The sequence below is a fragment of the Xenopus tropicalis genome, chromosome 3, assembly GCF_000004195.4.
Source record: "Xenopus tropicalis strain Nigerian chromosome 3, UCB_Xtro_10.0, whole genome shotgun sequence".
Lineage (NCBI taxonomy): Eukaryota > Metazoa > Chordata > Amphibia > Anura > Pipidae > Xenopus > Xenopus tropicalis.
Window position 1 is genome coordinate 85,036,435 of NC_030679.2, and position 72,089 is coordinate 85,108,523.

At 38.3% G+C, this 72,089-nt stretch overlaps 1 protein-coding gene across 1 annotated transcript; it reads right to left on the reverse strand.

The window, feature by feature from the left end:
- Positions 1 to 460: 460 nt before the first annotated feature.
- On the reverse strand, positions 461 to 39,678 carry podxl (podocalyxin like). Its single transcript, XM_002931870.5, has 8 exons — positions 39,395 to 39,678; positions 15,628 to 16,005; positions 13,423 to 13,766; positions 12,280 to 12,342; positions 5,771 to 5,921; positions 3,853 to 3,905; positions 1,717 to 1,878; positions 461 to 1,129 (listed from the first exon to the last, which is right to left on the reverse strand). The coding sequence occupies exons 1-8, from the start codon at positions 39,432 to 39,434 to the stop codon at positions 941 to 943; spliced, it is 1,380 nt and encodes a 459-aa protein (XP_002931916.2). The 5' UTR covers positions 39,435 to 39,678; the 3' UTR covers positions 461 to 940.
- Positions 39,679 to 72,089: the final 32,411 nt, after the last annotated feature.

A 72,089-nucleotide genomic window follows, 5' to 3' on the forward strand; every position in this document is an offset into this window, starting at 1 on the left:
ACTTGGCACAAAATGACTTGAGGGTTGTTTAAGGGTGGCATTTGTCATAATGATATGTTGCTGCACTGACTAGGAGTTGCTCAACGTAAAACAAAATTCTATAAAAGTCTTAAAGCTTCATACAATATAAATCTCACTGGTGAAAATGTGCAATATGTATACTAAATGTGTGTTTAAGATATAAAAAAAGGTTTGGTGCTTTGTCACACTATACACAACTATGTACAAACTTTTTAACCTTTGAGTTTTCTTTCCCTCTAGGGTAAGTATACCAAGTCCTAACAGAATATGTTCATCTACAAAATATGAACTTTGAAGAACAAGCCCAGGTTCTGACTAAAGAAGATTAAGTAGTCACATTGTAAAACAAGGAGTAAATTAAAAGAAAAAAAGCAGTTATATATTTTGTTGCATTAGGAAGCAACAACTATAAAAATATTACAAAATGTCATCTTTCTTCTCAGGTCTAAATGTGTTTAATAGGATATGGGGTAGATGAAAATTCCAGTATATGCCCTTTGTACTCAGTGTTCACTATCTGCTGTTCCTCATCCTCTCCATTCTGTATGTAAATACTTGGGCACTGTATATGTGTACTGATCCGTTTCCTTACAAAGTACTGTGCAGTTCTCGCCTCCATGTAGGAAAGTTCTGTTCCAGGGTTAAGAATAATCAGTGCTTTTTGAGAGCAAAGTACAGGGCAGTTATGGTGAATAAGAGTGAGCTGCTTCTTTGAATCTTCCTAAACATCACAAAATCAGATGTATCAAATGAGCTTATGCAGTATGCAAAGTAAATCGGACAGATTACAAGAAACTGGGACTGAAATTGTCTGGCTTATATCAGTCAATTCTTATTTGCTTGGCCAGTTGTGTGAATATATATACATATATATTGCACTGCTGGATACCCCAAACAGTCTTATTGATTTTCTACAGCTTTATAAATGGGTGTCCTCTTCTTCTTCAAGCTCCTCTCTTAGGTTATCCAGTGGAACAATCCAGCTATCCCCAAGCTCTCCATTAAGACCCCCTTTTTTCTCTTGCATCTCTGGAGCTGTCTCCATTACCTCTAGAGTGGGATTATCATGGTATCCATTCTCCATGGTTTGAAGTTCCTCTGTAAGCCTCTGAAAAAGAATTGAGAGAGGAGTCAGTATTTGATATTTAGGCTGTTCCCTTTTTGTATGCCCCTGTTAAGGGATTCCATCCAGATCCCAACCACATAACATAAGGGTTTAAAGGGATTCTGTCATGATTTTTATGGTGTTCTTTTTATTTCTAAATTACACTGTTTACATAGCAAATAGTTTTTTTTAAAAAATAAATCCCTGAAATTAACAAGCATTGTACTAAATTTAGAAAGAAATTGGCAGTGCTTGGTCTAACCCACACAGTGGCACTGACCAGCTGCCAGAAGCACCCTTGTGCCAGCGATTGGTCTAACCCACATTCTGGAGTTAACAAGCTGCTAGAAATGATAAAAAGCCATTATTTGTGCACAAAAAGCAAACAAATATTGTACTAATTGTAACTGACTGTGATTTAGTACTTCTTATCTACATCTCTTTGTTGCATTACATAGTCTGCCACAGTACACTACTTCCCATGTCCCCACACCTCTCCCTAGGTTACAAAGTTTCATTCTCACTCTAACTACCTTACATCCAATGTGTTTTAAATCTTTACCAAAGCAGGCTCATCTTGTGTTGCTTACCTGTTCTCTTTTATGAGACTGCCTCTGATGCCAGCATCCATAAACAGCTGCAATGAGCAGCAGGGACACAGCCAAACATACAATAGTTATTATTAGAGGCATGCTTAGCCAATCTTCATAAATTGCTTCAGTTGTATCAATTACAAATAAGGATTTTCCACCCTAAATGAGAAAGAAGAAAGAAATGTCAAAAGCTCTTCCTGGTAATGAAAGGTCATTTTAGGATTTGTAAAAATTGATTATCATGGGAGCAAAATGGATTCAACATTATAAGTACCCAGCTTACAAAGCCGTCAGGCAAAATTATTTACATTTCATATTTACAGGAATTCATTGAATTAGTATTTAATCTCTTTAATTTATAACCCCACTAACAAAAAAGTTGGGCACAGTGTAAAATATAAATAGAGTATGGGATGATTTGCAAACCTGTCAACCACTATATTTATTGCAAATAGTACAAAGATAACATATCAAATGCTAAAACTGAGAAATGTTATTGTTTTCTGAAAAATATATGCATGTTTTAAATTTGATGCGGCCATGTTGTGCATGTTTCCCACTGTGTTGCATCACCTTTTAACAAGCCTCTGTAACCATCTGGGAACTGAGGAGACCAATAGTTGTAGTTCTGAAAGTGAAATGTTGTCCCATTCTTGCCTGGTATAGGATTTTTGCTGCTCATCAGTTCATGGTCTTCTTTGTTGTGTTTTTCATTTCATAATGCACCAATGTGTGATGGATCTGGACTATGGGCATGCCAGTTTAGCACACCAAATTTTTTATAAGCTAAGGGACATTATTCTTAAAGGAGACCAGCCACCCCAAGAAATAATTCCAAAACCTTTTCAACCATGTTAGTTGAGCATAATAAACATTACTCACGCTGTATAAATTATTTAAGTTTTGTTTACTTCAGTCTTGGAATTTACAATCACAGCAACCAGGAAGCTGCCATTTTGTGGGCTCTATTAGTAAGAAAAGCTTTGTATCACCTCATCTTGTGTATGTGCCAAAACGTGCACAGGGTAATGAAGAGGGAGGAGGAATAAAAGAAGTGCAGTAATATCTAGGAAGTGCTCAATGGAAAATGAAAGTATTTGCCCAAGGCATAGAGGCAGGGCAAGCACAATTTCTTGATGGGTATGCACTCCAGACACGGGTGAAGGTGGTTTAAGAAATAGCTTTATTCACAATTGTCCTGATGCGTTTCATGTCTTTAGGTTAATAGTCATAGGACAATTGTGAATAAAGCTATTTCTTAAACCACCTTCACCCGTGTCTGGAAGACATTTTGCTTGTGACTGCTGGGTCTCCCTTTGCTATGGGTCTGGGGCGCTGCACCCGGACCACTGGATCAGTGGGGTGAGTGTCCATGAAAAACTAATTTACGTGATAATTTAATGAAGAAATAGTCGTGAAAATCATTTTCCCTGGGTGAAGGGTCCTTTGTGAAGGGGTGAGCGAATGCTAATTGAGACTGGCTGTTTCAAATTTTAACTTAGGCTTGATGTACTGGGTAGCTTAGAGCAAGTTTTGGTATTGTTGTATTTAATAGAGGCAGGGCAGGCAATATATGACTGACAGCCCCAATTTTAAAATACATTTTTGACAGGTATGGATGAGTTTTATGTTTAATTTACAATGGACTTATTATACAGCTTTTTGTGTGTGGGTGACAGGTCCCTTTTAAACTGCTGCAATATTTGCCCCCCTACCCAGTGTTTCACCCCCTTCCCATTTTTATTTCTGAGAAACTCAGCCTCTCTGGGATCTGCTCTGTTTATACCCAATCATGTTACTGCCCAGTTGCCAGTTGGTCCTGCCTAAACCAACAATAGTTTCAATGTAAATTTTAACTTTGGTACTTTTGCACAACACATCCTCAATTTTAGTTTCATATATGTAGATCTCAATAAAGGTTAAGTTTTAACTGAGCAAGTAGACTCAATTCTTTTGTTCAAAAGAGGGGGAGGTGCAATTTTGTAGGTCATTCTTTTTCTTTTTTACTTTCCTAGAATAATTGTATACTGGAAAGTTGGTTAGAATTATAATTTGGATACAAACATCTAGGCTACAGTATCAAGCCACCACAATGTAAATTTCAATTCAATTAAAAAAAAAAAGAAAAAGTACCTCATCTGTTAATTTCTCAAGCACTTCATTAAGGCGATTAGGAGCTAAACGTGCTAACATAAATAAAAAGGGAAAAAAAAATAAAGTAATTAGCATAATTAATTTTATATATATGTGCTGCCTAATGCAAAGTACTAAATATTGTATAATACATAGTAATGTCATATTCTGTAGGCATATATGCATTTCATACATTGCGGTGGGTAATAGAAATTACCGTCTCCTTTACACCAGTCTATATAAAATATTAGATAAATGACTGACAAAATAAGATATTTTGGTTCGTTTTGGTTTAGGGTGAAGACACACAGAGCTACTTAGTAGCAGCTACTTGTCATGGCTACTAAACGCCTGAAAATACCCTGCCATAGACAATACTGAGAATTACCTCTGCTAAAACACACGTAGAGACAATTATCAGTAAATGATCAGCACAGTCTATTTTAGTAGCCGTGACAAGTAGCTGCTACTAGTAGCTCAGGGAGTCTTCACCCTAAGAGGCCCTGCTGACTACTGATGGAAAACCTACTGACGCCCATCACAGACTCTTGCATTTATACTTTTCTGGAGCAACTCAGACAGCAATTAGACTTGAGCACTAGATGGAGTGTTCCCCCCTCTGAACAGGGCTCTCTTTTACATGTAGAGCGACTTCTCCTGCTTCTGCAGACTGCCTTACTTAACACAAATTGTTATTAAATATTTATATAGGAACAGACATCCTGCATACTACTGTGAGCTACAATAAAATGTCTTCTGCAGACTCCAGTGAAGCCCTATTCTCTAGTACTTATTGTACAGCGCTGCGGAATATGTTGGCGCTTTATAAATAAATGTTAATGTAATAAAATAATGTAGTCAAATTATCATAACAACCTGGCGTTCTTTTCAAAGCAGTAATTTTGGAATTTTAAAATCTGTGTAAAAATGAGTAAAGCTTTATGTAAAAATGACAGGACTTTTAAATTCGAGCAACTTTTATGTTAAAGGACATGTAAAGGCTACATTTGCCTACAATGTATATCAGTTGGACACATCTCCCCCACCCAAATGGCATCATTTGTACTGCATATATCCCCTCCGCTTGTCAGCACCATCACATTTTCCTAAAGCAAATAACAGCTTTCACCAGGTGGCCATTTTTCCTCTAATACATAATCAGATAAATTTAAATCTGCAAACAGCATACACACACACAGACCCTTATTCAGCATATGTTTCATCCAGAATACAGGCTCACACAGGCAGAACTGTGTCTGATAAAAGTTCTGCTTTGTTTGAGCACTGTAGGTAAAGCTGAGCTCAGGAGAAAAAAATTGAAGCAGACAGCTAGAGCTGAAATTCTATGGGAACCAGCAATGCCATCTAAGAATGGGTGATTAAATCTGGTAACATGGGACATAACTGTCCAGTTAGTTTGTGAGCAAGCAGGTTAGATTAAAAAACGAACAGTTATGTCCCATATCCCCCCCCCCCAAGTCAGTGATTAGTTACTGACTGCTAACAGCTTAGAGAGCTGTAAAGGAGGAAGTAGTGTTCTGGCTATTATGTTAGACATCTGCTCACTCCAGCCTTTATAGATTACATTTTTGCCTAACTATCTATATTGAAAATATTTTTCATTTTGCGCAGTCTATTGTACCCAATTTCATTTTTACACTGCACTGTTCCTTTAAAGAACAATTTTATTTAGTTCTATCAAAGTTTCACTATGTAAACTGTTTTTATTTTGAAGCAGGCTGCATTAAGCAGATGTCCATATTTACTGCTGTTCTCATTCGTAACTAACAGTACAGACTGGAGAAAGGAACAAGATAAATACAAATTCTATACACAAATAAAACTGATGTTATGGAGCAAGCCCCAAAGCGGTACCAAGGATACTAATGTAATATTTTTTTTCCACTATGATACTCACTTTCTACTACAACATTTAGTACTTCCACCCTATCACTCCGCTTCTCATTAAAACCAAGAGAGATCTTGCATTTTTCTGAGGGCTGGAATTCAGGTCTCACTGCTTTGCACATTTTATGGAGAAGATCACATTGATGCTTGTGAATATCATCCTAATAAAAAAGAACAAGAGATTTTATGAATCAAAAACGATTTTGTTAAATACACTTTCACATGCTGTATTCACATTGACTGACCAGCCCTTCCAGTATCTTCCATAAACAATGTCTGTGTTTAGAATGATATGGAAACATAAGCCAGTGGTTGTGCCTTTGCTTGTTATTCAATCTAATTAATGGCCTTAAGCTGGGCATACACATATCGATAAGTGCTCTCAGATACCTTCTGATGGGTGATGGGTTGCCTAACTAATATCTGCCCAAAAATTAGCCAGATGTCGATCAGGCAGGTTTAAAAATCCTGTAGGAACGAGTAGTGCATCAGTGCATTGATGCGGTCCCTGTCCTGACAGCCTCTATCTTGTGTTTGGCCATCTTTAAAGGGGTTGTTCACCTTTAAATTAACTTTTAGTATTATGTAGACAATGATATTCTGAGGCAACTTGCAATTGACTGTCATTTTTTATTTTTGGTGGTTTTTCAGTTATTTAAGTCTTTGGTCTGCAGCTCTCCAGTTTGGAACATCAACAGCTATCTGGTTGCTATGGCCTTATTTACCTTAGCAACTAGGCAGTGATTTAAATGTAATATGAATAGGAGAAGGGCTGAAAATAAATAAAAGTAACGAAAAGTAACAATAAAACTGTAGCCTTACTAGTTTTTGGCAGTTGGGGTCATTGACTCCCATTTGGAAACTGGAAAGATATAGAAGTGGAAGGCAAAAATTCAAAAACTATAAAAAATAAACAATGAAAACCAAATGCAAAGTTGCTAGGAATAGGACATTCTATAACATACTAAATGTTACTGTAAAGGAAAAGATGCAATCATAGCCTCTCATCTTTGTTTCCTTATTTTATATCAGTGTTACAGGTTTTGTCATTAGATAGTGTTTATACTGTATATTATTTGTAATATGAGTGTATGTGTCCCTCTGATCTTATTTGATCTGTTATCTGTTTGTGCATTATACATCTGTAACTTGCACACATCCCATAACATGTTATTTCCTGGTGTTTTATTATTTCAGCTTTGCCTCTTTAACACAGTTAAAGAGTGTTTTGATACTCATTTGTTTGTCTACCCATGGGGTTTGGCTGACCATGGGGTATCCTTTTTTTTTTTCTTAAACTCTTTTTTATTAAAGTTTTACAATACAAATTATAAACATATTTGTGTGTATTGTTCACCTGCCTATGGTGGTGGAGCAGATGACATGAGTGTTGAGCATGTTTAGAGGTGTGCTGGCCACTGCTTCTCCAGACTGAGTCACAGAAGGCAGTGTGATTTTAGCCTGCCAGTTCATCTGAATTACTTTTCGCCCTGTCTGTGTTCCCTGCTAACCTTATATGATCCAGCTGCAGACAGTAGTCCAATTAAGGGACCATTTAAGCCTGCCTTCCCCATACCCTGCTGCTGGATCATTAGTTTTTTGCTGTGACCAAGCCTTCCAAATTCCTGTTCTGACTTCCTGTACTGTAAGTTGGTTCCTGCCCTTGTCTTTTTATTGACCCTCCAGTTTACACCCATGCTCTGTTATCTGAATTCCTGGTTGTTTGCTGCCTGCCCTGACCCTACACAAGAATTTTTACTTATTAACCTGCACATTAAATAAACATTTGTGTATGTTGGGGTACAAAGGCATTATCACATAGTGCTGTTATCCAGAGCAATCTATTTTAACCAAACATTATCAAATTTATTCTGGCAATTTCGGGATATGTGGACAGCTTTAAAGGAGATCTATACTCTAATATGGCTTGAAATGCCATATTTTATATACTGAACTTACTGAATTAGCCTAAAGTTCCAGCATCTCTGTAATGGCAATGAAAAGTTCCATATGTCATACGCTAACCTCTCTGGTATACAACCCGGATTCCAAAAAAGTTGGGACACTAAACAAATTGTGAATAAAAACTGAATGCAATGATGTGGAGGTGCCAACTTCTAATATTTTATTCAGAATAGAACATAAATCACGGAACAAAAGTTTAAAGTGAGAAAATGTACCATTTTAAGGGAAAAATATGTTGATTCAGAATTTCATGGTGTCAACAAATCCCAAAAAAGTTGGGACAAGGCCATTTTCACCACTGTGTGGCATCTCCCCTTCTTCTTACAACACTCAACAGACGTCTGGGGACCGAGGAGACCCGTTTCTCAAGTTTAGGAATAGGAATGCTCTCCCATTCTTGTCTAATACAGGCCTCTAACTGTTCAATCGTCTTGGGCCTTCTTTGTCACACCTTCCTCTTTATGATGCACCAAATGTTCTCTATAGGTGAAAGATCTGGACTGCAGACTGGCCATTTCAGTACCCGGATCCTTCTCCTACGCAGCCATGATGTTGTGATTGATGCAGAATGTGGTCTGGCATTATCTTGTTGAAAAATGCAGGGTCTTCCCTGAAAGAGATGACGTCTGGATGGGAGCATATGTTGTTCTAGAACCTGAATATATTTTTCTGCATTGATGCTGCCTTTCCAGACATGCAAGCTGCCCATGCCACACGTACTCATGCAACCCCATACCATCAGAGATGCAGGCTTCTGAACTGAGCGTTGATAACAACTTGGGTTGTCCTTGTCCTCTTTGGTCCGGATGACATGGCGTCCCAGATTTCCAAAAAGAACTTTGAATCGTGACTCGTCTGACCACAGAACAGTCTTCCATTTTGCCACACTCCATTTTAAATGATCCCTGGCCCAGTGAAAACGCCTGAGCTTGTGGATCTTGCTTAGAAATGGCTTCTTCTTTGCACTGTAGAGTTTCACCTGGCAACGGTGGATGGCACGGTGGATTGTGTTCACTGACAATGGTTTCTGGAAGTATTCCTGAGCCCATTCTGTGATTTCCTTTACAGTAGCATTTCTGTTTGTGGTGCAGTGTCGTTTAAGGGCCCGGAGATCACGGGCATCCAGTATGGTTTTACGGCCTTGACCCTTACGCACAGAGACTGTTCCAGATTCTCTGAATCTTCGGATGATGTTATGCACAGTTGATGATGATAGATGCAAAATCTTTGTAATTTTTCGCTGGGTAACACCTTTCTGATATTGCTCCACTATCTTTCTGCGCAACATTGTGGGAATTGGTGATCCTCTACCCATCTTGGCTTCTGAGAGACACTCTGAGAAGCTCTTTTTATACCCAATCATGTTGCCAATTGACCTAATTAGTGTTATTTGGTCTTCCAGCTCTTCGTTATGCTCAAATGTACTTTTTCCAGCCTCTTACTGCTACTTGTCCCAACTTTTTTGGGATTTGTTGACACCATGAAATTCTGAATCAACATATTTTTCCCTTAAAATGGTACATTTTCTCAGTTTAAACTTTTGTTCCGTGATTTATGTTCTATTCTGAATAAAATATTAGAAGTTGGCACCTCCACATCATTGCGTTCAGTTTTTATTCACAATTTGTTTAGTGTCCCAACTTTTTTGGAATCCGGTTTGTATAATAAATACGACTAATGAATTTTATCTGTATCAGTCTTTCTTTAGCTAGAAAAGAGGTTTCTTTAATTTGACTTAGGATATCTCTCCATTCGACGTGGTCGACATGCCTAAATGGATGTGTCTGGAATTTGGGCAAGTGTTGCAAAAGCTTTTTGTTCCAAAAGGGCACTGTAGGTGGCCATTGATTGGTTGTAGGCATGTTAGGCAATGATCTGGCAGCGTTAGTGGTAAATTGGGGGTTGAAAGTAGCTGACCAGCTGGGGAACAGCAAATGGTAGTTTCTGCAAGTATTTTTCCAATCCTACAATTCTGGTTTTGGCCTCTTATTTTTGGTCAGAAAGTATGGGGCTGATTTACTAACCCACGAATTCGAATCCGAATTGGAAAAATTCCGATTGGAAAACGAACATTTTGCGACTTTTTCGTATTTTTGCGATTTTTTCGGCGCCTTTACGACTTTTCGGAAATTATCGCGACTTTTTCGTTACCAATACGATTTGCGCGAAAAAACGCGAGTTTTTCGTAGCCATTCCGAAAGTTGCGCTTTTTTCGTAGCGTTAAAACTTGCGCGAAAAGTTGCGCTTTTTTCGTAGCGTTAAAACTTAAAAGGCGCAACGTTTTGCGCAAGTTTTAACACTACGAAAAAATCGCAACTTTTTGCGCAAGTTTTAACGCTACGAAAAAATCGCAACTTTCGGAATGGCTACGAAAAACTCGCGTTTTTCCGCAAAAATCGTATTGGTAACAAAAAAGTCGCGATAATTTTCCGAAAAAATCGCAAAATACCGATCATTACGAAAAAACCGCAATCGGACACATTCGGCCCGTTCGTGAGTAAGTAAATGGGCCCCTATGTTTTTGTCTTGTATTGTACTATAGTATACTGCTAATGTATTGTAGCTTTTACCAGCTTCATTTTTTTTATTAGTAATTTGGATTCATTGATTTGAACTTAAACTGTGTGCTCTTTTTTAATATCACGTGCTTAAGGCCAGCATCACATATCTTTCTGCTATCCAGGCCAAATCTAATATATAGAAGGTAATGTAAAACAATCAGAATATTAAATCACAATTTTTTTTGCATGAAGCTAAAGTACACATTAGGGTGAAGACACATGGGGAGATTAGTCGCTGTGACTAATAGCAGCAATTTAGCTGTTATGGATTACTATACGAGTCGCAGCAACTAATCACACATAGTTTGGAGCATGCAAATTAGTCAGCGTGACATTTTAAAAAAGTTGCTGAGGCTAATCGGTCCATGTGTCCTCGCCTTAGAGTATAAGGATATAGTTTATTGATTATTCATGGTGTTTGCCGATTAATAAAAATCACATGAAAATGCACTAGTGGGAATGTGTCTACCTTTCATTTGTTATATAAAAAGGACAAATAATGTGTCAAATATTTAGAACTACATATAACACTACCTGCACAATATGTACTGTTGCTTAATGATGTGTTCTTTGCCATTCTGAATGACCCGGTTTAATTGATTGTTAAACATGCCCAGAATCATGCTAATTACTTTTCATGTAAGCAAAACACAAAGATGTGGGGTTAACCTAAGTGCTTGAGAATCCTGAAGAAGACAGGGGAAAAATGTACCATAAATGCTACAAAAGACTGCGCTATGGCCCTGTAGAATGTACAAGGCCAAGGATAAATATATTTATTGGGTCTCCTTGACTATATTGTTCATGACATCCTACAGGATAGAAATACAAATAATGAAATAGGTAGGAAAAACAATAATGAAATCACTAAAATAAGTTCAAAAAATGTACTTATGGGGAGGCGCTAGGGATGCTATCTATTAAGGGTGGAAACTAATCAAGAAGACGATATCAATGAACTATTAAAGATAACAGGCTAGGGCTGAAATTTTCACTTTTCGCTATAAATTAAAGATGTTTCACTTCGCTGTGTGATCGGAAAAAAGAATCAAGGATGCACAATGTACTGTATGTAAACAGAACGGCAACTATCTGCCCTGTAAGTTTCACCAACACTTGAGCTCAGCTTCTAACTTACCAGAAAGCAGTTATGTTTAGCCCGAGGGACTAGAAAATACTAGAAAAGTTTGCACAGAAATTTCAATGTTACTTACTTCAATACCAGCTGCAATATTTATACACATAAACAACATTTAGGATTACTGAATCATGATTCATCCAATCAGTAAGCATTAGCTTACATTTTCTTTTATGTTTTATTTTACCTGATATATCTAACTACTGTACTGCAGCCTTTCTCTGAGAACTGCCAGGGGGTCGCCCTATTGATCATCTCTAGGACTGATTTACATGAACTGCACTGGACTATCTATGAGAGCCTACCTCTGCTTACCTTAGGGCAATGATACACAAATTTCAGGTGCTTTGTCCAGTGCATCTGCAGACGAGGATCATTTTAAAATAGTTCATGCAATTCCCAAAGGGAGCAATAGGGATTCCAGCTAATATAATTTCACATTTTAGTGAAAAAATGGCCACAACTGCTCCATGGCCTTAAATATCACAGAGTTAAGACTATTAATCCACAATAAATAGGGTACTTTTTGCTGTTACTTGACCCATTTACTACACTTCCCAAATGTTGTAAAGTCCTTCACTTGGGAAAGGTCATTCAGGATTCCATTTTATTGATCATTTTAATAAATATTGGTCAATATTGATATTTATCATTGTCCATGCTTCATTATCTCAAACCAGCCAAAATAAAGACTGGTTTGAGATAAAACAAACATGACAGTGCACTTTCTGGATTTCAACCCAGTTATTTCTTCTGTGAAGCCCTAATCTAGAATGTAAAATGTAACATTTATAATAATATTATTAACCAAAAATAAGTAATGCATTCATCAGAGTTGGCAGTAGTTGTACTTACACAGCTACTTGAAGTCTGCAACTTGAGATGTGTGTTATTAAAAACTCTTTTCTCACAAAAAACCTAAAAGAAAAACAAAAGATAAGTGCTGTTCCATGAAGGCACAGTTGCATACCTGTCTGCAACACTTCACTCTTTGCTTTTTCCTTATTTATCAAGGAGGTTATCTTTTGGGTTTACATTCCACTGTGTGGTTGGCATCTTTGGAGGGAGGGAGGTCAAAAGAATGGTTCTATATATCTGCAACATTTTTAAGCTAACAAAGGCCTAAACCTGGCCATTCAGGTTAAGATTTTTAAAAGATCTTTTCATTATCGTAGAACCAAGGTTATGTTGAAACTATATCATCTAGTTGAAGCTAGGAAGACCATCTTCTTGGTCCTGCAAACAAGCTGACAATGGGCAAATTTAATTGTTATCAACTGATGTTGAATTAAAAAATGGGCAGATGTTTGACTGTTTCGTGCCCACTAACCTTATGATAATCTGACTGATTTGTTGAATGGCACTGAAATTGACGCTAGGGAGAGAAACATTTTTAAGCATATGGCCACCTTAAGACAATAGAAAGAATCTAAAGTAGCCATAGCTACTTCAGGAAATACAGTTTGGGAATACAAAGCATATTTGATGGTTCTCAGATTATATCAGCAAAATATCTGAAGCATAGAAATGCTGGGAAGTAAACAAAGTTTTTCCATTTTCATGGAATACCCTATAGGCTAAATTTTCCTTGGATCTATCAGAAATGAAACTTGGTTTCCTCGCCAGGTTCTCCTCACTCATGGTGACATATCTACACAACTTTCATACCTTACTGTTATTCTTAGTAATGGAAACCTCCTCAAGACAACATATGTTGAAACATTACATTAATAGAATTTAATTGATTTTGATGGTGCCAGCAGAAAAGTTGCAGAACATTGACTTGGTTTAGATGAGTACCAGCAAATGATGCCAACTGAAAACCTAATAGCAACTTTGAAAATCCAAATAATATGCACACATATTGCTGTCATATTCTAAGAACAATTTAAAAGCTGTGAATATGAGGGATTAGCAGCAATCAATTTTCACATGACAAATACATTAAGCAGTAAATTGCATTAGTCACCATTTTACCCTTACAGGTGCTACATTTACCTTTACATTCTCTGTACAATTACCAGGGAATTTAGTACTTGTCTGAAATGTGGTCAAAAGTGTAGTATTTACAGCAGGTGATACTGTAGTAGAACCTAAAGGCATGCTGGTTGTATAACTTTCTGCGGTGTCTTTAGATGTGGTGACTTTAGATGTCATTTTACTGATGGTGTTTGTAGTAGTTAAAGAGGTTGGACTGTTAAAGGAAGAGTGAACTGTGCTCGTGTTTGTAGGCTTAGTATCTTGGTCTTGTGTTGTTCTGCTGAGTTGTGCAGATGTCGAAGTTGGCTCTGCTGGAGATGAAAGTTCTTGCTTGACTGTTGTTCCAATAGTCTGGGGAGTTTCTAAAAAAAAAAAAAAATAATAATAATAATAATAATAATAATATAACAATAATAATACATTTTAACAAGTTTTCGTTCAAGCTCTCAGCATGCAAAACTTGTGAAAATCCTGAACTACACTGTTAGTGAGTTCCAAGGTCAACATCAAATTCCAATGGATAACAGAGTTTATAACTTTATGATTTAGTTAGTTAGTTTCTTTGGATTTCCGATAATGCAGTTTTGCAGGATTCCACTAGTTGGACCAGGTCCAAGTGGTAAACTAACACTCCTGAACGTAATGCTCAATTATCTATCCATCACTAACATCATTTTCTAAAGAAAGCTATCCTAATTAAACTAAAACCTTTCCTTAAGGCTGATACCACACGAGGCGTAGGGCTGAAATTTTCGGCAAGCGGAAAAACGCTTGGCGAAAATTCAGCCCTACACCTGCTACTTGTGCCTGCACCGGAATGAATGGAATACGCTCGGGTGCAGGCACATGTAGCCGATATACGCATGAAAACGCGAGACTTTGCATTCTCTCGCGTTTTCATGCATATATCGGCTACATGTGCCGAAATTTCAGCCCTACGCCTTGTGTGGCATCAACCTAAAGTGATAGTATAGACCAGGGGTGGGCAAACTTTTTGGCTCAGGGGCCACATTGACTAACAGATGGGCCGGACCGGGCCGGGACAGCATTACGCCCGGGGCTGCCATCAAAAATTATGGGGCCTCTCAGCTCCCCCCCAGCATCCTCCATGACCTGCGGCTCCCTCCTCCAGCAACCCGCTGCTTCCTCCGTCCCATCCTTCTGTTCCCCGGCTCCCCAGTGCATTCTTTTATATGGTTGCGCCCCGTGCGTGCTGACGCTGTGCGCACGCACGGGGCGCAACCAATCAGGGCCCGTCATTCTTTTAAGGGGGCCAGAGACGGCGGGCCGGATTGAAAGGGCTGACGGGCCGAATGTGGCCGCGGGCCGTAGTTTGCCCACCCCTGGTATAGACCTAAAACACCCTTGCTGCTACAAATGAGCATTATAACTAGGACTTGTGTTGTAATTATATTCTAATTTCTCTTTTTTTTTAACCTCCACTACTTTTCACGTAATGTTATACCATCTTCTCTGGATTCTTCCCTTTTCCTCTCCACTTTTACTTTTCAGCACTTTCATCCCTTCTTTTCCTTGTGTCATACCATCCTTTTTGCATCTATTTCCTCCCTATGTGTGCTTTTTATTCCCCTATTTCCTTTACGTGTTTATTGTACTACTCTCAGCCAATGGCAATCTCTGCATAATCCACATTGATCCTAGCTTTCTAGCAGATCCATGATTTAATGTGCCAACCTTGCTGCTGAAGTTTGGGAAAGAGTGCTATGTAAGCTGCTGCCTGGTGTTTACTGAAGAAGGTTTGCCAAGGAACTGATAGTCCATCTGTCATTTCACTTCCACAGCAGTGGATCCGACCTGCTTATAACTGTATTCAGTCCAGTTAGGAAAAGTAAGATTCACTGCTGTGTGAATGAAGTAACAGCTGGACTAGTAGTTCAGTTGTTAAACTTCCCCTTGTTTAAATATAATCAGCAGTCCTAAAGGGCAGTGAACACCATAAATGCCAGGCAACAGCTTGCAAAGTTTTATGGCTGCCTGGCTGTTATATGAGTTCTGAGAAGTTCTATTGTGTGCCTGAGGCACATGTCTTCTATGCCTACTCCAGGTTCCATGTGTTTGAATCAACTTATTAGCAGGTAAAATTTGTCATCAACTTAGTGCATGCGTAAGGCATTATTAAAACTCCATTACAGTTTTTGGGACTTTTTAAAAATATATCATTACAGTTCCCCTTTACCCACTAGCCTCTTTGTTAAAACCGACCTGCTTTACTTTGAAATGATACAGGATTTACTGTAGAGCTGGTTGCTGTTGGTTTTAATGAAGGCTGTGGTGAAGGAGTCACAGATGTAGTGATAGTTGAATCCATTTTTCCCTCTGTAGTTTTGTTTGGTGTACTGGATGTTGGTAATGAAGTTGTAGGAGGATTGGTGATGTTGGTGGTTGAGGCACTTGCTACAGAGTTTGCTGTTGAACTGGTTACAGAAGTACTGAGACTTTTAACTGAAGTGGTTGATATAGCAGTAGTTACAGGCTTTGTAATTAATGTAGTTGCCGTGTCCATAGTTGTAGTTATAGTTTTCAGTGGCATTGTTGCTACAGTGACTGTAGTACTCTGTGCCATTGATAACATGCCACATCCTGTAAGGCAAAGAAGATGGATAAAACATAATGACAATCAAAGTATACGAAATTCCAAACATATATAAACTGTATATATATTAAATAGGATACATGTAGAATCACCATTGTTTACCCTTATCTGAATTCAGGAAAGCTTATGGCACTGGCACATGGGCATTCTGTTGGCAGTGCACAGACAGGGCAGAACTAAGGTATTTCCCTTTGTATAGACAATATCTGTGTCACAACTCAAGAAATATAATAATTAGGTTATCATGAAGAGTGGAATGCTTTGTTCTAACTCTTTATAACAATACATTTGTGACCACTAAATGGATGGACTAATGAGGCATAAAATAGGTTAGGAATGGGATCTGTTCACTTTCTAAGCAAAGGATTCTTTTTTTCCAGTAGTAATAAAACAGAACTGATATCTAGCTGCATACATCCATGTTGGTGACAAAACAATCCTCCAGGGGTTTTAAATGTTTAAAAGCTTTTTAATAGCCTGAAACAATGGTGCTCCAAATTGCAGAAAGATCCCTCCCAACATTTTGAAAATGGAAAGAGGGACAACAAGAAATGCCGGGCGAGGGACTGTCTCGCGAAAATCGGGACAGTTGGGAGGTATGCCCTATAATACAGTACAGGTATGGGACCTGTTATCTAGAATGCTTGGAACCTGGGGTTTTCTGGATAAGGGATCTTTCCGTAATTTGGATCTCCATAACTTAAGTCTACTAAAAATCATTTCAATATTGAATAAACCCAATAGGATTGTTTTGCCTCCAATAAGGATTAATTATATCTTAGTTCGGATCAATTCGGGACTTTCTGGATAACGGGTTTCCAGATAAGGGATCCCATACCTGTATAAAATATTTAATATCCTCATTTTACAACAAGAAGTACATTATTAGTGAGTCATACAACAAAAATTCCCTCACTAAGCACCAATTCTAACTGATGATCATTGTTGATCATTTCAAAAGAAAGTTGTCTGTGAAATCCATAGACTCTTCTTGGCACAAATGCACAGAAATATATTGTACTGTAGATGCGGTTCTGTGCTTCTTTGCTATGTTCCCAGGTTTTTCTGTTCTGTCACTCACTCAAGCCAATGATGATAACACCACAAAGTGTCACAAAAACACCCAGCCTGCCATACCGTGTATACACAACAGTGGCTATATATGGTTTTCCTAAATGTATGTCATCACTGTTTTGGACTATATATCCTATGTAATTTAACATGAAATGAATGGTGGGTAGAAAGAGATCAATGAATTGTGGCAGGGTATTGTATAAAAGTACTTGACATTTGATTAAGGAGCTTACAAAGAAATAGCAAGTAATGCTGGCAGAAAAGCCAGGGATACAGTGGTTTCTATGTGACCACTTACAAACACACCGAGCGGCTCCGATAGGACTGGCCTGTATGCTCGCTCACAAAGACATTTAGCAGCTATTCTTCAATGGTGGCACTCTTATCACTGCACTTCACATGGGCTCTGCATTGTGTGTGGGAAAGACTTAAGTGACAGTGGCATTTGTCATTATCCAACAATTTGCCGATGTCAGTGTTGAAAAGTTTTGCATGAAAGACCACTGAAAAAAAATCACCAATTCACCTTATTTCTAACAAGTGTGTTTGTGATCCATATTTATATCCTGTTATGTCTAACCCCAAGCAAAGCGGATACGCTACAAGGAGGAAATGCAGCGAGAAAAAACACCAACTTATATGTTTGTTTAAGACATATTTTAATTTTTACATTTCCTGCAAACTGTAAATTTTGAAAGATGTGAAATAAATAGCAAAGGAAACCAAGATCTGTGGCATGAAGTTATTAAATTGCTTACTCGCCCTGAGTTTTTGTGCTAAATCCTTTAGTCAGAAGGTTTCGCTGATAGGGGATGGGATCTGTGTCTATAAGCAGACGATGCTGCAGCACTTGCGAGGGGACATGATTACTCTGTACCAGTACATTAGAGGGGATTCCCATAAACGATCAGTGCACCAGAGGCCCCCCTTTAGATAAGAGGAACGGAAGCATTTGAAGCAGCATAAGTGCTTATTCACGGTGAGGGCAGTGAGGCTGTGGAATGCCCTTCCGATTGATGTTGTTATGGCAGATTCTGTTAATGCCTTTAAGAGGGGCTTCGATGAGTTCTTGAACAAGCATAGTATCCTAGGCTATTGTGATACAGGTATGGGATCACTTATCCGGAAACCCGTTATCCAGAAAGCTCCGAATTACAGAAAGCCTGTCTCCCATAGACTCAATTTTAATCAAATAAATCAGAATTTAAAAATCGATTTCCTTTTTCCCTGTAGTAATAAAACAGTACCTTGTAATTGACTCCAACTAAGATATAAATAATCCTTATTGCATGCAAAACAATCCTATAGGGTTAATGTTTTATATATTTATTAGTAGACTTAAGGTATGGAGATCCAAATTACGGAAAGACCCCTTATCTGGAATACCCTTGGTCCCGAGCATTCTGGATAGGGGGTCCTATACCTTTACTAATATCTACAGTTAGTATTGATGTTGGTATATATAGTTTATCTGAGTGTACAGATAGGTCAGTATAGGTTTGTGTGTACTGGGTTCACTTGGAGGGATTGAATTTAATGGTCTTTTTTTAACCTTATATAACTATGTAACAAGGAGTGAAGCTTAGAGGAGAGAGGAAATACATAAATCATGGATGGCCCTTCAGCTTTGCCTTTGACAAAGCCCCTATATGTGGAGGGCAAAGCGTGTCAGGTGATTTTTAGATTTGGATAGGCAGGGCCTCATAGCCGCAGCGAGGGCTGGTTGGTCAGATGGAGTGGGAGGTGATTGGGGTGGCAGAGGGTGGCAGCTTGTTGATGTCACTGAGTGGCTTTAGGCCAAGGATCAGATAACTTAGAATTTGTATTGATCGTTTTACAAGGCCACGGCTGGGCCCATTTTTGCAAGGCTGCTGTCTGTTCATGATTCTAGATGCCTAACCATACCCGGTATCTCTCACCCACAGCCCATATTTAAGTGGCATTAATATCCTATCTGCATTATATGCCAACTCCTTGACTGATAATGTTTTTACCATGTGGTAATGTAGACACATGGTTTGGCAGTCAATTTGAGTTGTGGCATAAGCAGTTTATATAAGGATCTATTGATGCTGATTTCCCAGTAGGAATACTAGACGGACATGTCCCAACTAACCACAGTTGACCTTGCATACCCTCTTTGAGTTTCACTTTGGTTAATGGGAGGTGCTCCCTATTTTCTTGGGAATCAGGCAGTTGTAGTTCCAATAGCTGAAAAGTTGCATTTTGCTGATTTATATACTGAAAATATTGAACAAGTTTTACACAGTTCACAGTGTTACAAAGTGTTTAGTACTTTTATGCATGGGAGACCCCTCTGATGTTCTCCGGTGCCTCTCCTCACACTAGCCCTAGGCATATGGCCCATCAGTAGATTATAAATGCTTTCATAAAAACACTTCTTCTGTCTCTGACAATCAAAAGAATATAACTATGAGTCAGGAAGCCAAGGTCAGAGACACTTTCCAAGCAATAGAAAACAATGTAGATTATTTATACTCTTATCTTGGTTTTATGCTATAATATATCACTTAGAGCTAGACAACAAATTTAGTAATTTCAGTAATTTGGCGTCTGGCTGCTGTATTGGCCTTTTTTTCACAATGTTATTGGAACCTCGAAATGTTCCTCGAAAGAAGGAAATCCGTAACCATTTGTACTGTGAAACAAAAAGATTTAAATCTTGACATTTTGAAACACTAAACATCATTAATAACATAACATACATGTTATGTAAGGAGTCTATACTGGTAGATATGCAGTGCGTATTCATATTTATATTCATTTCACTGTATAATTTAAAAGGATACTGCCATGATTTTTATGGCATACATTTTTATTTCTAAATTACACTGTTTACATAGCAAATAATACACTCTACCATTTAACTTTTTATTATTGAACCAACAAATGTATTTATTTTATTTGTAATATTGGTGTGTAGGCAGCCATCTCAGTGCATTGTGCCTGAGAACTGCTTTCACATAACCTGTTGTTTCTCCTACTCCCATGTAACTGAAGGAGTCCCAAGCTTAACTTGGATTTCTTACTATTGAGTGCTATTCTGATATCTACTGGGAGCTGCTACACTACCTTCCCATTGTTCTGCTGAATGGCTGCTAGGGGGAAAAGGGAGGGGGCTGCTAACACTCCAACTCGCAGCGCTTCAGTAAAGTGTGACTAATGTTTATCAGAGCACAAGTCACATGGCTGTGGCACCCTGGAGAATGAAGAATATGGCGAGCCCCATGTGAAATTTCAAAATTAAATATAAAAAAAAATCTGTTTGTGTTTTTAAAAAACAGATTTCAATTTTGTTCAATTCAATTTCGATTCTGCTGGAGAAGCTCTATTAACTGGTGCCTTTTAAAAAAAAAAAATGTTTTCCCATGATAGTATTCCTTTAAACACACTTTTCAGCTATTATCATTCTATCCAGCCGGCCACTCGAACAGAACACATATTCATGATATTAGCATAGCAATTCGCAGAAGAGCCATTTTTAAATTGAGTTTTTGTGTAGGCTTATATCTACTTTAAATCAATAATATTCTGCCAGCAACCCTCTATCTGTAGGTGAAAGTCAACTTCCTGCATTCTAGTGTCTTCTGACAGCCTTGGAGATGTTGGGTTATGTATTAAACAACAGACTGCAAAATTTATTTGCCTGGTTTACATCCTTATAAATTTATAGTAGAGGTTACATTATATTTTATAATCCGAGTGATGGGACAACCACAAACTTGGATGTCAGAGAAGGCTGAGAGCTGAGGTCTCTGCAGGGCTGCAGAATGATCAGTTTAAAGCCCCTGGATCCAAATGACTGGATTATCCCTGCTCGTGGGTGGCCAAACTGGGCAAACATGCACTTGCTTGGTGACACTGCAAATGGATCTTTAGGAGTATGGCCAGCTTTACATACAATAGCCGAATGATGGCACAACTGTAACGTTGTTACATTTGTACATTTCTGAATTCAAAAATAAAATTATATGGGAAGCATATGTAATATTTTTAACAGTAGGACAAAGTCTGTATAAATGTATACAGCATTGCCAGTATCACATTTATGGCAATGTCATTCATGAAAGAATTGTATCACATTATTTGATTCAACACTCTTTTAAAGGAGAAGGGAAGTCTAGTAAAGAGTTAATCTCAAGCTGCAGGCATACCTTCAGTTGTCTCAATAGTGCCCTTAAGTCTCCCCATTTTTCACCTGTTCAGAAGATCAGAAGCCAAACAGGAAGAAAAAATGCTGAGCAGTGTATAGAAAGTTCACATAATTCCTCACTCCTGCACCGAGACCCAGACCAAGTGAACATACTCAGTTAGTAAGACTATGAGGAAGCTTTCTGCTGATTGGCTCAGATCCACATTCCTAAGGGGGGGAGCAGGAGAGAGCAAAGAGCAGAAAGCTGTGTGTCTCTGGCACAGGAATTACAGACACAAGAAATCTTTTTTCAGAGAAGCCAGTGCAGCGTTTCTGTGAGTGCTTATGGCTGTATTTACATAGACCTTTCTGATAAAGCTTACTTAGTTTTTACCTTTCTTTCTCCTTTAAATACACAATTTTACATATAATCTAAATCATGAAGGAAAATGAGGGTTTATGTCTGAGTTCCCATATATATTCTGTAAATGGTTTCCAATTTGATTTTGCCTGAGGATTGGCCAAAAATGACCTTTTCTGATCTAGCCTCTTCAGATATCAGCTAACTGCCCCTACACAGGCCCACAAGTGATTCAAATATTGGCACAAAGGCTCAGAGCTCGGTTCAGTCACGACAAACAGGACCAATCTGTCTTTGATTCTTTTTCTTCAGTTCATAAAAAAAAAAATCATGAAGCCAAAATCTTTAGAGCAGCTCATTATACAGAAGGCTCAGTGGGCTGGTGCTTTGTTTCAACCAACATGTAAAAAGCAAGAAGTTGGAATGCAACTTACTTTCTATTTCAGTCTTTGTCCTGTTTCATGCAAGAAAAATAACTTTCATCCAAGTAGCACTAGGATGCCCCATTCTCTAACTAGTCAGTCCTTCAAATTTCTGCCTCATAAGATGACTCCAGGTCAACTGTAATTAAAGTGACTGTTGAGTGGAATAGTCTAGGATCAACAAAGCAGTAGGTCACACAAACTCACAGAAAGGAGCCACTGAGTACTGAATTGTGTAGGGAATGTAATTGTATATTTTGAGCCGAAACAAGAACTAATTGTCAAGGACTTAACAAGATACTGATAAATTATGCTGCACCAATCGCTATATCCTTCATGGCAAAAGTTTGGGGAATGCCTGTTTCTGTTACAGTACAATTATGCCCCTGTACACAAAGCAAGGCTAGTTGGTTTGCTGAGATGGGAGTGAGAGAACTTGACTGTTCCTACTCACCTACTTTGCCTATAATCTATTGAATATCAAATGGGGAACTACCAAACAATATAATCTCCTTGGTGTAGCACAAAGCTGCTCTTACTAGCTAACACTAACAATGCTACAACATTCTATAAGAGAAGCTACCTGCCACTACCTTCAACTTATTCACAGGGACCTCTACCCATAACTTTACTTTAGTTTGTGTTACCTTAGAATGTAATGTTCTTATTGAGGCCAAATTGATCAGGCTCCCCAGCACATCCACCCCAGGACCAGAACTATGTACAGCCTCCACTTTTATCCTCCTCTTTCCACTAGGGAACAGGAACTTCCACCACTACCTCTGGACCAAATAAAAACACCTCCCTCCCACAGAAAATAGGTTACACTTTCACGAAATAGGGGTGGTTAACTCCTTCCATCTTCTACATTATATTCCATTCATCACAAACCAAAAGTCACCAAGAGACAAGAGATCACAAACCAAGTGTAATATAGTCTCTTGTGCCATAGTATCTGTCCATTACGGTGTGCACAACCTGCTAATGTTCAAGTGCAAGGTATTGCCTTTTAGATTTTTACAAAACAATATACCATTCCCATTCATTTTGCCATTTGCCAGTTGCTACAACTGATCTTAGCCAAAAGTACAAGCAAACAGGAGAAATAAATAATTTTTAAAAGTGAGTCAGGAAACAGGGTGTGTAGTTTCTTATTGTTTCCCTAAATAAATGCACCCTAGTACCGAACTCTCCCTCTTTATCTATCCATCAAATAGCTTCCTGCCTCAGATGACACAGAATGTAGATGAAAAAGAAACCTCAGAGGACATCTGAACAATGCTAGATTGTGTACATAAATTAACTGTACCCTCTCCAAGTTGTATATCAAAGGTGTTCTCAAACAGTGAATTTGATAAAAGAACATATTAAAGGAACAGTAACACCAAAAAATGAAAGTGTATAAAAGTAACTAAAATATAAGTTGCTGCTGTCCTGCACTGGTAAAAGTTGTGTGTTTACTTCAGAAAGTCTACTATAATTTATATAAATAAGCTGCTATGTAGCCATGGAGGCAGCCATTCAAAGGAGAAAAGGCACAGGCACATAGCAGATAACAGATAAAACTATTGTATTCTACAGAACTTATCTGTTATCTGCTATGTAACCTGTGCCTTTTCTCCTTTTTTCCAGCTTGAATGGCTGCCCCCATGGCTACACAGCAGCTTATTATATAAATTATAGTAGTGTTATTGTAGCAAACACACCAGTTTTACCAGTGCAGGGCAACAGTGCATTCTATTTTTATTACTTTAAAGCTCTTTCATTTTTTGGTGTTACTGTTCCTTTAAGTGTGCTGCTAATTCTGCCTCAGCCAACCAATTCTAGCAGAACCAAGCTCCCAAATTTACATACAAGTCAGGGTGAAAGTTAAGTGTTTGGAGTTGCATCTCAGCAATGGCTGGATATCTAAAGTTAGTTCTATCCATCTTCAGTAATAATGTAAGTTAAGTTAAGACAGGAAATACTAACTATAAGTTAGGAACCAGAGAAAATATAGACATATACAATTGGATCCTGGTATAAAGGTCAAGTGGATTTTTGATTTTACATACTAATAAATTATACATATACTAATATATATAATTACATTGTTAAATGGCAAAATGCAATTATTCTGCAAGCCGAGAAGGAGACTTGGTGATGTGACAAGAGACTTATAAGGCCCCTTTGCTGTTGTGACACAATGGGTTCAGGGTGGCAATCATAGACAAAAGCATTTGTTTGTTCACAGTAGGCAACTCCTGAATCCTATTTTGTGCATGGCTGGCTCTTTATACAATTGAAGGGAGTCTGCCAAAGGGAGGGGAGTCAATGGATTCATTTCCTGGATGTGTTGTAAAAATAATCTTTTTTTAAAAAAAGAAATAGGGCAAGAGGTGAGCAGGAACATGAGAATAGCTAGTCCATACAGTGGGATTCTAGTGTTCAAATGTCTTCAGGAACAGTTTCCACCTCTCTAAATATGGCAACACTCACAGAAAGGCCGGATATGAAACAAATCCCAGCCCTCATGACAAGTACAGATGCAGTTCACAGGACAAAATGATTTATATTTCCATAAATTATGTTGACTGTATCATAAATACCTTAAAAAAGGAAAATATGAACACTACTAACACTATGCCCCATGTATAGCCTATCCCTTGAATGCTCTGCTTCCCAGTTAAGACTAAAGGGTTAATAATTTAGGAATACAAAAGTAAGTGCAAAATGCAATTTTTGGTTGCATGTATTTTACCAAAAATACAGTATTCTCCCCAAACTATGCTCACTTTCAGCAATTTCCTGGTATAAAGAGGATATAAGTAATGGTGCTTAAGGTATCTTAACTGTAAGGGTTTGTCTAGGGAAAAAATATAAAAGTATAAAAAAGCTGAATGTAAATACGGTTCCTTACACATATTCCAAGCTAATTTTACATTCCATGCAATATACTAAATCCATATTCATTTATTTCTAGAATGTAAAGGATACCACACTTTTAAGACCTATCATCAGTCACAACTGTAACTTGAAAAATCACTGAACATGAATATTAATATACAGGGAACATTTTTGATGGCATTTTTGTCAAGCCTGCTGTTGTAAATTCTGCACATTCATTTTGGACAAGCAAGGTTCCAAAATGATTTAGATAATTTCCTGTACTTTAAACTATGTACTGAACTGTTCTTTAAACTGTACTAAAATTATGTCTAAACTAACAAGGATTCTATGACTCATTCAAACACTTCCACCATTACACAGTTTGCTGTCATCACTGTACTCTAATGCAACATCTGCCTATTGCAATAAATACATTCTAATGTTATAAAAGGAATGTCCAACCTGCAACATTCTCTTCCAACATCCAAAGGGTTGGAACATTCCACCAGTGTCAAGAAAATCAGGAAAATCGCTACAGACCTCTATTATTGTGCCCAAACTCTTTTAAGAAAATGCACCACCCTATAAGAACTATATACTGTATAAGTAATTCAGCAATTCTGTGATCCATAGATTGATTTCCATTGGTGAGAATGTAAGTAGCCCTTGCCAGGCAATCGTTTCTTGAAATATTCAAGCTATGTATTTTTGGTGATAGTTTTCAGGGTTGTTCACAGGATTTGACTGTCTTTCTCTAGTACATACTCTTGATACAGACACAGTTTAAATTAAACTGTACACAACCTAATAGTAGACTGTAAGCATACCCTGAAGCCAATGATATTAGTGTATGGTTTATAATCTTTGTATACTGGTTTTCTATTTGATGAGCATTATCTGCTATATTTTGCAAATCACCGTAAAGCCAACTTATCCAGGTGCCCATTCTATGGAAAACTGTACAAGCTGCTGTTTTTTTGTCATGGAACCTTTATTTTTAAAGGGCACCTATAATGCCTGAAATGCTACCTCCACTGATGATGGGCTGTTCTATATGTAGTGGAAATGGTACAGAGAGATGGATACTGGAGAGATGCCTTACTATTAGTGTAGCCAAAACTTATATTTTGTATTTTGTATGTATTTGTAGGCAAATTATTGGGCATGTACACATCACACACGTGCACCAGTCTGTGGCATTTCTGAGATATGAACATGGCAGAAAAATGGGGGCATGGCCATTTGACATTGTCATGTAATGTCATTGTGCATGCGCAAATGGCATTTCAGTGCTGGTGAATACTTACTGTGTATGCACATTAGGCCCTACGTGGCAATTAAGGATTACTGCACATGTGCATAACAACATTTTGTTTCCGGAGACTGGGAGATGGGTGCTAAAAAAGGGAAACTCTGCAAAGCTGGGTACCTCAGCCAGCAATGGCTCCAACATAACTCCACCTGTTTGCCTAACCTGGAGAGCGGCTGTGTAAGTTTGCATCTCCACTAGGGGAAAGCATTCATGATCAATGCTTTATAGTTAACCCCTGGCATAGCAGTCATGTATGAATCCAGAGACTAAAAAGTTAGACACTAGTGATGAGCGAATCTGTTCCGTTTTGCTTTGCTGAAAAATTTGCGAGTCGTTCAAAAGAAACGGCGAAAAATTTGCAAAACGGCGAAAATGTTGTGCGCCAAAAAAAAAATTGTCACCCACGACTATTATTTTGTCGCACGGCTATTCTTTTGTAGCCCGCGGCTATTATTTCGTTTCGCGGCTATTCTTTTGACGCCCGCAACTATTCTTTTTTGATGCTGGTGACAATTTTTGGACGTGCGTCGAATTTTTCCGCGGCAAATTTTTTCATCCGTTTCGCGAAACAATCCGCCAATGGCGAAACGCGGAAATTCGCTGCGAATCTATGTCTGGGGAAACATTTCGCCCATCACTACTAGACACAGACCAACAACAGGCTATGTATAGGGGCTAAACAGCTTTCCCAACTGATACCTGGTCATTGACTGGCAGGCAGGCAGGTGGACTGCTTTAACTGCCTGATGCTATCAAATTGTTTGGCAGATATGTGGCCAGTCCTTGACCAGATATGGGCTGCATGGTCACTGTAAACCAGTCATTGGTCTGGGGCAGGTCTGAACCAGAAAGGATATTCCTCACAGGGAAGGCCACATAGTTAACAGGCAGTATGCTCAATTAGGAAAAGCAGCACTCTAAATGTTCATTTCTCTAGTACACTTTCTGGTACCTCTTCTAATGGTCTGGATTTCACATGATCCATCTAAGGGGGAACAAAGTATGGAACTTATATTGAAAAGCTTTCCATTTGTGCTATTCAGACTAAAACTAGACATGAGGGAAACCTCTGGTGGGAGGGAGGTGGTGCTATTTGGTCTTCTGACTGGACATCCCACTGGTACTATATCTAGCCACATCTAATCATTTGGCCAAGTTGGTCAGTTTAGCTCTTGTGCTCCCATTGGCACTATACTCTAACTGCAGTTAGTGGACCATCTCACTTTATATATTCTTCTATCTACCACTGTTAGCCAAATATATTATTCGGGTACCTTATGAAGAAACCATTCCTCCCGAAAATGCTCTGCTCATTGTGTAAGGAGCACTAATGTGCCACTCTGATCCACTATATTATGTGTAGTTGGACTCAGTAGGGCTAAGCTACTTATGTTTGTGCCTTAGGTTCCAACTTTGGGAGCAGATGAAGAGCATACTTCCCCAGTCTGACCTGCACCCAACCCGAACCTGCAATGGTTGCCCAAATTTCAACCCTAGCCCGTCTGACCTAAGGGTCCAGAGGGTTGCAGATCAACCTGCAAATCACTACTCCAAATTTCTCTTTTACAGAAAGCTAAACAGTACAGAACTGGGGAGAAGTCATAGCAGGAAATCAGGGTTTTGGTTTGATACAATCAGGCTGTTTTCACACGGTTAGAACTCCAAAATGACATCATAATATCCAGTGCAATAAAAATGCATTTTTTCAGAAACATATCATTTGTCAGGCTGGTCATATCTCTACTCGGCTGTGCACCAGGATTTTTTACTTTGTGATAGCAAGTGCATGTTTTTTTTTGTTATTATTATTCTCCCCATTAGTCATAGATAAAAGTAGCTATATTTTTCCATTCTATATTTCCAAAAGTTCAAAAGGTGCTAGGGATTATCCAAAACAGAAACACTAGCCTGTGCCTGTCTCCTTTTGCAGTCAGATTAACTAATGTTTCTCCACAGTGCTGAGTATTCTGCTCAAGTTCTTAAGATCTACTTGGGAAATGTTCTTTTTGTACAGATTGTACAGAAATGTTCTTTTTGTACAGATTGTATGTTACTTAGCAAGAAAGAACAATTGGTTTGGGTCACTACTTCCTCTTGTTAAGCACAAATAACTATCCTGTATCTTTTCAGTTACCCATAATAAGACATGTAAGAAATTAATGCAAATCAATAAATGTTGGTGCATTTATACACCCGTGTCTTTACAGTCACAAAACAAAAGACACGATGGAATAACATTGTTAAACTGCAGCAGACATTTAATATTGCATACTACAGTATCATGTAATTATGTTACTAATCAAATCTATAACAAATGAATGACTGCAATATTTATATTTTTTAAAGGACACCTATCAGGGGTAAACTGTTTCCCCCACCTGAGGTATGGGTTCTCTGGCACCCCATTCTGGAACACAAGCATGCAAATAGAGCATAGTGCCCCAATTGTCTCTATTAGTCCACACCTCTGGTAAGGGAAGCAATTTGTCCCAATAGGTTTCTTTTAATATTAAATAATAAAATAATAAAGTAACGTTTGATTGAATGTATAGATACATAGAAGATGATTAGTTTTGAATTAAATTGATGTACAGTATTAAAAATACATCTCAATATAAAGCTCAAAATTGCGGGGATTTTATCATCTACTGTACAAAATATCATTAAAGATTCAGGGAGTCCAGAGAAATCTCTGTATGCAAGGGACAAGGCAAAAAAACAATATTGGATGGCCTTATCTCTGGACCGTCAGTTGGCACTTCATTAAAAACAGACACAATTCTGTAGTAAGAATTACTGCATGGGCTCAGTTATATTTCTAAAAACCACTGTCTGCGAACACAGTTCATCACTTCATTCCAAATCCAAATTAAAGCTCTACCATGCAAATAGAAACCATATATAAACATGATCCAGAATCACTGCTGCCTTCTCTGAGCTCAAGCTCATTAAGATGGACTAAGGCGAACTGGATAACTTTCCTATAGTCTGATAAATCAAAATTCTTTTGGGGAAATGCCAGGTCCTCAAAGTCAAAGAGTAGGAGTACCATAAGGCTTGTTATCAGCGTATAGTTCAAAAGCCAGTATCTGGGTTGTTATTAGTGCACATGCCATGGGTAGCTTGCACAGCTGGGAAGGCACCATCAATGCTGAATGATATATGCGGGTTTGAAGCAACATATGCTGCCATCCAGACAACATCTTTTTCAGGGAGGGCCTTGCTTATTTCAGACAATGCCAAATCACAATAAACAAAGATCCGGCTTCAATTACATTGCCACAATGCCAAATCACAGTCTGCACATATTACAAGGGCATGGCTCCTTAGTAAAAAAGTTTGAGTGCTACACTGGCCTGTCTGTAGTCCAGATCTGTCATCCATTGGTGCATTTGGTGCATTATGAAAAAACAAATACAACAAAAAAGATCATAATCTGTTGAGCACTTCACTTTCAAAACTACAGCAATTGTTCTCCTCAGTTCCCAAATGTTTAAAGAATCTTGGTGAAAGGTGATTCAACACAGTGGGAAAACAACACAGCATTTCCCCATCCCAACTTCTTCAAAATGTGTTGTTGGCATCAATTTCAAAATGAATAAAAAGTGCAGCCATTGTTAGATTTTTTCAGCTCAGGACCCCATTAAATTGTACACTGCTATTCTCCCCACATCTCACCTTATCTGGCCTTCAGGCTCCAAGCTGTTCAAACACATTCAAGCCAAATGACACATGTGTCTCTTTCAATTCATTAATTAAGAATGGCTTGCTGTAGTTTGAGATGGGTGCCATTAGAGGGACAGAAAGGACCTACATCAGTGGCCTACACTACCAAGAAAAGAAGTAGTTCTACCGACAAAAGGGGCTGGGTTTGCATTGTAGTTATGGTCTGGCAGGTGTAAAAGGCCCTGGGGCAACTGTGAGTGATGATAAATCTGGACTGGCCCATAGTTATGCACCTTTAAGCATGCTACTTAATTTTTCAGCTGAAAAAACATGTTTTTTCCACAGATACAACTATTTAAATATAAACATGAAATGTAAGGAGACTCTGTAGAAAAGCAATCAGTTAGCAGCCAGGAGATGTTCCTTTCCCATCCATACTGTGATGCATTATGCTATACATTGCTTCTATTTTACATTTTCTTTTCAATGTTGCACCACATCACTGGATTTGTTTCTCCAAATAATATTCTGTGAAGGTATGAGCTTATATATTGGGTCACTGCTCTTTGTTTCCATGTGCTTACTAGGACTTCAAACTCGGCCATCTTCCCAGAGGGATCATTGTTACTTTGTTTCTCATGTATGGAAAACACATGAACTCCGATTTAAGGTGCTTTTCCCAGGGCTCTAAGAATATAAATCTTTCAGTGTCCTTGCTTAGATCATGTTTGTGGAGACAGTGTAGGACCATGAACTGTGATAAAATGAAGTGTTACGATTGATAAGAGGAACATTTTGAAAACTGGTTATAGCTATTGTACAAGTGTTAGAGATTAGAGGACAGTTGGGCTATTATTAACTTGTTTGGATGTTATATGCTGTTACATAAATATCTGAATTTTGCAACTCTTGTATAAAGAAGAGTGTTTAAAAAAGCTTTTCATACTTCAATGCACCTGAATATATTCAGCTGACAGTGGGTTTGTGCAGTTAGTTCAGTTAAGAATACAGGTATGGGACCTGATATCCAGGTCTTTCTGTAATTCAGAACTTTCTGGATAAGGGTTCCAGATAAGGGATCCCATACCTGTATTTAGTGCTGGGCGGTATACCGGTAAAAACCGATCACCGGTGTTTTTTTTGAAACCGATATGTATTTTCTACATACCCCCATACCGGTGTGCTTGAATACTTCCGGGTGCGCACGTGACGTCAGCGCGCACGTGACGTCAGCGCGCACGTGACGTCAGCGCGCACACTCTACAAAAGCGCCATCGCATTCAGAGTCGGATACCAATGTGAGCTGTCGGGGGGGATGGGGGTGAAGGGGATGGGGTTGTGTTTGGGGGGGTTGTGATGGGGTGGGGTGGGGGGTTATATTTATGTGAAGGGGATGGGGGGCTGTTTGGGGTGGGGTGGGGTGGGGGGGGTGTGCGGATGGGGGGGTGTTTGGGGTGGGGGGAGTGTGTACAGATGGGGGGTGTTTGGGGTGGGTTGGGGGGGGTGTGTGCGGATGGGGGGTGTTTGGGGTGGGTTGGGGGGGAGTGTGCGGATGGGGGGGTGTTTGGGGTGGGTTGGGGGGAGTGTGCGGATGGGGGGGTGTTTGGGGTGGGGTTGGGGGGTGTGTGCGGATGGGGGGGTGTTTGGGGTGGGGTGGGGGGGTGTGTGCGGATGGGGGGGTGTTTGGGGTGGGGGGGGTGCGTGCGGATGGGGGGGTGTTTGGGGTGGGGTGGGGACGTGCGTGCGGATGGGGGGGTGGGGGGGCTGCGTGCGGATGGGGGGGTGTTTGGGGTGGTGGGGGGGTGTTTGGGGTGGTGGGGGGGGTGCGGGTGGCGGGTGTTTGGGGTGGTCACCTAATCATGCATGGGGAAAAAAAAATACCGTCAAATACCGTGATACCGATATAATTTTTGGTCATACCGCCCAGCACTACCTGTATTATACACTGGCTTCTAACCATTCATATCTATCTATCTATCTATCTATCTATCTGTTTACCTTTAAATGAACTTTTATTATGTAGTAGACAGCAACACTTGCAGTTAGTATTTCTTTGGAGTTTTTTGTGTTTTTTTTTATTATTTAGCTTTTTTTTGGCAGCACTCTAGTTAGGAATTTCAGCAATTCACCCAAGCAGTCAGGCAGTGATTTGATTGACAGACTGAAAGATGATTAGGAGAGGCCGTGAACAGAGAGATAAAAAATAAAAAGTAACATTACTATTGTGGCCTCGCAGGGCATTAACTTTTTGGCTGCCAGGGTCATTGACCCCATTTGCAAGCTAGAAAGATGCAGAAAAGGAAGGCAAATGATAAAAAAACTATAAAGAATTAAAAATTAGTACCAATTGAGAAGTAGCTTAGAACCTATGAAACATCCTACTAAACATACTAAGACTTAACGTAAAGGTCAGCTACCCCTTTACTTGCTCCATGAAGATTAATTGTAATTTTGAATGTGTTCTTCAAGAAATTAAAGTGATATATTTCTTCTAAAGCAATGTTTTTATGCTCCCCTCCCTTTCCCCTGTTGGTCCTCTGATGAAAAGATATATTTATATTTAACTATGGCAATTTAACATCCACATATAGATTGTAAGCTCTATGGGGCAGGGACCGCCATCCTCTTGTGTCTTTGACTCTTAATTTGTTGCAAGTGTATTTATCTGTATTTATTGTTATACTTTGTATTTATCTAATATTATCTTAATAACCCCCTGTTTGTATTAATGTATTCTACTGTACAGTGCTGCGTACATAAGTAGAGCTTTATTAATAAAGATATACATACATACATACATACATACATACATACACACACACACAGTGTATTCAGATTCAATCAGTTTATATGTATATAATGAAATGTATACAATGATGGACCAGTACTCCTATTAAACTATTAAAACATTGGATGCACTGTGATATGCTGGTGGTATGCACTGAGTGACTGCCTGGAATGCCCATATATAAATTAGTAAATTGGACATATGTAGTGCTTTATATATGACTTTTGATGCCTAGCCCAGAATAAAGAATGTAGGTAAAGCTGATTCAGGCAATCTGGCCCATCTGAGTAAAACTCAACGCCCAATGTAGAGGACTAAAAGAACAGAACAAATAGAATAAAGTAATGGGATAATATTTTTATGTGCTTGTTCTGACAAGTACTGATATGAGATATGAAAGCTGTTTACATGTATATATCCATTCACAAGATGCAACAGGCATACTATAAAAGCAGCAGTAGTACTTTGGTTTGGTGTTTAAAGGACATGTCAACCTCAAAAATAATTTGTTGCAACTTTGCAATTTACATTCATTACATATTTGGAATGTTGTTTTTTTTTTAGTAATTTGTATATATAACTGCTATTAAAAGCAGTGTCTGCCTGTCCTTTCTATTCTCTGTCCTGGGGGGTTCTGGCATTTGAAAAATGCAACAAATGCCAGCAGATTTTACAGAACTGACTTACTGGAGGAGCCTGGCACTTGCAACATTGTTTAAAAAATGCTGCTTTCTATAGCAATTACATTTACAAATAACTTTTAAAGCACTAATAATTTTTAATAAATTGATATTGGAAGGTTGCTTAGAATTATGTTTTCATTTATTAGGCAAAAATATTTTTAGGATTGACATGTCCTTTAAGGACATTATAATAAACAGCTTTTCATTTAAATAAGTATTGTGTGCATAGTTGCACAAGGACACTCCCATGCTTTATAAAAGAGTAACTATATAGAATATTAATTGTATTTATCACAACCAATACAGCAGTATTTGAATAATCTATGGCAAGTTCAAATGCCAACATGATACATAGCCTGTATAACAGGTATACAGTAGAACCCTGATTTTACCTACCAGGATCTAATGTTTTCCCGTAATTTTATGCCGTTTTGATGCAGTCCCATGGAAAACGTAAAATCGGGGTTCTAATGTACACTTATAGGGCTGCAGATCAATTAATATTTCTGAATATGGAATTTCAGCATTGGCTATGAGCCTTTTTGGAAAGGTAAAACATTTATGTTGTGACATCTATTAGAAACAGATACCTTCAATTGAGACATGCCTTGGTTATACAAGTGAAAGAAAAGTTCTTGCCTTTGCACCAAATTCCTTCAAGGATATTTTTTCAGTCCCACTTTTTCAAATAATTCTCAAAAACGTGCACATTGCTCTTTCACTTTAAATTACATACTGGTTCTTCCTCTTTGGAACATGCAGCCTTGGGCTTGAACTGAACTTACAGCAAGTTCTCCTTGATGAATAAAGGGCCAGATTCAATTTAGTGAGAGAAAGTTATTTCATGTTTCTTTAAATCTTACAGATGAAATTCATTTCAAGAAGAAAAATCTTTTCTCCTAATTTAGTTCCAGTTTTTTTCCCATAAACTTCAAGTGAATTTTCATGTGATAAACCACAAGATATTTCTGAATTGAATTGTATCTCAAATTGAATGTCAGTTTTCACTAGATGAAATTTTTTCTCACAGAACTGAATCTGGCCCAATATCTTATCACCTAAGTCTATTTGATGCAAATCATTTCTCAACACAAGATTCTGCCAGATGCTAGTTTTATATATTATGACAAATGCTCTTTCTAGCAACATGCCACTGAACGTTCCACTGAGATGTCCTTTGGTAGAGGAAGCCTATTCATCCACACAAGCAGTGTTATATTGAAGAATTCCAGTGTAACTATGGGTGCAGCTAACTTGTATTTTCAATGTGTAATAGGGCACAAGTTGCTTTAGTTGTGTTAGTATGGGATTCATTCAATTGTATTTGTAGGCCCCACTGTGAAAAGGAGCACTGAAAGTGACAAGACAGGTGTTAATTCCAGGGAACATCTTGTATTTTGTACTGTACACTGTACCTTTAAATGGGAGCAACTTAGGTAAATTACTTTTCTTATTTATTTCCTCTTTGTCTCCTAGTTAACCTTCCATTTTCTGTAATTTTCCAAATTTGGCCTAATGAGTTTTGCAATATTCATTGTATGGCTTAACTAATCAGTACCTCACATACATAAAGTTATTACAAGGAGTACATTTTTGATCACTTCATGTCACAAAGCAGCATTTTTACACTTATTTATTCTAATACTATGTTTATCTCAAGTTGGTCTGTCTCTGTGAAGGTTCTACCACTCTTAAATGAGTCTGAGTTGCTGCTTTGCCAGTGTTACATTCGCACTCCATTGTTCAACTGGTTTAACATATCTGCACTATCTAAACATACCAAGGTCCTATCCAGCACGTACAACTCTTCTGCTACATAGCTGATATTCTACTGGGAACATGAACTTCCTGTTAGATGGAGAAGGAATTGCAGACAGGATGAGAATGTTTAGCCTGACCCTACTCTACAAAGTCCAGGGAAGTGCCCCCTATTACTTCAGTAATACAAGCTTACAGCATTTAAAATTATAATGTCTCTTTTATACATCATAATACATTATTTACAGCATAAATTAGAACACTATGGTTTAAAAATATTTATATGAAAACCAACAACAATAGATTTGATTTGCTTCTGGCTGAATACTGTTTTGCAGAAAGAAATACTCATACTCATACATACATGGGTTTTTCCCTTTATGCACAACACATTTACTGGCACCTGATAGGACTGACCATTGTGTGTGTGACAAATACTTTAGACTGCAAGATCCATTGAAACACAGACTAAAGAATGATGTATAATCTCTTTAAAGCACTACAAAATGGGTCAGAGCTGCAAGGAGTTTGTATATTCTCCCCATGTCTGCATGGGGTTCCTCCGGGTACTCTGGTTTTCTCCCACACTCCAAAAACAGGCAGGTTAATTGGTTCTGACTAAAATGACCATAGTGTGCGTGACTGGGGCAGGAACTGATGTGAATAATGAATAATCTCTGTAAAGTGCTGCGGAAAAGTGCCAGCTCTATATAAATAACAGGAAATTAATAAATAAAATAAATACTGTATGGATTTAGAAGATAGTTGTTGCTGCACCCCCAAGTAAGTCCCCATGCACAGACTAGAGTAAAAACCCCACTTTGATGTGAGGAATACAGGTATAGGAGAGCTTAAACTGCTGCTGCACTAGTGATGTTCTCTGCAACAGCACAGATGTGGCAAAACACCCATAAGCCATTAGCCTAAAGAGTGTTTTCGTAGTATGACCACTAACTACATTCCCATAAGATTTAGCTGAACTTTTGTTTATAGCAAGCAGCATTATTGTAAAAAGTTCATACAATAGACAGGAAGCCAGGCCTTTCGAGCAAATCAAATCAGGTTTCCTATCTTTCTCCTTTGCCTGTGACAGAGTACAGCCAAGTATTCATTCCTTATACAAATGGCCCAACCATTATTTCACCAACAATATCCATCACAGGACTCACTGGCCTGGGCAACTTTTGACCAACAAATGAATACTGTGAAGAGTTGTTTTTGTGAGTGAGCTGTACAGTCTGATCATAGCATATGTGATTGGCTTAAGTTGGGTGATTTAATAGCTCAATCTAGAAAAAACACCTGTGGAGAGTATGTATTAATGGTCTGGTAAAGTTTTTTGATAAATATGCAGGAAGGGCGTACTGCAAAATTGCAGTGAGGTGAGTAACATGGATTCAAATAGTTCTAACACTGCCCTGCAAAAGGTTTTTTTTCCCCTGGTCATTTAGTGGGGTATTTAGCAAGATTGTTTCAGTATCAATCTAATAGCATAACCCAATGTGTTTTGTTTTATTTTTATATGAAAATCTAACCCTTGCACATACCCCAGCCAAGTTTTAGTTCTTTCTTTGGGTATGCAGTCATCATGCTGCTGGGCGGTGGAGTAAAAACAGTACTGGGGCTCATTTACTAACAATGGTTGTAAATGCTTCAGAGCAATAACCCATAGAAACCAAAAAAAAATTTGGGTTGATCGGTCCTTTGCTGAAAAAGCACATAAAGTAAATATCTGATTGGGTGCTATCAGTTACAGAGGCAATGTTAGCTAATGAGCCCCAATATATCTTGCCTTAATCATCCAGCCCACCATAACAGCTGTACATTCAATTCAAGGAAAAGTAATTTTGGAGTAAGGCAGAACAAGGTACCTGAGATAGAGGATAAGGAATAAGACTTTTCCTTAAAAAGTATAAATAGTAATGTAGGATACGTGTTAGTGAGAACTTTAATGAACAGGGCCTATTTATTCTGCTGTTTTCATCAGTACTTCTATGTGATCAGTATGTTCAATGTGCATACCCTTCTACTGTACAGTATTACAGAGCATGCTGGTAAATTGTTAATAATAATAACAATAATATTTGGATCTGGGGCTTTGAAGTCTGCCAGTCACTCGACGTTATTCTGCTACAAATATAATCTGACCTTGGTGATTTCAATACAAATCAATAAAAACTGGAAACTGAAAAACTGTTACTTATTGTATCACAATTACCCCACTGCTAAAGTAAATATGTATTCACAAATGAAACAACTGCAGTCTTTTCTAATTAGCCACAGAAGTTTGTTACCCTTGTCTATGAAACCTTATTCATTTTTTAAACTGACTTTAATGTCTCCTGGCATTTATTTATGACTGAGACTAAAACTTAACTGTGTTAAGTAATTCTTTTGTGCTATTCCCCAATGACTGCTGTCTTAACAGCTGCAGAACTCAGAAGTTAATATCTGCTTGAAAAGGGCACAATTTAATGATGAAAACCCTAACACATTATTGGCAAATGGGATAACCTGCACAGAAAAATATACAGCCCACCTGGGATATTTTTGCACATAGGCATAGAACAAAAGCAGGATTAGTAACACTCTAAATATACTGAAGTGATGCCCTCGTACTGTATTCAGTCATATTTTGTTTGCCCTTAATAAAAATGTGCTTATTAAAAAATGGTTTAAAAGTTTATTTTGAATTAAATTCATTTGAATAATTGAGTGACTAACTGTGAAGGGCTTTGTGCACCAACTAAATTCTTGCTGGATTAGTAAATGGGAGGGTTTGTTATTTGCAACAGATTTATACAAAAAAAAAGATTAAGATTTCGAGCTTTAGCTCAAGGGTTTAACAGGTGTACTTCTGCTTTATGTAGCAAGGGGTGAAAGGCCTGTTGTCAGTTGGTATTTGGCCAGAAGTGTTTTATTTAGTATCTGCTATTTTTAAAGATATCAGGGGGAAAAATGACAGAACTTTAACTTTAAACAATAACATTTAATCAGGTCCTCTTTCTTGCTTTTTTAGAGATTTCAAGCAGATTGAATCAAGAGTCAGAAACACAAGATGTTACCATCTGTATAGCTACTAATTCAGCAAAGCCAAGAAGCAGTGGCACTTCTGAGGCTGGGTTTGTGTGACTGGATCAATCGGTTCAGCATATGGACAGTTATAATAATTTATGTAGACAAAACTGACAGGTAATTAATTAAGAAACTACAAGAGTTATAAATAAAAATATTGCTGTAGAATCATTCTCTAGTTGCCATGGTCACCAGGGGCCAACATCTTTAAGCTTTAGGGCTCATTAAATATGCATGGTTTTTAAACAAATACAGTTATGCTGCTGGCTAACTGTAGTGCTAAAAACATATTAATATAAGCTCCATGTATATACACTTGTTAACAAGCAATACATTAAAGAGATAGTACTCATTCACCTTTGAATTGTCATTGAAGTTGGACCGTCTGCCTGCAGGAAAAACTGGACTGAACTGTATACATAGTACTGAATTAATTAATCCCTGTCCTATCAGCACACTTTGTTACATCTACTTTCTAGCTGAGCGTTTACACCAGGGTTTCCACATTGTTAAAAGACTGACCTTTATTGTCTCTTAAAAATGTGAAACACTCAGAAGGTTTCCTCTTCTTTGTACATAGCAGGAAATTTAGGAGTTGCCCTGTTACATGTACTTATGGGTCACTTTATTATCCTAGGGGCCACAGCATTCCTTGGGGAAACAAGCTTTTTATATGCAATATGCCTTCATGTGTTATATACAGTAAGAACTTTTGCATTTTAAATAAATAGTAGTGTTAGGGGTACTGTCAGGGAAGTATGCTAGTTTAAACATGAAGGATACCTTCCTAACTTGGTAAGTGCACCTGCTGGTTGTACAGTGGAGAGCATGGCAATATGCTTTTGCACTACACCCTCATACATATAATTATATAATCTACATTATACTATTAGTTTTAGTTGTTAGTTTTGTGGTGTATGTGATTTTTGTGGTTGCATTCCCAGGCACTGTTTCTGGTCTTTTCCATACATACAGAACAACCCACATACTTTAGATGAGGTATCTCTAGTAGTGTGCTATAAAACCCGCATGGGAGACAATTGATAAGATATCCTGTACATCCCGAACACCGCATAAAGTAGAAAAGTGCCCCACAAATCACGCAGCGAGTTGAGATTATCATACCAGAGTGCGACTATTCAGCTCCTTATTTGCAGAGACAAGTGCACAGGAACTGGAAGTTTGAATGAATGCAAGAAAAGATGTGCGCACTTACCCACAGCCCACAGGGCCAGCAACAGGTTCAGCTTGGTCATGTCTGAGGCTTAAATTTAGAAAAATAGGGCGCCTGGGAGCCTCCAGCTATAGTGCTTTCACCTGAAGAAGCCAAGGTTTTTAGATGTTAGAACTAGTCCCGTACTTGCCCTCCCTGTGTGGTGATGGTGCTGGGCGAGGCTACTCCCTTCTCACTGCCTGGGATTCCCTAGCGCCACAGTGATGCTCAGATCTCACACTGAAGTGCGGTCCCAGACACTCTCACACAGATTAACGGGACACTGACAAATCCACTATTCCCTCTCCAATAGGAAAGTAGTTGGGTGGGACCCGGCTGCCCATAAAACAATAACAGAGGAAACTCCTCCTTCTGCAGTGAAAAATCAAGATATCTGCAGGATGCTAATGCAATGGAAATGACTCCATGAAGGGAGTTAGTGGGGATGTCCTGTGTTGAAAATATATATATAAATAAAAAATTGAATAGGGTGCCACAAGCAGTTTAAGGGGTTGGAGCTACACGATTTGTTGTGCAGCCCTTGCTAAACCATCCCTGCATGCCAACAAAACCAGCCATGTGTTTTATGTTTTATTTATTTGTAACATTAGGTTGCCATGGCGTTTTGCAAGGATGGCTGCCAGGCAGACAGGGACTGGTTTGAGTAATCCCAGATCCTTTGGAGATATCTACACATTCTGGGTCACATGGGATTAACTGAGTGGCCTCACACATTTAATTGCAGTGCTGCTGGAGGAATTCACCTCAGATAAATGGGCTGCTTGACTTTTGGGCCAGGGCAAGGCTGTGAACTGTGACAGTAATGAAAAAGAAGTATTGTACCAGATTAGCCATAACTCAATACCTGAAAATATAGGTTAGGGGTTACCTTTTATTGGTTAAATTAGTAGATGATAAAATACGATCTTTTGGTACTACTTGGGTCCCTACTTCAGCCATGGTATATACAGCAACTGAAAGATCTAAAATTACATTGTACATCAGGAAATCTTCAAAAGACATAAACATAAAAATATAATGTCTTTTTATTTCACTTAGTAACTGTATTATAATTTTAATAGATTTGTCATACATAGAAAAGTTGCTAGTACTATACATAGATATGGGTGTCATTATTTATTACTATTACATATAGTAGCATCATCTCCCTCAGTACTGTACAAGTTTTGAAATGCTATCTTTGTCCATTGTTCTCTGTAAAAATGGACAAATATAAAATTGAAACAGATCAGAGGAACAGCAAAAGTCTATCCAAAAAACAAAAATGTATTACATGAGCTCAGATATAAGCAAAAAGGCACCCTTACCTTAGTGCCCATGAATAAACACAAATGGTAAAATGTTTGTTCAGACTGTACGTTAGTAAACTATAAATTTACCAGCAGTCACCAGGGCACTGGGTGAGCACAGAACTATTGTATGTGGGGTGGGGGTGCTACTTTCCTTTTAGTTTCTCCTTACCTAAAGCTAGTGTTTAACTGTCCAGCAGGGATACATAGTTAAAATGGCAACGCATATTGAATTCACACTCAGTATTGGTTAGATATGTCATAAAACACAGCCTGTAACAACCAACAATCACAAAGTGTTTGTGTAAACAAGGTTTTGCAGTAACAAACGCTTGTTATGGTTTGGTCACATACCAGCTTTATTTTTATCCTTGCTAAATAACAAGGAATGCAATTCCAAATTACAATAATTCTCCTGCTGAGAGCATCCAAGGACAGTCTTTACTCTCAGTGCATTTAGCAGCATCATTTAAGACATCACTTATTTTTACTTCAGTATTGTGGAATTGTGGGCTCTGTGGGGGGAAAGCCTGACATGAAGTGTATCTCACCAAATGCAAATGACATAGACAAAGACCACTTGCCCTCTTGAATTAAAGCCCCCAGCCCAAACAGAGCTTGCCTAGAACAGCTTGAAAATTCCCATAGCAACAGCTTAAATCCTCCCCATGTGGATCATTGTTTAATTCCTGCAGCAGTCCAAAGGAATTCACTGTTTGTTTAAGAGATAAAAGCTGTAAACTTCTACACATTCTTCGCCAATTTCACTCTCTATTAACTGGCTTGCTATTCTATAAAATGATGCATTGACACCATGTTCTGATACATCCTTGGCTGCTTAGTAGCATATATGGAACTTACATTTATAGTGATTTATATTTCTTCCTGCTTCTCAACATGTTTTTTATAGATATTGTAAGCAGTCCTTCAAAGCCTGGGCCTTTCTCTTCCTTTATTTCTGTAGCAAAGAGCTAAGAAGCCTGTGAGGTGGAAGGGCAGAAAGGGCATGGATAGAATTTGCTCACAGGACACTTTTTGAAGCTAAATCAGTTAAGGCCTTCCAGTGCACAACTTGCATCCTTCTCAATACTTCTACATTCCTAATTTATTTTTTGTGTTTATACACAAAATTATAATTTGTTGAACAGCAATTTAATGATTAAGTTAGGCAAGCATTTTACCATTTTTATGATTATTTATTCATAGTGGGCACTGGTTAGAGTTTATCACTAATATTTTATTTTACCTTAGCATTTTAAGTACAAAAGGCTGAGGCTAATTTAGCCAAGGCTACTAATCTGCATAAAATCTGCAGAAGATTAGGGCACAATTCCTAGTCCTAGTATTGTCAATCTTTTTTCTCACAGCATAAATCCATATTGGTGTCTTATTTGGTTTATTTAACGCTTAAAAGTTTTTGAGTAGACAAAGTATGCTGATCCAAATTATGGAAAGACTCCTGATCTGGAAAACCACAGGTCTCACATTTTCTAGATAAGGCATCACAGAATGCTGGACACAAGAGAGCTTGATAACTGAGCACTGTTACACAGATGCCTTGGCTATTTAAAGCGTTCTGCGTAAAGGCACCAAATGTGGCATGCGTAATTACGTCAGTAGCGGCATGCGTGTGAAAGCTATCGCGCCTTGGAACGTAAATGATGTGTGTGTTCCACCCGGACCTGTTGCGCTCCTTCACAAGCGCATTGGAGCCAGAATGCTAAAGGTATGTGGCCTTATAGCAACAATTTGATTGGGCAATTTTGCCCAGTATTAGTAAATGATGGATTTTTTTCCACCCCTCTCCCTTCTTTTTAATGTATTCCTTTCCTTTGTTTCTTTCTGCATTTTTCCTACTCTCCTGCTTCCCACACTGCTCTAACTCTTTCTATACCAGATTCACCTCTTCCTTCTCCTTTGTATCTATTTTTCATGCCCCTTATTTTTACTCATCTGAATGGCTGTTCTCTATTATACCTTATTTAGAAGCATTGGGGAAATTTGCTTCTGGCCAGTAACACATACCAACCAATCAGTCATTAGCTTTTTTTTATATTCACCTGTCATTTTATTGAAGTTGAATACAATGATTTCTTTATAAAACTTTTCTAGTAGCATGTGCATTTTGATAATCCCAAATAGAAAACTGTCATTTTACATACCAAAGGCAGCCATCTGGTCTTGAACATATGCATGCTAGGTTATGTCAGCCAGTGAATGGGCAGAGCTCTGTCTTTTAAGGTGGCCCTACACAGGCAGATATAAGCTGCTGATTTTGCCCCTTCAGACCAATTAGGCAACTTATCCTTTATTGTTGCGAACTGATTGTTTGGCTCTGGGGCCAAATGATCAGATCAGCCAATATCACCAACCTTAGCTGGGCATATCGGGGAAAGATCTGCTGCATTATTTCCTGTCAGGTGATCTCTGAGGCAGCGCACAGACCATCACAAAAGTGTGGCTCAAGGGAAATATGTAAAAGCGCAATGCTTACTGATATGTACATGCCAGGGCCACTTATTACTAAGTATGTGATAATTCATTTTTTATTGTGATATATTCATGTAGTATATGTAGGGATCCCCAGAATTGGGCCCCTTAGGTGGGTTTCCATTTAGACAGGCACTAGAGGGTGGCCTCCTGCGATTTAGACAACTAAAGGTGGTCCTAGATGTTTATGTGTTAGAGGGCGTTTCCCTGCAGTTCAGGCAGTAACCACTGGGTGGTGTGTTGGGATATAAAAGGGGATGACTCCCATGTTCAGCAGGTTTTAGTCCTGGGTAGAGGTGTAGAGGTGTACAACAGGCTGGTGTCCTAGTTCAGTAGTACTGTAATAGATCACTCTAGGAGTGACAGGCAGGATAGTAAGAATGGGCAGAGATAGCCCCGCCAGGAGTGAGAGGGGTTAAGACCGCCCCAGCAAACCATCGCTGGAGTTCAGGGCATGTAGTGTCTAGTTAGGTGGAGCAAGTGGTCACCAGGGAGATTCCTGGTGCTCAGGCGTGAGTACCGGGGTGAGTTTTTCCGCTTGCTGAAAAAATCAGCCCTACGCCGCATGTGGCATCAGCCTAAGAGAGGGTCTCCTGGTGAGAGCACCGGGGGGAGCTCCTAAATAGGTTCACCTGGTGGGAGTACCGTGGGTAGCCCTGAGAGAGAGGTTCTCTAAGAGAGAAGTAAAGAAGAAGTGTACCCTGAATTGTGTGTGTAACATATCCTGGAAGTCCTGCCTGCACTCAATAAAGCAAGTTCATCTGGTTCACCATCACAGTCAGTGTCTTGTCTCTTCCTATACAGAGGATCTTCAACTGCCTGGTAAGCAGCTACCCCAAGGAGGGCAAGGTACTGGGAGTTGCAGGGAGTCCCACTCCAAGGAGGACAGTACAGAGTTTCCCAGGGAGGGTTGTTACAGTTCAACCTGTCCCTACCCTGAGTGGAGGCACGCCAAGTAACAGCAATATTATACCTGCCCCCATAGTAAGCGGGGACACAGGGCTCCTGTAGCGCTAAACACATACAATTGTGTGTTAGAAGTAGCAGCGCTGTCTAAAGTGGGCTACATATATAATATTTTGAGTAATATGCACAAACATTAATGGTGGTGATTAAGGGTGGCAATGCCCCCTGAAACACTGATTTCCATTTTTCTGAAAATGTGGGGGGGGGGGGGGTTACTTCTTTTTTTCTGCACCCACAATATGTGTGCCATTGCAAAACTGATGTACACACATTCTATTGTGTGTGAATATATGGGTACCATACTTAATTTTAAATGCATCTGACCATATTGCTTGGTAGGACATAATAAATTAATTCACAATATGTGTGAGGTGTACCACCTACACTTTTTTGTATTATATCCCTTGGTTCTATGCATCATTAGACTGGTGTTAATTTTAAATATACATTATAAAAATACAATATGCAGAGTTTTTCCTCATGCAGCCAGGCATGGGGGTCTGGTCACATTTAACAAAGAAAGAAGTTGTTACCACCTTCTTATATCCCAGATGTCATCTATCACTGTAATCAGACCATTTTTTGCTGGTGAGACAGTGCTGAGTCTGTTTTTGCCCTTTGTTACTCTTCCATTTCAGTGAATATTTAGTTAAGTACCCACACATTGTTGTCATTGTTTTATTCCCAGTAAGCACTGTTTTTCAAAATTAAAATGTTGAAACCCATGCAGAAAAAAAAGTTCCCCAAATGCTTAAAATAACCCTCACCCTAATTAGTAATCATAAAAAATACTTGTCATGTGTGTCTTTCCAGGGTTCCAATAAACTATTCTGATAAAGCAACTCAAGAATTCCTGAGCACTCTTGATTTTTTGTTTAAAAAAGCATTGATGTGCCCATTTGTTTGGATGAATTGAAACAAAAAAAAAACACCCTAGACATGTGCTTCCCCTGCCTACCTTTATTTCCAGCCCTGCTGGGGCATGGCACAAACACATTTTATCCTGCCATGCCATCAGTACCTGTCGCTGCAAGTCTTTGCACTGTATATCTGTGTTCTGCTGTGTATATATCACCCATCACCTAACCTGTACATCATTCAGACTTACAAATCAAGGGTCACCAGTATTCGCAGGGTATAAAGTTTTTCTGTGCTTACTGGCTGCCCTATTCCTCAATACACTTTACAGTCAGCCTTTCACTCAGATATCATTACTCTGACATCCACCAAACCCAAATGTGTCTATTAGATTGCTAGATGTGAAACACAATTTATTACTGCAGAAATTGGGTTTCTTCTGCTCCAAATAGAAATGGCAGTGACCTTTGTACCATTGCACGCCAATTTTTACAATACAGTAAAAGTACAAATAGGGAGAACAGACATTGCAATAAATATAAATGTAAAGTTACAAAAGACAATGTGTCAAGAGACATAAAAAGGAAGTCCCTTGCCCTAGAAAGCTTACATAAATAATCCATGCTCCAAATTAATTTATATTGCATTGATGTTGCTTCCAAAGGCAGTTTGCAACTTACCAGTGTCACAACTAAGGACATGCCAAATCTAAGGAGTACTTGGATACATTTAGCCATATAGTATTCATATAATTGGGGGTAGGCAATTATGAGTTGTATGTTTAAGTGCTTATTTCTGTAATAGCTAAACAGTAGATGCCAAAGGACAAGAGCAGGGTCAAAGTGGACTGTTTGCAAATTTTTGTTAAAAAGCTTTACAGTATATTCATAATGGCTAAGCAGGATAACTATTGACATTCTGATAATTTAAATAGCAATGGATTTTTTTTTATTTGATTGAGATGAGGATGTAGTATTTATAACTGGCATGTACAAATGGCATGCTATGTTGTCTTCTTAATCATCCTTTAAAACTTTCCCTTGCAAGGTGAAATTCAAACACTTACATTAAGCTAATGCTGCTCCATTTTGAAATGAGATATCACTGAGTGAAAGTATATTATTTTCAAGCAGATATTTGGTAACAAAGCTAAAGGAAAAGAAAATGTAACCCCTTAAATGAAAGGTCATTGCTACCTCTTGTTGTAAGGTTTCGTATACTCTGGCTCCAAGCTCTCTGCGCTGAAATTTCCCATAACTGCTGTTGTTATTCCTTTTTTGAGGGATCCAGAGGGAGCAGAATGTAAACTTCCAAGTCCATGAGCTTTTGCCAAGTTACATCAGTGCACTTCAATGTGTTTCCTCACTGTGCAGATAAAGCAGCTCAGGCAAACCCTTAGAGATTTTTCTAATTGGAATTTTCATTTCTTTAAGCTCAATTGAATGCTTTAAGACAAGCGGGAAGGAGACTGTTTGCTAAACATCCGGCACTCAGCCCAACACCATCTTTCTGCAAAAATGAATAATATTTCTCTCAATAAGTTTTAATTCTGAAAAGTTCAAGGAATCCTCATTAAGAGATGACAAATAAATAAAGAAAAGCAGTAGTTCATCTTAAAATAACTTTAGGTATGGGTATGATGCAGAAAGTAATGCTCTAGGGCTATAGCACTTGGTCTTTTTTTATTTTAGTTTTTAGTTTTCAAATAATTTACATTTTTAACAGGTATCGCACTTGGTCTTTTTTTATTTTAGTTTTTAGTTTTCAAATTATTTACATTTTTAACAGGTATCTGGTTGCTAGAAACAAGAATGTAAATACAGGAGCACATGTAAACTAATCTTAAGGTGCCCATACACCTTCAGATCCGCTTGCTTGGCAATGTCGCCAAGCGAGCAGATCTTCTCCCGATATCCCCCACCTAAGGGTGGGCGATATCGGGAGAATCCAGGCTAAATCGATCGTTTGGCCCTGGGGCCAAACGATCAAATTTTAGCGATGGGTATAGGCAAAGTCGGTCTAGAGACCGTATCAACGAGCCGATGCGGTCCCCAATCCGACTAGATTTTTTAACCTGGCTGATCGATATCTGGCCAATTTCAGGCAGGCCCGTCGGTAGTGCCCATACACGGGCCGATTAGCTGCCGAATCGGTCTAAGGTACCAATAACGGCAGCTAGAATTGGCCCGTGTATGGGGACCTTAAGGAAGATCAGAAAGTGTTGGGTCCTTTTTGCTGATATAAGATAAAGCTGTTTCATTAATAACACTTTAAAAAAAATGGACTACCCTTTCTGTACTTACATACATACCTGGTATTTTGGTAATCTACAGGTGACTTACCACAGACAGCACCCAATTCAATGTGTTTAAAAGTGGTGTGCAACGCCTATCATTTTTAATTGTATATTATATGGTTGCTATGGCTTAATTACCCTAGCAACTACATAGTAACCTAGTAAGTTAGGTTGAAAAAAAGTGTATGTCCATCACGTTCCACCATAATATTACCTATTGCCTATATATTACCTGCCTAACTGCTAGTTGATCCAGAGGAAGGCAAAAAACCCCATCTGAAGCCTCTTTAATTTGCCTCATAGGGGATAAAATTCCTTCCTGACTCCAAGATGGCAATCGGACCAGTTCCTGAATCAACTTGTACTAAGAACTATCTCCCATAACCCTGTATTCCCTCACTTGCTAAAAAGCCATTTCAAAGCTATTTAATGTAGCAGACAACTAGGTAGCAGCTGCTCTAGATTTGTAATCTGTGCGCCCCTAGGCTGCCCCCATTCAGCACCGCACGCCCATCCCCCCGCGAGTGCGCATGCACAAACGTTTAAACTCCTATACGGAGCAGTGGGGAGAGGTCCCCATTGCTCTGTATGGGAGCAAAATTTCAAAATGTCGCTGCAGCAGGGTGGCATGCTGCCCCTAAGGCAGCCCGGGCCTGGGCAGCAGTCAGCATGGAGAAGAACAAAATTACTTCTGTGGTAACGTCAACCTTTGATTGGTTAACTGATATATGTAACAATGCAAGGTTTCAAGAAAGAAAATAGAATTAACATGTCTTTATCAGGCATTTTAAGTTTAACCAATAAATTGTATCATGTTACCACTAAAAACTTTTGTTCTTTTCCTGAACTAAAGTCAGAATGATTCTGAATGGAAACAAGTGATGAGCAATTCTTTTCACCTGGCATGGATTTTCAGCGAAATTTAGCATTTTGCCATTGGTGAATTGTTTTGTGAAAGTCGTGTGGTACCCGTGTTTCGCGATTTTTTCACAACAGATGCACTCATAACTAATGGAAATATAAGCATTAAAATAAAAAAGAAATAACAGTTAAAGCCTCACAGCAAATGTATTTTCAGCTGAAGTCAGGCAAAGACCTTTTAGCAAATTGCTTACAATAAGTTAATCTATAATATACTAAACATTTATAGGTGGACATCTCCTCTAATACAATATAATAAAAAAACAAAACCTTGATTAAAAACACAAGTCCACATATCAAACAGCAAATACTTTTCTCTTTATTACAACTATAATACAGTCATAGATATATATATATATTATCCACCTAATGTCAATATATTTGTAATTCTCTGAGTACAGATTTTAATGTAAAATCTTGGGAAACAAACAGACTAGTTTGCCTGTATAAAGGCAAAAATGATAAATAGTCTTCTGTTGGTAGCCAAACACAGACCATTCCTTATTTCCTTTCACTCCCTTTATATTCTGGCTATAATTTTGTCTCTGAGATCAAAGCACTTAAATGAGTTTTTGAAGCAAAACACTTCAGATGTTCAATCCAGAATATTTCACATGGTCTGATAAGTGCAGGATTTATTTAACTCTAACTTATTGATGTGGTTTATATGAAGAAACAAATAGGAGGGGGGTATCCATACTGTGATATTTTATGTTAAACTGAGGATATAAACCTCATTGTTAACATGCTGTAGTTACATTGTGCTTTATTGGTACAGCCACCAAGGTATATATAAAACTTATATTTAAAGCATGGCTGTATTATGCTTACTAAAGTTGGTGATTGGTGCCATATTTTAGTTCAGTGTAAAATGCAAACTCAGCACAGTTCGATATCTGAGGTATTTATTCTGAGTTTATATCATTACAGCCTTGTATCATCATTACCTTAATGTGATATTACTCAAATAACACCTTTTAAAAGGGTATTCAGCAACAAAGAAAACATAAAAAAGCTATGTAGGGTTTCTGCATGGTAAGTGCCATTAGCAGGACCAGACACAGGGTGCCATGCAAGTGGCTGTAGGGAGGACATCAGAAAAAAGCAAGTGATAGCAGCCTGTATTGCCGTAGTAATCAGAGAGGAGAGCAAGTGGCAAATGTACATGGAAAAGCTACAACAAAGCTGGGAGATAAGATTATAGTGCCTGTCTGAAGATTTTTCAACTGACATTCAATTGACATTAGAAAATACAAAGAGCAGGTGTCTGCAGAGCAGTGATAGGGTAATTGCAAGTATGTGCATGAAGATATGGTTCAGACGTGTTTGTAGATAACTCATTGGCAGTTTGTAACAAGGAACATTTAAGAAGCCTATAAATGCTGACTTACGGTTAAATTCTAAATATAGTATATAAACATGATAATTTTTATAAACATGATAATTTAATTAAATGTTTTCATTTATTTAAGAAAACATAAAGCTTATTTATGATTGCAAGGTGCAGTGCTAGATGCGGAACTGTATCAGTCAAAACACAGTTTAAATTGCTTATGCCTACTTGCACATGTTTATAACTGTGCCATGCACCAATATTTTGGTTGGTGCTGCTTTAAATAATAAGTGTTCCCACTGCATGGGCGCATACTTGCGCCAGCTGAATCATATGCAAATGCCATTATTGATGTTGGAAACTTTGTCAAGCCCACATTGATGCTGCTGGACTTAGGGCCAGATAAAAAAAACTTCTTTTGCACATATACACTTACTTTGGAATGCTGTGTAAAAACAGTGCACTGCAAGTAAAAAAAGTGCCAAACTGTGCCAAATTTTGTAAATTAATCTTAAAATGGTTTCATAATAAGGTACTATGCTAAAAAGAATAATATTATAACATTATTTGTCCCTTTCTAGCTTACCCTTTGGATTCTATTCTATTCTGACAAGCAATCAATATTCCCTTTTGTCTCTCTACTCTAACAAATACTTGTCAAGACATTTTGTATGCTGTTGTTTCCACTATCACCTGAGCTGCTATAGTTATTGGCATTATTCCTTACTCAAGTTATTGTTAGACAATGAATTATTTCTAAATATAGACTGTGTGAAATAGGACATTGTGTGCCAACATGGACACTGGGAAAACAATTCAGTTTGTATGGAGTGGGTATTAACTATTGTGTTTGTCATAGACCATGAGTGGGAACAATACTTGATGGTTTGTTGCAGTTATTAGTAGGCATTACTGTAACTGCAATTGTGGCCAAGCTTGATTCTTTTACCATTTGTATAGCATGGTGTAGAGGAAAGAATTGTATGAGAATGTATTGGAACAATTATTTGATAATGGAGAGGAAAAGGAGACCATAGAATGCTAAAAAGGAGGAGGGGGTTATATGCCTTAAAGGGGTTGTTTACCTTCAATGTCCAAATCTTATTAAACCACCAACAATGCTCTTTTTCATAAAACAGTAGAAAAGCCACTGTAAAAGCTACTTTTTATACCTGTAATTCCCAGTAGCAGCTCAGTTAGTCAGATCATTAAAAGTCTAAACTGTAACAATTTCATATGTTAGTTGATACATGATTTCCTCAGGAGAGAATCCTCCTTTAGTCTTTTTAAAACTAAACTTAAAGACTCCCTGTTGGAGCACTTGCACAGCACCTGATCTGGGAACTGGTACTTATATTGTAGTGTCACCAACTGTAACCTACAGCACTTATATTTGCCTATTTATGTCTGTAAATTACCCTCCCATCTAGATTGTAAGTTCTACGGGGCAGGGACCTCCATCCTCTTGTTCTTTGACTCTTAACTTATTGCAACTGTACCTAGTAATTTATTTGTATTTATTGTAATACTATGTATTTATCTATTATTATCTTAATAAACCCGTTTGTAGGAATCTATTCTACTGTACAGCGCTGCATACATAGTTAGCGCTTTATAAATAAAGATATACATACAGTACATACATACATTGCTTAGCACCTGTAGCAGCTTTAGTCCCTACTTAACATGCTCCCCGAGGTTTAATAAGAAAACACTAAGGGGCACATTTACTAACCCATGAACGGGCCGAATGCGTCCGATTGCGTTTTTTTCATAATGATCAGTATTTTGCGTTACTAATACGATTTGTGCGAAAAAACGCGAGTTTTTCGTAGCCATTCCGAAAGTTGCGCAAAATCTGGCGATTTTTCATAGTGTTAAAACTTGCGATTTTTTCGTAGCGTTAAAACTTGCGCGAAATGTCGCACCTTTTAAGTTTTAACGCTACGAAAAATGCGCAACTTTTCGCGCAAGTTTTAACACTACGAAAAAATCACCAGATTTTGCGCAACTTTCGGAATGGCTACGAAAAACTCGCGTTTTTTCGCGCAAATCGTATTGGTAACAAAAAGTCGCGACAATTTCCGATAAGTCGTAAAAACGCTGAAAAAATCGCAAAAAATACGAAAAAGTCGCAAAATGTTCGTTTTCAAATCGGAATTTTTCCAATTCGGTTCAGATTCGTGTCTTAGTAAATGTGCCCCTAAGCCGTTGAAAACATTATATTTGTATGATGCTATGATAATTAAATGTTTTGTGTAGTTTAAATGTACCTTTAGGGCTCTGGCACATGGGGAGATTAGTCGCTCGTGACAAATCTCCCTGTTCGTGGGCGACTAATCTCCCCAAATTGCCATCCCACCGGCGAAAATGTAAATCGCCGGTGGGATGGCATACGCGGCGGCGCAATTTCAGTGAAATCACGGAAGTTGCCTTAAGAGGAAACTTCCGCGATTTCAGTGAAATTGCACCGCCGCGTATGCCATCCCACCGGCGATTTACATTTTCGCCGGTGGGATGGCAATGTTCACATTACGATACCCCAGGATCCTGAATGAAAGTGAATGATTCAGGCATTCTGCATTGAGACCTGATACTCATTTCCAGCAAATTGATCTCCCTTTTGCTGGCTCACATGTGATATTCCAAATATCTGACACATCTACCTTTCCCAGGTTTGTCAATGTCAGCAACTCTTCCATCACTCTCTTCACAGTTCTCACTGGCCTAAATCTCTTGTTATATTGGTTTGAAAAACCCAACATACTGTTCTCTGATTTCAGCTTATTCTTCCTCTTCTTCTTCTTCTTCTTATTCATAGCGCTCCTCCTACAGTTTTAGGGGTACAACACCCAAACCCTCCACACGTCTTCGCCCTGTAGCGGAGTAGGTTGCTTGTGATTTTTTAAGTGATCCCGCCCCCCGTCTTTTTGTGAACACCCCAATTTTTCCATTGACTTTGACAGGGAAGATTTTCAAACTGCCGCCACTCTTACAGCTTTGAAGCTACTCTCTCAAAACTTGAATAACATAATGAAAATTTATTGGATGACCCAAAGTGGGAGGGGCCAACAACAGCCAATCAAATTCCACCCATTGACTTGAATGGGGAAATTGAAACTGCTTGCAGCATTGAGGCTATACTCCCCAAACTTGAATCACATAGTCATGGGGTCAGCCTGAATGAAAATATGATGATTGCTGGATGCCCACAAGTGTGAACAGCCAATGAGATTTTACCTATTAACTTGGTGGAAATTCAACCTGCTGCCATTGTCACAGTAATAACACCAGGCACCAGGCCAGACCAGGTAACTGCGGTTCAAGGTTAGAAAAAGTGGGCGGGACTTGAACTTTTGACTCTGAATGGGGAAATCCAACCTGCTGCCATTCTCACAGTATTAACATCCGGGTCCACAAACTTTTTACAGTTGGTCACTAGGGGACTGCAGTTTTGTTTTGAAAAGTGGGCAGAGCCACCAAGAGCCAATCAGATTTCACCTATTGAATTTTATTGGTTTGATGCCAGGATTCTGAAACTTTGAACAGTCAGTCACTGGATGATTACGTATTCAAAATTTTAAGTGGGCGGAGCCACCAACAGCCAATCAGATTTTACCTATTGACTTTTAATGGGGAAATTCAACCTGCTGCCATTCTCACCATATTAACACCAGGGTCCCAAAATTTTTTACAGTTGGTGACTAGGGAATGCAGTTTTAGTTTTGGGAAAGTGGGTGGAGTGATGTCAGGGTTCCCAAACTTTGCACAGTGAGTCACTAACTAACTACATATTGAGGTTTAGAAAAAGTTGTCAGAGCCACCAACAGCCAATCCATTTCCACCCATTAAATTTCATTGGTTTATATTTAAACTGGTGCTATTATTTAAAGGAGAAGGAAAGGTAAAAACTAAGTAAGCTTTATCAGAAAGGTCTATGTAAATACAGCCATAAGCACTCACAGAAACGCTGAACTGAGTCCTCTATCAAAAGAAACACAAGATTTCTTGTCTCTTTTTTTGTAAACATGATGTTCCAGTGTCTGACTTTCTCTCTCAGAAACAGCCATAATTCCCGGGGCCAGTTCTCTTCTCTCTCCCCTCACCTGCTACCTCCTCCCACCAGAATGCTAAGAACTCCCCCCCCCCTTAGGAATGTGTGATCTCAGCTATAACAGCTAGAGACTGCAGGAAGGAGGCTACCTAAAATGGCAGCTGATATCTTAAAGGACATGTAAAGCCTACATTTGCCTACAATGTATATCAGTTGGGCACATCTCCCCCACCCAAATGGCATCATTTGTACTGCATATATCCCCTCCGCTTGCCAGCACCATCACATTTTCCTAAAGCAAATAGCAGCTTTCACCCGGTGGTCATTTTTCCTCTGATACATAATCAGATACATTTAAATCTGCAAACAGCATACACACACAAAAAAAAAACCCTTATTCAGCATAAATTTAATCAAGAATACAGGCTCACACAGGCACAACTGTGTTTGATAAAAGTTCTGCTTTGTTTGAGCAATGTATTGGTAAAGCTGAGCTCAGGAGAAAAAAATTGAAGCAGACAGCTAGAGCTGACTTTCTATAGGAACCAGCAATGCCATCTATTTACTGGAAGGTAGACTGGAAGGCGTGTTTAGTATTCTGATCTTAGAACAACTGAGCATGCCCACAAGCCAACAGCCAAAGCAAATTCCCGAGGGGGGGGGCTGAGTGGGTTACAGGAGGAGAAGGAATTCTAAGTGATTAAGGAGATGTTGCAGCCTTACTATTAACCTCTGTACAACCAGTGTGGCAGGTATTGAAAGATTTCAAAAGGGCTGTTCACTGATTAAATTTTTGTGTGTGTGGTTTACATGTCCTTTAAACAAACCAAGAAAGCTTCTAAAGCTGTTTACGCAGGTATGTTAATGGTTTCTGAAGAATATATATATTGTTGTAGGTGGCACTAATGTGGCAAATCTATTAGCAGTAAAATGCCAAAATGGCTTTCCTTCTCCTTTAAGTATTAATTCCAGGGTTGTTAAACTTTCCAAAGTTGGGTATTTACCGTTCAAAGCTAGAAAAAGGAACCAATCACATTTCACCTATTTACTTTCAATGGTTGACTGGGTGACTTCGACGTGACCTTGTGACGTGGGACACACGCACGCACCAACCACCAATTACAATTCACCTATTAACTTTTATTGCTTTAAATTTAAATTGCTGCCATTCTTTAACTATTAATCTTACAGTCCCTAAACGTTGCAGTTAGCCACTGCAAGTTTCAGGTTAGAAAAAGTGGGCGGAACCACCAACCGCCAATCAGATGTCATTGACTTTCAGTGTGGAAATTTAAATTGCTGCCATTCAGATACTATTAAAACCAAGGTCCACAAACTTTGCACAGTGGTTTTTGCTACATAATTGTGGTCCAAGGTTAGAAAAAGTGGGTGGAGCCAACAACAGCCAGATTTTATTTTATGACTTCACCTTTTTTGAACCAACATGAAGTTTGTTCTCAAACTTCCCTTTCTAGTTTTATTTCTAACTACTGGCCAGCAGCTAAGATAAAAGATATCACTTTCATGTGTGCGATGATCTTATGGTTCATTAAGCCCTACAGAATATAAGCTAATAGATGCACTGATGCTATTAGATGCACTCATCTCCAGCAACTTAAATTGCTGAAGATGATTTCCCAACTTGCAGAAGTGTATTGGAAATTCAAGTACAAATAACCCGGAGAGTACACATGTTCTCAGTGAAGCAGTGTACGGTAATTTTATTGAGACATCACAGCACTACATGTTTCGGCTAACAGCCTTCCTCAGGTGCAGCCGAAACGTAGTGCTGTGATGTCTCAATAAAATTACTCTGCTTCACTGAGAACATGTGTACTCTCCGTGTTATTTGTACTTGAATTTGAAATGTGTACAGCCAGCACGGGGTCTGTTACCTACTGAGAATATTGGAAGCTACGGCAGGACTTTTAACCATTATTTGACGTGTATTAGAAAAATTACCTATGTTCTGTATGATATCTTCCTACTTATATTTTCTTAGCTCCAAGGTGCTTTGTCAATCAACTGTCAGTTGTTCTCAGGGAGACCTGCATTTTTGTAAGATATTCTTTCCTTTAATGTTTGCTGCTAAATATGCTTCATCCCAAACAACTATATTTTTGTCACTACTTCAGTAAAAAAATTCCTCCACTCCACCATAAAAAGATCTTAAAGGATATTACACAGGAAATGCCTTGTGTGCTAAAGTAACAAGGTATAGTTTCTAACTGTATCTGGTTTCTAGGTTGTAAATTACAAAGTATATAGCAACAGGACACTGATTTAGAGAGAGCTCATTCAACTGCATTAAAACTTGTCTGCCTCTCAAAATTGCTGTCATTAGTAACAATGTATTGTATAATCACAGGGCTTTAGCAGTGTTTTAATAATGGCACAGACTGCTATATATTGCTGCCCAGAGAATTAAAACAGTTGTTTAATCTTGTTTTTAACACATTTAAAATAAGAAAATTTTGTTTTTTATTCCATTTATGTCTTGCTCCTAATTATTTAATTATAGAAGAATTTATGGGATCAGGCAGGACTGGAATGTAAATCAACTGAGGGAGTAGAAATACCTGCATACCAGTGAGACGAAGCAGACCCTAATTGCATTTTACTTATCTATGAACTGGTACATGGTGGAACTTTGTTTAAAAATCAATCCCCTTTGGTCAACATCAAGCACACCATTCCATGTTATATATATAAGTTAAAAAAAATGATGAAAAATGTCTTTCAGATTGTTCTTTACTAGATCTTGCCTTAATTTTAAGAGTGACTTTTTGCAAACATTGAATGTTTTTCTTACTGGATTTAAAGATCTGTCAAAAAAGAGTCTTAACTGTAGCACGCTCCTATGTATGTGACATAACTTATCAACAGAAAATCATCTATTTATAGAATGTTTTCTTTGTTTTACCATTAAACCCTTATAGTAGGACTGTACTTTAGGTTCCTATGGTCTGAAACAACATGAAAGTCATGCCAGATGTGGAGATATTTGTTATCATAGGTAAAGGATAGCACACTGCTTCCAATATTTTACTTGCTAGTGCTGTATCTTCTGGTCAAGTTTCCTAAATGCTTATTAGACAGACCTATGATAACATTATAAAACATGAATTATTTTATCAATTGATGAGGGTATGTGATAAGCATTTACAAATACTGGCAACGACAATATACAAAAGTGACCACGGACAGGCATAAAGTTGGCTTTTGTGCAGCTACACTGAGCAGACTTCAGCCTGATAAACACAAAAGGATGCATTTTTGGGCCAAAATTTGTCAATGCAGCTGCACACAGGCCACGTCTGTCTGTGGAGCTACATGAAGCTGTGGATAAGAGTGTATACAGTTTTCTCAGCCACCCCTTATATTTCACATACTTTAAGAGTAAAGGAAAAAGGGTTGCATGATTTTAGAAGATTGATGTGGCGAACAGCCAATCACTGTTTGCCAGTAAGTGTTGTCACTAACCCCACCCCTGATGTCACTGGCCCAGCCCCCAACTCCACCCACCCCACCCTGTTGATGTCACTGACTGCCCCCTGCCTGGACTCACTTAAGCCTGAAGGCAGCAACCCTAAGAGAAAAGAGATTTTACATTCACCATATTACAAGTTTCTTTACTCTGAGCAGGCATTGTCAGCTCAAGGATTTCCTAACTAAGAGAGATGTTAATACATAATTCATTATGGCATTCAAAAATTAATCAGATGCCTTGCATTGGTGAGGTTCTGAGTTATATTCCACCCTGAGCCCTGGTGTGAAGTTGGTATATTCTTACCATACCTGCACGGTAGTTTCCTTCCACACTCCAAAACAAGCAGGTTAGTGAGCTTTTAAAGGAACTGATGAAAGTGTGTGTAAAGATGACTATGTATGGACCAATAGAAACTGCCAAATCATCAAATATCAACTCTGGTTGATATATAGTTTTTACACCAATATTTTTGTTGAGCCTACTGCTCAGGGTACTAAAAAAATGTTCAGCTAAGCAAGATCATCAGTACATGCCTGTGTGTGTGCGCTCAAATTTATTAGTTCTTTGTGGGCAGTAACCAACATCTCCTCTCAAGAATGTATTAAGCACGTACAGATCTAATGTTACAAATCCCACCTGTGAATCAGTCTGTACAGCTTGTACAATATCTCCTTACATCAGGGTAAATGGATGACATTGCTCTGGGGTCAGAAGCAATCAGTACAACCTGTCAGTGGGTGCCATGGTCATGATGCTTGTGAAAATGTTAAATGTTTAGAAATGATAAATTTGTTTCCAAATGCTTTGAAAAGTTCACGTGAAAATACATACAAGGAGTAAGTGATTGTAAGAATAGGCATTATCCAGGGCAAAAACCATAAAGGGTAACCATACAATACCTTTTTTAAAAAACATAATTAATTATTTTTGCCAGATAAAAAAGCGCTGTGTCAATTTCTGCAGTTTTTTCTTGACTGAAAAAGTTTTGCTTGATCTACCTCAGTCTGTCAAGGCCTAGAAAGAAGTGTAATATTAAGAGAAAAGGTCATAAAATAAAACAGTAGGTGCTAAAAATGTTTATATCTTGTAGATTGTAAGCTCTTTTGGGCAGGGCCCTCTTCACCTCTTGTATCGGTTACTGATTGCTTTATATGTTACTCTGTATGTCCAATGTATGAAACCCACATATTGTACAGCGCTGCGGAATATGTTGGCGCTTTATAAATAAATGTTAATGTAATGTAATGTAATTCTAAGTAAGTTCTTCCCTCACTTATATAATTCCTTTATAGTTACTGGAAGCTGCCTTCTGTTTGACTCAAAAGAGAAAACAGGTAGGGGGACCCGTTATCCAGAATGCTCGGGACCTGGGGTTTTCCAGATAAGGGGTCTTTCCGTAATTTGGATCTCCTACTGTAATCTACTAAAAAAATTATTTAAACCGTAATTAAACCCAAAAGGATTGTTTTGCCTCCAATAAGTATTAATTATATCTTAGTTGGGATCAAGTACAAGGTACAATTTTATTATTACAGAGAAAAAGGAAACCATTTTTAAAAATGTGAATTATTTGATTACAATGGAGTCTTTTTTTTCTATTTTGTACATTATACAAAATTGTGAATAATATATTTTTGGCTCATGTGATGGTCCTCAGGGGCAAACAGTTTGATTAAAATAAAAAAAAACAGTTAAAAAAAAACAAAAAAAAAAACAAAAGTGAAAAATGAACAGAACTATTGGTTCTATTGCTTGAGAAAAATTCTCAGTAGCCAGTTGACTGAAATATGCTGTTGAAAAGGGAAGATATAGGGAAATTGTGAAACATCAAAATGAACAATATAAAATATGCAAGAGAACAAAGAGGTAGATTTACTAAAACTTTTTTTTAAAATTTTTTTTGGAACTTTTTTTGGAACTTGAATAAACTCATTCCATGAATATCAGGCATTTATCAAAAAAGCTTTACTAAAAAAGCATGTGCGAGAAAAGTTGTGGAAACTGTGACTTTTTCAACTTGCTTCTGAAGCACCATCAGTTAGAAAAACACAAGAATTTATTGACAGTGGGATGTGTAAATGTTTTGTGTGTATGGAGCCAGAGTTATTTAGTTGAAGAAACACTGGAACAACAGAAAGTGCTGCAAAGTCACTTCAACAATGAAGTAGGATCCTCATCAGTAAAAGCCTGGGGCACTGACCCACAAGAAATACAATTAATGATTAAATATATTTAGTCAGCTTGACAGAAGTAAGACAGAAGAAATACCACAGCTAATAGACAGAGTATCATCTCAGGAATAATGGAGAAACCTAATTTTGCTGCAGTGTAAAACAGTGTATAAAGTGTCTGTTATCTTGCCAATGCAAGGTTCAGTGTAGAAGTTTGACATAATCAGCGGTGACAGCTGTGTAATCATAAAAGGGAAGCGCAGGGCTGTAAAGTAAAATCTCAGATGAACTGTATCAGCTGAGGAGCTAGGAAGGAAGAAGGCAACATGGCCAAGCATGAAAAGCAAACAACCTTTACTCATATGTGGCAATGTTGTTTTTCAGGAACTGCAGAGCCAGGCCTGGACTGGGGTTCAAATTAGGTCCTGGCATTTCAAGTTTACAGAGGCCCAAACAGCCCCCCACCAGCCCAATAAATAGTGACTGTCTATGGCACCTTACACCATTCAAATGCACAAATGGAAAATGCCAAATAAATTATGTTATTTCCTAAACCTGGAATGGCTACCAAGAGACCATGGAGTCCGCTTCCTCTTCAGGTGTAGAGATATCCCACCTCCTCAGCTGCTTTCCTACCTGTGAGTGAGTGATGGGGAGAGTGGAAGCTGGTGAGTGAGGAGCAAGACTTGGGGGGCAAGACTTGGGGAAGATTTTTTTTTCAGGGGGCACCACTGTGTAGTTACACTGCTGCTGGTAGTATTATGAAAATAAAATATAATTGTTAACTTTTTGACAGACAAAATTTAATACAGATTATATGTCATTGCCCTTTTTACTCCTTTATCTTCTTTATAATTACTAGTGAACAAATGTGCCAGCTGGTTTCTTTTTGAATTCTGTTTCTGTGCTAATAATGGCACAATCATACCACGTCTCTAGCTGGTTGTTTTACTTCTTTGAAAATCTTTCATTTCACTGGTTCCTGGGTGCCTATGTGTAGTAAAAAATATTCCTCAGTCAATTACACATCTAGGGAGAAGGTGCAACATTAGTGTATAAGTGAAAGGTGAACTCCAGCCAAGCATTCCATATTTATTTATTTTTTTATATTTTCTAGAAATAAAAAAAAAAAAAACAAAAAACAAAAACTGCATGCAATATTGATGCAAAAACTAATTTCATAGCAAACATATGGAATGTATTATTAACTCTTGCTCTTGCTACTGTTAATTCATGCATTTTCAGAGACCTACAGACTCCATGCCCCTTTGTTGCTGCCCTGAACGCCTACCTGGAATCACACAGTTGAAGCCACAGTGTATATTCCCCACTTCAGAAGTGGATGAGACTTTTCCACAAACTTACAGAAGGGCATGTAGTGCTCTGCTGCAAATGAGCACACATCTGGAGCTCAGAGGGCTTTATATGTGATGGTAATGCAGGGAGCAGCTGGCACTGACCATATTTGCAATGTATTTGTACATTCCCCCTGTAAATTACATTACATTTTACAGTAAACTATATCATCGGTTTGCCCTGGCTTCCCTATCCTTGTTTACTTTTGAGTTTAGTATGATGTAGAAAGTAATATGCTGAGACAATTGGTATTTGGTATTTATTTTTCATTATTTTAAGTTTTTTAAGTATCTCAATTTTTGTTAAGCAGCTCTCCAGTTTGGAGTCTTAGTAGCTATCTGGTTGCTTGGGTTGCAAATTACCTTAACAACCAGGGAGTGGTTTGAAGGAGAGACTAGGATATGAATAGGAGAACCCCTGGAAGGAAAAAAAAGATTTAAAAAAACTATAGCCTCACCCCCATTTAAAGCTGCAAAGAGATAGAAAATAAAGGCAAATAATTCAGAAACTCTAAAAAATAAACAGCATGAATTGATGAGGCTCAATTGAAAAATTGCTTAGAATTGGCCTTTCTATAACAATATATATATATATATAAAACAGTCCACACGACAGCACCACACTCCAAAATCTGCTGCTCTGCAGCTGCCCCTGTGCACGGGATATCATATAAATATCAAAATAAAACAGCCAGCACCAAGGGTCTTTGTGTTTCAAAAAATCTCTTGTGTATTATAATTGCATGTACATATATATATGTATATACACAAAGGATGACACACCGCTACATAACATACCTCGGGTGCTCGGTAAAGGGTTCCAATAGTATAAAAAAGACCAGCAACTCCGGGATTTCTTGTGAAAAATCAAAACATGTATTCAAAGTAGCATAAACAGCCGACGTAACGTTTCGGTCCCCATCGGGACCTGAGAAAGGTCCCGATGGGGACCGAAACGTTACGTCGGCTGTTTATGCTACTTTGAATACATGTTTTGATTTTTCACAAGAAATCCCGGAGTTGCTGGTTTTTTTTATACTATATATATATATATATATATATATATATAATATTAATACATAGAGCAAAAATTTAAAGAATGTGTTTATAAACTACCTACTATTTTGACAGGGTTTTAAATATTAATTCTACTGAAATACTTATAACATTAATGGTAAAGAAGTACAACCTTCACAGACATTGCATTCAATTTTAGATTAAAATATTTTTAAAATAGTAAAATATTTAGGGGCTGATTTACTAAGACACAAATTCGAATCCGAATTGGAAAAATTCCGATTGGAAAACGAACATTTTGCGACTTCTTCGTATTTTTTGCGATTTTTTCGGCGCCTTTACGACTTTTCAGAAATTATCGCGGCTTTTTCGTTACCAATACGATTTGCGCGAAAAAACGCAAGTTTTTCGTAGCCATTCCGAGAGTTGCGCAAAATCTGAGGATTTTTTCGTAGCGTTAAAACTTGCGCGAAAAGTCACGCCTTTTTCGTAGCGTTAAAACTTAAAAGGCGCGATGTTTCGAGCAAGTTTTAACTCTACGAAAAAATCGTGACTTTTCGCGCAAGTTTTAACGCTACGAAAAAATCGCCAGATTTTGCGCAACTTTCGGAATGGCTACGAAAAACTCGCGTTTTTTCGAGCAAATCTACTGGTAAGGAAAAAGTCGCGATAATTTCCGAAAGATCGCAAAATACCGATCATTACGAAAAAAACGCAATCGGACGCATTCGGCCCGTTCGTGGGTTAGTAAATGTGCCCCTTAGTGTAAAGCTAAGTAAACCATGCTCATTCGTTCTAAAACCCTAAACAAGTTCAGTTTGGGTATAACGGAATGTTCTGTGCAGTCTGGTATATAAACATTTTCCAAAAATGAAGAAAAGATTTAAATATCTGTAAAAGAAGACTATTCCACAAATGAGAGGAATGTAACCCTAAGATCTGGCTCCTGGTACAAGTTACTCTGAAAAGCAAATCACATCACACATGGCATTTCTCTCCTGATAAGAACAGCTGGACTCAGCATAGCTTTTCTTCTCTTGTAGAAACACCCAAGCAAGTAAAATGTATCAATATTAAACACAGGGCACATTATGTTTTTTGGTAACTAGCTATAACATGGATGTGACTATAAAAACACATTTATGTTCACAAGCAACAGTTTCTGTATCAGTATTCATATTAAATCAACTTTCTGTTCAGCAATGCAAAATATGTTGTTCTTTAATAAATACACATCAGTAATACTAATAATAACACATATTGGCTTATGGCCATAGTAATTTGTAAAGCGTAATATCTATATACCATGGCAGGGGTTCCCAAACTTTTTAAACAGGGGGCTAGTTCACGGTCCCTCAGACTGTTGCGGGGCCGGACTATAGTTAGCCCTCAAACTACGGCTGGCCCCCAACCCCACTGCGTCCTCACCCCTCACTACCTGCCAGCCTCAGCGTGGACCTTGGCCCCAGCGTGTCACGTCACCCCATTACACTGGTTAGCGTTGGCCGGTGGGACGCACTGGTTGTGTCATTAGCGGCGGCCGGAGGGAGACAGTGATGTGACGCCCTGGGACTGAGGACCACCCTGAGGCAGACAGGTAGTAGCCAGAGGTGAGGACGCAGTGGAGACCGGTTAAATGACCTTGGGGGGATGTTTAGGCCTGCAGGCTTTAGTTTGAGAACCACTGTACTTTGAGGTCCATTTACTAAGGTTTTCTGAGAAAAGTTAAATTTTTTTTATGTTTGTTTTTTTTTCTCGAAATATATGTATGTGTTTTTTGGCAGTATATGATCGTTTAGCTTTCTTCTTGAAAAATTTGAGATGATTCAAGATTTTTTTTAAAAAAACACGAATGTTTAAGATTTATAGAACTTTATGTGACTTTTTTTGACTGACAAAAAGCATGCCAGGTTTAAGATGGCGAGAACCGTGAGTCCTATGGAGGCTTAGAATAGAAGAGGAATAGACTAGACAGTGACAGCCAGTCCTAGAAACATTTTGAGTGGGAAATTAATCCCATCATTGTTTTCTATTTCACCCCATTTCAAGGGAAATTAACCCCAGCATTCTTTTCTCTTTCACCCAGTTTCATGGGAAAATTAATCCCATCATTATTTTCTATAGCACACATTTTCAAGGGGAAGTAAATCCCATCATTGTTTCTATTTCACCCAGTTTCAAGGGAAAGATAGCCCCATCATTGTTTTCTACTTCACACACGTTCAGGAGGAAATTAATCCCATCATGGTTTTCAATTTCACACACTTTGAAGCTGAAGTTAATCCCATCATTGTTTTCTGTTTCACACACTTTCAAGGGGAAGTTAATCTCATCATTTAAATTTCACAAATTTCTGGAATTTGTGTTTTATTTAAAAAAAAAAAAAAAAAAACAATTTATACGAGTTTTAAGGCCAGAAAAATTCTGGTATTAGTAAATCTTCCCTTAAGTGTCATGGAATTCTAAAATAATGAGTAAACCATGTGGCAACAAGGGCGTGTCACTTGAGGCAACTAAAACACAGGTGGCGCTCAAGAAACCTGGATTTGGTGCACTCTTACGCAACCTTTTTTATCTTGGGTCTGATCCTCAGTCAATAGACAACAGCCAGAACTTTGTGTACAAGTTTCCTAGACTGCCCACAAACAATGTCAGACTGTGGTGTTCTGGGCCCACCAGGGCAGCCACTGCAAGGGCCCACCACCACGATCCCCTTAGTGAACTCCCCCCCATACTCCCCATTGCAAACTCCCTCCCCCACTGCATTCATCCTTTTTCCTCCTTTAAAACATGCAGCCATTTCAAGTGATCGGGGAGGGGCCTTCACATCCGGGATATGAGCAGTCCAAATAGTGAAGGTAAGGGCATCAAATATATATCTAGATTAAAAAAGCAGGAGTCAAAGACCAAAGATATAATGCTGTGACATACTAGATGATCTATCTTTTGTGTTCATTCTGATCAGTTGCTGGGGGGGTTAGATAGTGAAGACTCAGTACAAGCTTACAACCTCCTGGCTTTTAGTTGCATGTAAGCTGGTGCTTCTTCTTGGCCCCATTCCTACCCCAGGCCCTGTTCATAGGTCAATGTAACCACCACCCCTAGACCAGGCCACAAAGTAGAAGCAATGTTCCCTTTGTCCTCCTAGGACCATGTGTTTAGGTTTGACTGTGGTCAGACTCTGAAAGTGATGGACCCAAATATTTTGTTAGCCTACTATAGTCCCATTTGAGTGACTCAGTGGCCTGCTGGTAACATAGTAACATAGTAAGTTGGGTTGAAAAAAGACATACATCCATCAAGTTCAACCATAATGCCTATATATAACCTGCCTAACTACTAGTTGATCCAGAGGAAGGCAAAAAACCCCATCTGAAGCCTCTCTAATTTGCCGCAAAGGGGAAAAAATTCCTTCCTGACTCCAAGATGGCAATCGGACCAGTCCCTGGATCAACTAGTACTAAGAGCTATCTCCCATAACCCTGTATTCCCTCACTTGCTAAGAATCCATCCAGCCCCTTCTTAAAGCTATATAATGTATCAGCCAGCACGACTGATTCGGGGAGGGAATTCCAGAACTTCACAGCTCTCACTGTAAAAAATCCTTTCCGAATGTTTAAATGGAACCTCCCTTCTTTTAAACGAAGTGGGTGCCCTTGTGTCCGTTGGAAGGACCTACTGGTAAATAAAACATTAGAAAGGTTATTATATGATCCCTTTATATATTTATACATAGTTATCATGTCACCTCTTAAGCGCCTCTTCTCCAGTGTAAACAGACCCAACTTGGCCAGTCTTTCTTCATAACTGAGGCTTTCCAAACCCTTTACCAGCTTAGTTGCCCTTCTCTGGACCCTCTCTAACTCAATAATGTCCCGTTTGAGCACTGGAGACCAAAACTGAACAGCATATTCTAGATGGGGCCTTACCAGCGCTCTGTAAAGGGGAAGAATAACCCCCTCCTCCCGTGAATCTATACCCCTTTTAATACAGCTCAAAACCTTGTTTGCCCTTGCAGCTGCTGCCTGGCATTGCTTGCTACAGCCAAGTTTATTATCTACAAGGACTCCAAGGTCCTTCTCCATTATGGATTTGCCTAGTGCAGTCCCATTAAGGGTATACGGGGCTTGCATATTTTTACATCCCAGGTGCATGACCTTACATTTATCCACATTAAATCTCATCTGCCACTTAGCTGCCCAGATTGCCATTTGGTCAAGATCCTGCTGCAGGGATGTCACATCCTGGATAGAATTGACTGGTCTGCAGAGTTTTGTGTCATTTGGTCATCCCTTGGTTGTGTCCCTGCTTTAGAGAAAGCCCTAGTGAAGCCTGTTCCAAGTTAATTTTTGCAATGGTAGCACTCTGAACAAGTAGTTCAAGGGCTCCCTGGATTTTCAAACCCAGGATCTGAGCAGATTCTCTTTGGGTGAATATTTGAACATTTTTTACCATTTCTTTGACTGCCAGGGCAAGCAGGAGATGCAATCCAATTGTGTTTCCTGCTTGCTATGGCTCATTTCTGTGGGTAATGCTTGTGCAGGAGATTGCTTTTGCACTGCACAAACAATGAGGTAATTTCTGTCCTCAATGCCTATGCCAAGCAATAAAGACCTCCTATTTGGCACAGGTTTTGTGGATAGAAATAACAGGCAGTGTAAACAGGAGATGCAAATCTACTGCTTGTGCTCCCTAGGTGAATATTTGCTGCAAATTTACATGAAAGACTTAACCATGGGTGAACTCACAGATTTCACTGCAAATTAATCCATGGCAAATTTTTGGCTCATCTCTACTTATAAACCTCTGCTTCCTTATAAAGCATTTACCTTTTTTAGAATAGAGATGTAATGTTTTCATACAGCTCTGGGCAGTATTTATAAATATCAATGTAATTTATTTAAGCAGTGTAAGTGCACTACATGTTTGAGCTTAAATAAATCGCATTACTGTTTATAAATACTGCCTGGAGCTGTTTGACTAATATATGTACAGGTATGGGATCTCTTATCCGGAAACCCATTATCCATAAAGTTCCAAATTACGGAAAGGCCATCTCCCATAGACTCCATTCTAAGCAAATAATTCTAAATTTTACAAATGATTTCTTTTTCTCTGTAATAATAAAACAGTCAAAACATGCCTATTGGGTTTATTTAATGTTTAAATGATTTTTAGGAGACTTAAGTTATGGAGATCCAAATTACAGAAAGATCCCTTATCCGGGAAAACCCCAGGTCCCGAGCATTCTGGATAATAGGTCCCATACCTGTGTATATATATATATATATATATATATAGACCTGCTGGTCTTTTTTGGATATTGAAATTGTTTACCTTGCAGTGTGCCACCCTGGGTTCGCTATATATATATATATATATATTTTTTTTTTTTTTTTTTATCCTAAAGTGCAACACCCATGCCTTTTACCTGCAGCCATACTAGTGCAACTATAACAAGCCACGTAATGGGACTTCAGTTTGATGGGATTTTTGATACCAGGTGGTCATATGCTGCCCAAGCTTGTCTTTGTTAAGTTTTTGGTGTAACTCCAGTAGCTCTAATGCATCACCATCTGTGGGTCAATGGGCTTGGGTGCCTTGTAGCTGCATTGTTGCCTGTGGCACAGATTGGACTAAATTGGGCTGCGTATTAGCCTGGAAATTTCAGTATATTTAGTTTTACAATTGCCTTCTTTATTTGTTGCTCACCTAATATACCTGGTGGACAAAACTACAAGAAACAGGAGTTAGGTATGGAATAGGAAACTGGATTACAGCAAGAACCAGGACCACTGCAATTAAAGAGAATTAGAATAAGGAATCCAAGTACAAAACATAAAATCAGAAACTCACAAAGTGAGATATAGAAGAGCAAGAGAGGCATTCAGTGGGTTTTATATTGGCAGGTACTGATAGGAAGCAGGGCCAGAACTTGGGGTAGGCAGAAGAGGCCAAGTTGGTGCTCTGAACCTCCCGCTTGACAATGCAGCAGTAGGGGATTCGTTGTAACATATTCCTCAGTGCTGTACAATACTTAGGTGTATACAGTGAAAATACAGATTTACATATGAAACAACCAATAACCGATACAAGAGTTTAAGAGGGTCCTGCTCAAACAGTCTTAAAATTCCACACATCTGCGTTATCTTTTCTGCTTTATCTCTTTATTTAGGGATCTATCAACATTTCTTTACCCCTTTTCTTGACCCACTCTGGTACCCTGTTCAAAGGGTTCGATACTCCTTGTTCAAGTTATGTGCAGTAAATATGGCTGGTTCTGAACACCTTTTGCCTATTGTTTGTATTAAGAAATATGTATATTTTTTGTTATTTCTTTCACTCAACATAGCAAGCTCTGAATCTGAAAGTAGTTTCACTTTCCATCTCTTTATGGTTCATCTGAGCAACTGTAGGAAGCTAATTAAACCAAGTTCACTGAAATAACAAACTTCTCTTAATCTCAAAACTTCTTTATATAGAGCTAACTATTTCTGTTAAATACTATCCTGATTACAGGGGTTAGTAAAGAAAAACAAAACATTTAATTATTATTAACAACTACAGGTATGAAATCTGTTATGCAGAATTCATGAGGTTTTTTGGATAATTAATCTTTCTGTAATTTAGATCCCCATACTTTGTCTACAAAAAACAATGTAAAGTTTATATAAAATCAATATGATTATTTTATCTCCAATAAGGATTAAACATATCTTAGTTTGGATTGAGTACATGGTAATGTTTTATTATTATAGATAAGAAGAAATAATAATTTGATTAAAATGTACCCTGTAGGTGATAACATTCTTATAATTTGGAGTTTCTGGAAAATGGGTTTCCAGATAAGGCATGAATCAGATGAAATTGAGAGTAGGACTGCCCAAACAAAGGATGACTATGATGTAGTTGGCCATCTTGATTATATTGCAATATGTTATGTTTAGGTGCAGACGGTTTCTTGTCTTTGTATGAAATCAGTGGTCACACCCCTGCCTTATAATTCAACATTGTTTAGTGGTCTAAAACAACTTTCCATTTTACATTAAAAAATATATATATATTGTTTAGTGATGATTTTTGTTTTGTATATTTTGTAGGTTTCTAGGTAAACCACATAATTCATACAGGTTACTTGATTTTTGATAAGGACTCAGTGGAGTTATCCTTTCAGTTCTGCAAGTGTTGAATTCACTTGAAGGTTTACTGATTGGACACTCTCTTTTTAAATCCTTACACGTGCTGCAGGGGTGATAAAGGAATTTCTTGTACTAAGCGTTAAGTTGACTGTGGCAGGACAGATGTCCTAATTTGAAATCTTTCCGAATTAGTGGAAAATATACAAAACTGGGCAGTTTTGAAGTGGTTTTTGAAGGAATTAATTAGTTAAGTAATTACATGTCAGCATTCCGCATGACTGGTTTTAATGTACCAAGGCTATACCCATTTTATAATTAAGTGTACAATAAGACCTGCATTTATTCAATAAATACTTAAAGAACTCACCAGAACTGCTGTTCTTTATGTTGTTCATATGTGTTTTCCTGTGAAAGATTCTCAATCAACTAAATGTCTCATTCCCTTGGGTGTAGTTTGATTGTGTAAAGTCATTGTAGTGGCCTTATCAATAATTTTGCTCTTTTCCCAACCCAGGCATATCTCACCCCACATGCCTTGCATTCCTTACACCTCTCATGATCCCTGTTTAGGTGTATTTGACAGAATAGAAACAAATGATCTCTGCATCACGAATGCTATTTATTTTATGCAATGACTAGTTTGTTAAAATCTGATGGATGTTTTGTATAGATAATGAGATTCATTAGTTCTCAGATTTGAAGCATATTGTACTACATTTCATTACATACAGCTTCTTTTTTTGTATGTTGCAAATGAGCTAAAGGCTTGCGGTGCCTGTCTCCATACAGATGAGCTGACATTCTACAAAAGGTACTGTCAGAAATCATGCCTGTTCCTGTACCATGTTGTGCTTGTAGTGAGTTTTCCTGGCCTCAACACCAACAGCTCAAATTAGTGGAACTACTTTTTTTTCATTTAGTGCCTAAAAAAGATGCACTGCCTAGTATTTAAATCCTCTGATACGTGTCTAAAGTTGGTCATACATGCCCAGATTTGATCTGCTAGTTTCCCTGATTTGGACCATATTGCCTGACTGTCTGAGCATGTATTCAATAACCCAAATCTGCTCTACCACGTATACTAATTTTATTTTATTGTATATATTTGCTGCCCCCCAAAACCTGCAGATTTTAAATCGTCAACCAAAACCTTTTAACACGATAAGCTTTGCCACAATTAAAAACACATTTCAATATTTATTGTACCTAAAAAATTTCACCCATCAATGTGTGAGGATTCAGCTTAGTAAGCCATCTCATAAACAAATACCTTCACATCTGGCAATCAGCTTTGGAATCCAAGATTTGCACTGAATATTGCACTGAATAGTGCATAATATACAAATTATGCACTCCATTTTCAAATAATATGTTCTATTGTAGAAAGAAATGTCACTATCAAAAGGCATTGTGGGTCCTACCATAAACAGTATATGGACAGGTCAAGTCCCCATCCCTTTTGTTATTATTTTTAGCAACACATATTTATAAAGTGTCAATTCTGCAGTGCCATATGGTAAATAGATTAATGATATCTTCTTGCTTGTACCTGTGACTGAGGGCAATGGATGGCGATTTAGGGATTTACATTGCTGCATTTTCAAGGTGGCAAAATGCACTGGGCACAGGAATTGTCCTGAGTGCCTTGCCTTTAGAGTAAGTGTGTGAAACCTTAAATCTGCTTGTTTGTAGCCAAATCAAAATGTTCTGCTCACAAAGATTTTCTTTTGTTGCCAGTCCCATTAACAAGGGATAAAAAGGGCGAAGCGTGGGGGTGGAGGTTAACCGTGCTTTTTGTATTTTTAGGATTTAGCCTTCTAAGCACCATAAATAAACAAAGCACAATGGTTAATTGGAGTTCTTTCAGCTACACTGCAGAAAAAAGGAAAATGACCGATGCTGCAGCAGGAGGCCTAATTTATCTGACTTTCACTCTCCCTGGGCATGTAATCTGATCAACTTTAAATCCCATTTTAATTGATGTATTTTTTTCATTTCTTTTCACTCCTGTATATGCCAGGCTAGATTTAATTTTTGTGATTCTTTGTACTTAATACTGCCTGAGATATAAGTTACAGGTGAGAATACTATTATTTGGCATGGTGGTTTATATAAATATATATATATATATATATAGACTCCCACCCAGACCATAACTCATAAAATGAAATGAACAACTCCTTGTTTTAAATCATAGTGGGGATAATATAGTTCTAAAGTTTATCGGTGCAGGCATTAGAGCTAAACTATACTTGACATTTTGTAGGATGGTGTCAGATCGCCAGAACACATCTTTCAAGTAGTTAATGCATATTTGGCTCAAGCACAGAATTAGTGGGAAATAAGATATTTTAGCAGCTATCTTGTTGCTAAGGAACAAGGTAACCTAGCAACCAGGCAGTGTTTTGAGAGATAGAATTATGCACAGAGGAGGGCCTAAATAGTAATATAATTAATTCAAAGTAACAATAACATTGCAGCCTTACAGTGACCCCAATTTAAAACCTGTAAGAAGTCAGAAAAGCAAGGCAAATAATCCAAAAACTATAAAAAACGAAGACTAGTTGAAAAGTTGCTTAGAATACGCCATTCTATAACATACTTAGGGGCGTATTTATTATGCTGTGTAAAACTAATTCGCCAAAAGAAAACGTAGTAAAAAGCTGTGTAAAATAAATGGAAAAGATCGCCGTCTGAACGCGGGATATTACGCTGTTATTTTCCATAAGTTCCGGTGGAAGAAAAAACGCATAAAAATTACGCCAATTTTACGCCGTTTTTACACGGCGAAGCCTGGCGATGTGTGGTGAATTTTCTCGCCGTTTTTTACACAGCATAATAAATATGCCCCTTGGGGGCCCATTTACTTACTCACGAACGGGCCGAATGCGTCCGATTGCGTTTTTTTCGTAATGTTCGGTATTTTGCGATTTTTTCGGAAAATTATCGCGACTTTTTCGTTACCAATACGATTTTTGCGGAAAAACGCGAGTTTTTCATAGCCATTCCGAAAGTTGCGATTTTTTCGTAGCGTTAAAACTTGCGCAAAAAGTTGCGATTTTTTCGTAGTGTTAAAACTTGCGCAAAACTTCGCGCCTTTTAAGTTTTAACGCTACGAAAAAAGCGCAACTTTTCACGCAAGTTTTAACGCTACGAAAAAATCGCAACTTTCGGAATGGCTACGAAAAACTCGCGTTTTTTTGCGCAAATCGTATTGGTAACGAAAAAGTCGCGATAATTTCCGAAAAGTCGTAAAGGCGCCGAAAAAATCGCAAAAAATACGAAAAAGTCGCAAAAT

Coding starts and splice junctions, on each gene's coding strand:
- podxl (XM_002931870.5), bottom strand. CDS start 39,434: ATGACCAAGCTGAACCTGTTGCTGGCCCTGTGGGCTGTGG. Junction 13,767..15,627: donor ATCATTTCAAAGTAAAGCAG/GTCGGTTTTAAC, acceptor TTTTTTTTTTAG/AAACTCCCCAGACTATTGGA. Junction 3,906..5,770: donor ACTAAATGTTGTAGTAGAAA/GTGAGTATCATA, acceptor TATTTATGTTAG/CACGTTTAGCTCCTAATCGC.